At 46.6% G+C, this 71,890-nt stretch overlaps 1 long non-coding RNA gene and 1 other non-coding gene across 2 annotated transcripts; one reads left to right on the top strand and one right to left on the bottom strand.

The window, feature by feature from the left end:
* Positions 1-11,872: 11,872 nt before the first annotated feature.
* LOC119516792 lies at positions 11,873-49,438 on the top strand. The gene is made up of 3 exons (XR_005213374.1): positions 11,873-12,040; positions 19,531-19,793; positions 49,324-49,438. It is a non-coding gene; the product is annotated as an uncharacterized LOC119516792 (long non-coding RNA).
* LOC119517001 lies at positions 39,263-39,366 on the bottom strand. The gene has a single exon (XR_005213430.1). It is a non-coding gene; the product is annotated as a U6 spliceosomal RNA (small nuclear RNA).
* Positions 49,439-71,890: the final 22,452 nt, after the last annotated feature.

The raw sequence follows: 71,890 nt of genomic DNA, 5'->3' as shown, positions 1-71,890 counted from the left end.
ACATACACACACATGCACGTACACACACGTGCACACGCTTAGAAGAGTCTGGACTCCTAGATTGGGAGGTGCAGCTAGGTCTTCTTTAGGTCTAAATTTTATATTCTAAGGATAATGTGGGGTCAGAGAAAGGCAGCCAGGACAGACACAGGAGTCAGAAAAAGCCGCTCCTGAAGTCGGCACTGAATAAATGGAGGGCAGGAAGGAGGGCCCCCCTGGGGAAGGAAACACGGGCCGAAGCGCAGGGGTGGGCGGGAAGGCGACTGGACCCGGAGGTGGGGCGGTCAGTCCATGGTAGGGAGGTGTCTCTCCGCAGGCCTGTTTCATTTGCTCCACCTTTGATGACATCTGGTGGTGGTCTTCAGGGTTGAGTCCAAGTATCCCCCGGGGCAGACCAGGCCTCCGTATGCTGGTCCTGTCCACCCCTCGCCTTGCCCGGCTCTAATCCATCCACCCAAGCTGGGACCCCCTCCCCCCACATCCCACCTACCCTCCTGCACTTACACAGCCGCTCCACATCTCACACGTTCTCGAAGGCTCATGTCATGTGCCTTTTCTCTGCAAGGCCCGCCCTTCCTTCCTTCCTTTCTTCCTTCCTTCCTTCCTCCCTCCCTCCCTGCCTTCCTTTTTCCTTCTCCCTGCACTCAAAATCCTGCAAGAATATGGTGCCTGGTAAATCCTTGCTAAATTGAACTAACTTGAGACTGGCTTAGCACGGCTGGAGGGCGCATGAGATAAAGTTGGTTTGGGTGGATGAGACTATACATCAGGGTTCTTGGTTGAAAGTGATAGAATCTCAGATCAATTGCTTAAGGAAAAGAGGGAAGAGGGGACACCATGGTGCCTGTGATGAAACCACGGAATGTGTAAGAGCTGACCAACCTCAGGGATCCCTGCTCTTCCTCCCCTCCCTCTCTCCTTCCCTGCTCCTTGCTGTGAGAGCCTCACTCTCTCGGACTGGTGGCTCCCATGAGGTGGAACCAAGGGTGTAGGTAGCTGCAGGCTTAGATCCTCACAACCTCACAAGAGGAGAGAAGAGGAGGCTTTCCCTGTCAGATCCACTTAGAAAAATGTCCCAGGGAAGGCCTCTGACTGGCCCGGCTTGAACACACGTCCATCCTTGGATCAGTTATGCGGCTGGGATATTGGAAACTACTACTCCTCAGCTCGGGTCATCCGGCCACCCCGAGACCGGAAGGGAACAGGTTGTTCTACCAGAAGGAGGGTTTTTGGTTGGTGCGTTAGTTTCCTGTGGCTGCTGTAATAAATCACCACAAATGTGGTGGCTTCAAACAACAGAAATGTTCTCTCTCACAGTTCTGGTGGCCAGAAATTTGAGATCAGTATCCCCGGGTTGAAATCAGCGTGCCAGCAGGGTCACACTCCCCGTGGAGCCTCTAGGGGAGAGTTAGTCCTTGCCACTTCCCACTCTGGTGGATGCCAGCATCCCTGGGCACGCCAGTCTTCCAGGTGAGCCTCCTTCCAGGTGAGCTGTCTTCACGTCACCTTCTCCTCTGTGTGTGAAATCTCCATCTGACTCTCATCTAAGGGCAGCTGTGATTGCACTAGGACCACTCAGGTAAGCCAGGAACAGTCCCTCCATCTCAAGATGTGTACCTTACATTTACAAAGACCATATTCCTGTACAAGGGAACACTCACGGCTTCCAGGGATTAGGACCTGATACCTTTGGGGGGCTTTATTCAGCTGACTAAAGCCCACCTTCTGGCCCCCAAAGATTCACACCCATCTCACATGCAAAATACATGCACCCCATTCCAGTGGCCCCAGAAGTCTCAACCCATTACAGCGTCAACTCAAGTCCCAAATCTCCTCTAAATATCATCAGCTCAAAAGTCCCTAATCTCATTATCTAAATCATCTAAACCAGGTATGAGTGAGACTCTAGGTGGGGGCAGATCTGCTCTCTGCCTGGGAACCTGTGAAGTCAGAAAACCAGGTGTCTGCTTCCAAAATGCAATGGTGGGATGGGCATAGCGTAACAGTTACAGACATTCTCTCTCCAAAAAGGGAGAAAATGGGATGAAGAAAGGAGTCACTGGTCCTGAGAAATTTCAGAATCCAGCAGGGCAAGTTCCATTAGGTTTCAAGGGCTGGGAAAAGTCCTCTGTCTTCAGACCTGTGCCCTTTGGGCTGAGGGGGCACATGGCCCCAGTATCTCAGCCATTTCTTCCTTTTTTTTGGAGGGCAGGGCATGTTGGCAGCTGAGAAGTTCTCTCTGCCTGCTTTCTGTGGGTCTGACAGCCTTCCTTCATTTTGTCCTCCTGTGTGCATTTCATTCCAGGCTGGCAGCGTTTCTGTGGGTCTGGCATTCTTAAAGCCTTGTGGGTTTCCTGTGTGTGCCGTGGGGGTTTGTCCCATTAGAGAAGAGGCTCGATCTTCCCTGGATAACCCCCCTCTCTGTTCTTGGCTTTGGCAGGGATGGTGGAGGACATCCATGAGTCAAGCAGCTAATCTCTTCAATGCCAGCAAAAGCTTGTCCAGCCACAGCCTCGACATTTTCTCCAGAGCAGGTGGGAACCTGGAAAGACCAAAAGGAAAATAAAAGCTAATATAGGCTAGATGGGTGGTGGTGGTTGGGGAGGCCTGCTACCTGCTGGTGCTTAATGTATACAAATATCCACACTGGCGGAAGCATCTTTCTTCTCTTAGATCATGTAATAGGCAGAGTCCATGAGGCTAAGGCAGAGGGACTCCCCCAAACCCTGTGACCCCCGAGAGCAGCTCTGTGGGGTGCAGGAACCGAGCCTTATCCAGCACTCAGCTGCCAGGCACTGGGCAATGTGCTCCAGCAGTGTCTTCTGCAGTCCTCACAACAACCCCGCCAGGGGTGAAACCTGGGCTTAGGGGGCTAGGATGTTGCTGAAAGAAGCTGAATCAACTTTCAAATCAGTTTTGCTGCTGCACCCCACCTCCTTCTAGAGGAAGGCGGGAGAGGGCTATCGCTGGGTTAGTGGTGGGCAATCAGGAAGGCCTTTGGAGGTTACCTGGGGCCTGCACGCACTCTCTTTGGCTCTTATTTAGTGTCTGACCGGGTCCTGTTCTGTCTTGGGTGGTGGGTCTGGGAGATGGTGGAGGGAGCCGTGGAGCTCAGAAAGGCTGCCTGGGACGGAGCAGTGCCTGGGAGCCCTGACCCTTGGGGAGGAGTGGAGTCAGCTCCCATCCCTCCCTCCAGGAAACCACTCAGCCTGCAGGGCTGGCCACTGCCATGGCACGGACACCAAGGCAGACGTGGTGAAGGACTAGGTAGATGCAAAGACTGACAGTCCCAGCCATCCCAGCCCAGACGCAGGGGCACCGTCTGTGTAAAGCACAATCATGCAGGGACACCGCCTGCGTAAAGCACAAAACCCAGCCTCAGAGGCTGAGTCACAGACGCCCATGCAGGCAAGGAGCAGGCTCGGGCACAGAAACGCTGTCACCAAGACACGGGCCCCCATACCCCTCCGTGGGCCCTGAGCCACAGTTGCAGGCGCAGAGAGTCCCTCATCACCCAGACAGATGGATGTGGTCACAGACAGGCAGCCTGAGAACTGAGACAGGATCACAGATGCACGGTCACAGACGCAGCCTGGGATCAGCCACGGGGAACCGGCACAGAAACTGTTACAGGCAGAAAAACTGACAAAGACGTAGTCACAGGGACTGACTAGATGGGGATTTGTGTTTTCCCAGTTGTCCCCAAATTTTCAGTATGGTCCAAGGCTGAGTACTCCACATCCTAAAGAAGAAGTTTGCCAACAATAGATGCCAGAGAGCTCCATCATGGAGGAGCAAACCTTGCACCCCAAAGTCACCCCCTTCCCTTGCCACGTCCAGAAGAAGACAGGGAGGGGAGAGAAGGGGTCTTGTTCAGGTTGACAGGGGTGCAGGTCTGGTGGCAAGGAATTTCCTTTCTGCTGCCCACCCTCTCCCCCAAAGCCAGGTGGGAAAGGTCTCCAAGGGAATTGCTTGGGGGTGCTGGCATCTCGCTCCTCGGTGGTCAGTTGTGGAGGGCAGTAAGGGGGATCTTGGGAGACGCTACTCATGACCCTCAGGGCTTCAGGATTTACCTGACAGCCCGGTGCCTGCTTCTCCCTGGAGTTTTCTGAAGGCAGCAAGGTCAGGACCTGGGGGTGGGGGATTGTGCTTTGGAGGGAGAGGCTGACAACAGGGAGATGTTCCTGGCGAACCTTCCAAACACAGGAAAGGGGACCCCTGTGGTTCGTTCCTGTGACTCCCTGGGAAGGAGCCCAGCTGTCAGCATGCAGGAGCCCTCGTGCTGCCGGTTCAGGGATCCCTTTTGGGGTGGGGGTGGGGCTGTGGGCACTGGTGGAGCCTCCTCAGTGGTGGAGGGGGCTTGGTGAGCTGGGCATCACCCTGAGAAACCACCAGCACCATCTACCCACCAGCATCACCCCCAGTGGTCAGTGAAGCCAGAGGGAGCCAGGATGCCTCCCAGTGCCACAGACGAGCCACCACGTGAGACGGCAGCTCTCCTTCCTCTCGTAGGGAACACAGATGGTGTGTGTGGAGGGGGAGTGAAAGAGGGGAGCATGTTTCCCCTCCCCATCGGGCAGCTCCCCAGCTGTCTGCTCTGTGGTTAAATCAGATGTGAGGTTCCGTAACTGGGAGTGACCAGAGAGCAGTGGGGCCTGCTCAGGATGTCACTGAGTGACAGGGAAGGGTTTTCACAGAGCAGGGTCGAAGACAGTGGTTGGAGAAAAATAAAACACTTTCATGATTAGATGTCACTGAATTGAGACTGCTCAATAAACTGCTTACAAACCAGCTGGTATAGGCATACCAGGGGCCCATGGCTGGCGTCTGCTCCGATTAGCCAGTGCTGTATCCATTGTTAAATATTCTGACTATCACCCCTGCAGACAGATAGAGTTGCAGTGTCAGGAAACAGTCACCAAGACAGTTATGATCTAAAACATCCAAGGTAGAATTGGATGATCACAATCCCAGGGACAGGCAGAGCCATGGAGCTGGAAGGCCCAGGCGGGCCCCAGATATGTTCCGTCTTGGACAGTGACGAGCCCAGAGGCAAAGAGGCCCACGTTCCCCAGGCATCTAGAGTTCTGTTACTGATTTCTGTTTTCTTCTCACTTAGCTAACAACCTCTGCTCTTGTCCAGTTGGGATTCTTCATTTCTCCTGGTTGTCCTGTGCTGTTCTTATCCGGGCGGCTCTGGATTTTAGAATTTTGACCTGGAGAAAATTCTGTCCTTGCGTATGCACTTGCTCAAAGGTCCTTTCATGTTCTAATTTTTTGTGATTATATTGCTAAGGGGCCTTGCCCCACTTCGGTATCCTTATTTGTACTGGACAATGACGTTTCTGCCCATTGTCTCCGTATCACAGCACTTCGCCCCCAAACGCCCTGTGCTCCCTGGGTGCATGCTTCGGAACGAGTTGGCTACTGATGCAGTCTGAACTTACAGTCTATTTCTCCTTTGGCAGGAATGGCCACCATGGCAATTCTTGTGTACAACATTGAATATCTTCTTTAGCACGAAGCTCTCAAAGGTTTTCAGTTTTCAGTTCAACCATCTCACCTGCAATATCATGTGGGCGCCACACCAACCAGGGCTGACCGGGATCGTGTCCCCGGATTCTCAGAACCTCTGCTCTTCGGTCATGACCATGACTTGCAGTGAAATCCAGGGAAATGTACGGAAACTTCTGATTTTCTGGTACATCGACTTGCTCCTTGAATGGCATGAGATTCCCACAGGAAACTCCCTTTCCAAACCAGTTCTGTGAGGAAGCCCTTTAAGCCCAGAGTTCTCTCTGCGTTACTCTGGGGAACCAGAGAAAAGTTGGTCCAGGACAGATGTTTCTGCCCTTCAAGTTGAGGACTGCTTTGGAGGTGAGCCTGGGCCCTGGTGATGTTTCCCGGGCAGCTAGGGTTCTGCTTGGAGAGAAGGCAGCCTCTGTTCCGGGCTGAGATGGCTAGAGCTTTACTGCTACTACCTGCAAAACTTACCTGTGATTGGTGGCAGGACCAAGAGGGCTATCTTGGGTAACAAACACCTCTGACTACAAAACTGGAAGCACCTGGGTTACCTGTCCTCCTCTGGCATCCCTCCTCCCCTCTGTTGGTCATCAAGCCAGGCCAGGTAGGCATTGGCGGCATGCTGTGCACGGAGATCTGGCTTCCTCTCTTAGTCTTGTTATGATCTCAATCTCTCTCTCCTCTTGGTTTCCAAGATGCTCCCTTGAGAGGTGCTTCAGACAGTGTAGCATTATTTATTATATTGATCACCCATAACATCCCCCAAAGGCTCAATGAAAGGGAAGTGACTGGCCCTAATAGCCCAATTAGGTTTATTATCCCTGGCTCCCGATGTAATGTTTCTGCTGCAGATGCTGCAGCAAAGGAAAGGAGCTTGGAGCAGGGAAGGAGTCCTGAAGGGGGGTTCTGGGGAGCGGAGGTGAGACCCCAGCTCTGCCACCGACTCATCTTGTGACTCTGGCTGAGCTTTCCTTTGGTCTTGTTCTCCTGATTCCAAAAACAAGAGGTAGCCTTTGGGGAGTCCTGGGCAGTGTGCTAAATGCCTTGTGTGGATGGTCTCCCTTGAGTCTCCCCACAAACCCATGGAATAGGTACTATTATCATCTGATGTTACAGGCGAGGAAACTGAGGCTCTGAGAGACTGAGTGAGTTGCCTGAGCTTTTACAACTGGGCTGGGCTTGAACCTGAGATGTCCGAGTTCAGAACCCGCTCAGAAGCCCTCTGCACTCCTGCCTCCGCAGCTGCTCCTTGGGAGCCCTGCTAACCTGGGAAGAGAGAGGGACACTCGCTGCAAGTCCTGATGCTGTCCCAGCAGGAACTGCTCTCTGCTTCAGACACAGGGACATTTGCTCTTGTACCCTTGTCTGCATCCAGCCCATCCCATCCCGGGACATGTCATCCAAAGGCTCCAGCTAGCCCTTCTGATGCACCGCCTGGAACTCAGACTTCATTTCTAGTTATATTAGATTTGTATTTACATTCCTTTTATAATGTAATGTTTATATATCTAATGCATTTTGTTACTTGGCCCTGCCTCTTGCCCTCCTGTCTTTTGTCTTCTAGGCTGCCTTGGACCGGCCCCCGGGGAGCCCGGCTGGGGCTGGGAGTTCATTGCACCTGCAGAGGCGGCCATGTGAGGCTTTTAAGCATGGCAGCAGCCTAATGAGACGGGTATTTATGGAAGATCCCTCTGGAGGCAGCGAGGAGGAAGGCTGGAGGAGGGAGACTGGTGGTAGGGGAGGAAGGGAGCTTGACTGGCGAGCTGTTTGGGAGGTGGAGCTCCAGGACTGCCGTCACCCTTCAGCAGAGGCCTCCTGACTGGCTGCTGTGGTCTCAGCCCTAGGTTGCATTCTGCTCATTGAGGATTCCACTTTGCTTTGAATTTGGGGAGCCTACAGTTTTCCTTCCCGGCCCCCTCTCTCCCTCTCCCCCACTCCATCTGTTAGCTGAAAAATCAGAGACCCCATCCAGGTGCATCAGGCCCGGGACGGTGTTTGTGTTGGAAGTTCTGGCACACTCTGTGTTTGCCGTTTCACTACGTGGCACTGTCACATCAGTGTCTCCTGAATTCAGTGTTCACATCTATCCGAGTAAGGGTGGCTTCTCAAGCTGAAAGAGAATCCTGAGAGCCCCTGGGTGACAGGTAGCTGTCATAGGGTCCCAGATCTGGAGCGCAGGGCTCCCTCAGGGAGAGGATGGGCCGCTTTGTCATGTGTCCCCCAAGCCTGGGGTGGAGGGGGTGGTGGGACCAAGGGCTGCCAGGTGCGCTGTAATGATTGTTTTCGCTGAAGAATTTTGGACTCCGTGCTGTACAATTTTCATCCTTTTTGCAAAATGGATGATAATTTGGGTCTGTCTTGACTGCCGGTTTTGCATTGCTAATATTGGTGGGAGGAGGGTTTTGCCCAAGTTCTCCTAAAATATGAGAATTTCAGTCCAAAATATGTGAATTTTTAATTGCAGTCCTGGCAGCCCTGAGTGGGCTTTTTGTGTAGCATCTGTTCCTTCCTCCCTGCTCCTCCTGCAATTCTGCCTCACATCCCTTTTCCTTTCAAGCTTCTTGCCAGGCTGGGGCTGCCCCCTTGGTCTTTTGCAGAACTTCCCCAGCAGCCCCGACCCAGCTCTGCCTCCTGCCCCTGGGTGGGGTCCGCAGCTGGGTAATGCCAGCGTCTCCATTGGAAATGCTGTTTTCCAGGGGCTCTTAACCAAGTTATAAACATTTGTCTGGGCTCGGAACCTGCAACCTGGGCAACTTCTCCAACCTCACACAGCCTTGCAGTTCGGTGTAAATTCTCATTACTGTCAATTCGGCCATTTTCCAGGTTGAAAAACGTGGCGGCAAGATGCACTCTTGTTTGTGTTGCAGGGGCAGTGACTGTTAAAGAAACGCCTCTTCTCCTCCTATTTTGCTTACTCTGCTGGTGATCGGACACGGAATGTGCTGGGCTTGTCAGGAAGCCTGAAGACCCCACTTTCCCGAGCTCCTTACCTTTACACGCACTGTTGCCTGACATTTAAAATTAATCTACGCGGTGAAGTTATTAATGTCGGCGGGTTAGCACTGGAATATCCACAGTGACCTCTTGTCCCACGTGGTGTTTGTTTGATAAGGATTCCCAGGTTGTGTCAGAGCTGAGACCAACGCAGCCATTCTTGCTTTTTATGAATAATGATACAGAGCCTTACCTTGGGACATCCCCAAGCACTCTGCTACTTCTCCCTCCAGAGAGGACCGAGAGAGAAGCCAACGAGGATTTTGAATAGCTGGGGAGATGCCGTCCTGGGGCTGTAGCAAAGCCAGACCACTGTGGTTCTGGGGCATAAGCTCCTTCCCACACATATCTACATGTCCAGGGGTGTGTGCTGGTGCACCTCGTGGCTGTGGAGTGTCCACTGTCCGGTACCAAACCATGGCCGTCCGCAGAGAAACTGGTCCTGCTGGCTGTGCCTGTCCTCGGCAGCTTAGCTGTGAGCGACTTACTACCGTCGGGGGCATGAGACAGATTTAAGGCCGCAGGTTTGCCCACTTCTCTGGCAGGCAAGACAGTCAAGGCAGGAAGGTGGCATTGCAAGAATAAAAGAGCGGTGGCAAGAAAATGGGGAGATATCGAGGAAACAGTGGAGGGCCCTTTAGCTAGAGCAGGGAACCTCTGTGGGAGCCATTACAGGATGAGGGTGGAGAGTTTTGTGAGGACCTCAAGGCCAGTCTGAGATGGTGGGGAATTTTCTGAGGTGTTCTGAGTGAGAGAAGCCATGGTTGCAGCTGCCCTTTCCGAGGATTAATGTGACATTGGGATAGAAGGTGGATGAAGGTGGGGAACTGGAACAGAAACCAGTTATGTCCGAGTGAGACTTCTTGTCCTTGAGCTTTTCTTCTTTGGTCTCTGATCTCCTCTGACTTCTGGTTTTCCTCCTTGAGCTTCTTGTCCTTTCCCTTTCTCGGTCTATAAAATCCTTCTGGGTTCCAAGGCAGGTTCAAATGTCAGGTCCTCCGAGAAGCTGCCCCTTCCTCCAATGCCCATGGCCTTTCACCTGCCCTGGGGGTGCGTACCTGTAGGTGAACCTGCTTCCCCACCTATCTCATTCCTGCAGAGTGAGTGTGGGCTAAGGCTCTGTGACAATGGGGCCAGGCCATGCGCTGTCTATAAAGGGTGGGCTTTCTCCTAAGTGGAGGTCAAACCTTCTGTTCAACACGATTCTATGGCACAAAACCCTCCAAGCAAATGGCCCCCCAAGGTGACTCACAGCCTTGGGGTCAGAAAAACCAAGAAGGCTAAGAGGGTGGGAAGCCAGATCATACTTTCCAGGAGCTGGGAAGCTCAGAACCCAGGCAGGAGGCCTGCCAAGGAAGGTGTGTCGGGTTGCGATTCGAGTGGTGCAGGGTTTCTGTGCCCCGCGAGGGAGTTAGCTGTGGTGGGATATGATTCCAGGGTCTGTGAACCTTGTGGCCTTAGGTTTACCATTCTCCTTCTCCGCACCGACCTGCCTTTGCTCTGCCAGTACACGGCAGAGTCTTTTTGAAACTCGAGTCTGTTTCACCTGGGCTCAGAGAAGCCAAGGGCAGTGCTTGCCAACCCAGTAGATGACAGCAGTAGCTTCTGGGGCCTGGGTGGTCCTGTGGGCACAGGGAGAGGGTTCCAAAGGAAGGCAGGGTTGGCCGATAGCCCAGTGCTCTTACAGGGGCCCCTCCCAAGATTCCTTCCTGGAGTGGAGCTTGTGGAGTTCTAGGTTGTGTTCTCCTAGGGAAGGTGTTGCCCTTGCAGTGTCTGTCCCCTCCTGCTCAACATGGGCTTCTTGAAAATCAGGACTCGTGTCTTTGTCAACTTTATCCAAGCCCAGAGCCCACGCTCAGAGCCTCTCTCAGAGCAGACTCAATAAATAGCCATTATTTTCTTCCCGCCATCCCTTCCTCTCCTCCCTCTTCCATTTATGTAAACACACGTTCATTGCGGAATGGGTGTAATTTATCAATTTTTAAAGTGGAAGTCTGTGCACTCTGCAGCTGACGGCTGTGTATGCATGTGTTGGCGTGCGTTGGTGTGCATGGATTTGCGCACACTGGCGTGTGGGAGAGACGAGGAGTCTAGAGAAAGAGGTGCCTTCGGGGCGGGGAGGAGCCAGGCCCTCCCAGGGAGACAGGATGTCCAGCCTCCAGTTGACTTGCGTCCTTCAGACATGTTCCCGACCTTGGCCGGGCTCTGCTTTCCTGGCCCCTGAGTCCAGTTTAGCTGTCGTCTGCGACTGGGGGGAAGGAGCAAGCAGTTCCTCTCTGTGTCCACCAAGTCCTTTCTTCATTTGCAAACACTCTGCGCAATGAGCCCTGGGCAGGTGGCCGTCTCCTGCTCGGCCCTGCCCTCTTCCTTGTGTGCCTCACAATGACACTGGCCATGGCCGTAATTGTGTCCCGGGAGGGGCCCTGCCCTTTGTTGGGTGAGGATAAGAGAAGCGATTGCCTCTCCTTCTTCCCGCGTTACTGAGCTGGGGAAACGGCAATGTCTGCCCCTCTCCTTTTTCTTTTTTTTAATGAAGTCAAATGAGAAGAAAACTTCCTATCCATTTCCATGCTGCTCTGCAAAATGTTCACTACAAATAGCTTTAAAGCTTTACTACTTAAGGCTTTGCGATTTCTTGTACAGGGCTGTGACAGAAGACTTCAACATCCCGATGGGCATGAAGGTAAAATTACTCAAGTTATTATAGAACATATATAACACTCAAGATAGGTATTTATTTGCATGCATACACAGAAACTTGCAAACAGGCAGTGCCACCCAGAATCCACATTTCTTCAGCCATCACTGGCACTGATAAATCTCAGAAACGTGAACAGAAAAAAGCCTTGATTTCCATTTTAGGCCCCATTGCTGACTGGGTGACTAATTTTGAAGTTTCCTTTCAAAATATGAGCTGGTTGCTGTACAGTGCTTATTTGTTTGTTTGTTTGTTTATGTGGTTATGGAGGACCAGAAAAGATGGGGGCCTTGTGAGTCCATGCATTCTTAGTCAGACCTGGAGATGTGTTAATTAGTTGTTTAATATGGCTACAGTTATTTCCCAAGGTGGGGGGGGGGGGCATCCACAAACATGACAAGTAATTGCTATTAATCTTAATTATTATAATAACCTTCCTATAAACAATAACTGTCTGGCTACCCTATCACGTGTTTATTTCATTACTGACAAGAGAGATTTTTAAAATCTCATGATAAATTAATGCCTTCACCATTAGCTTCAGTATATTGGCTATGGGGATGAAAAATGATTGCTCGGTTTATAAAACTGTTGAAAAAAATTCTCTAGCTCTAGCTCTAATAGTCTAAACTTCTCATCCTAATAAAACTCTCATTTTTTAATTGCCTTTTCTTTAAGCCTTTTCTCATTTTTTCTCTCTGTTTAGATGGTCCTTGTTTCCTGATGGATCACAGTGAATGCATGTTTCTGTTTGCTAAGGATGTTTACAAGAATCCTCAAAGGATTTAGTGACTGCTGTCTGGGATGTAAATATCTGTGTTGCTGGTGAGTTATTTTTGCTTCAGGCCACAGCAGGTCATGCTTAACCCTGTCTGAGCTAACTAAGGCGCTGTGTCTCTCTAGCATCTCCAGATTCACTGTGAGCAAACACGGGAGTTATAACACTTGCCCTGAGATATCCAGTGTATTCGTTATAGAAATAGGACCCAACTGTACATATGGATGAGTTGCCACATGCTGGCTTCCCCAAATAGCACCACAGCAACCTGTTTTGATAAGCAAAGCTTACCGTGTTGGGGTGTGGGGGGAAGTGGGGGTGGAGGTGGGGGGGAACACCACCTTGAGGAAGTCTACCCTCCATCTCCTGGGGGGAAGAGCAAAGTTGGAACATTTATTGAGACTGTGAAATCTGGTTTAAGGTGGATTTTTGGGTTAAGGTGGATCTTTCAATGCAGGAGCTGGTTAGGGCTTTGTAAGAATAGTGATACAGTCGTTCAGGACTGGTGGATGCAGCAAGGTGGGGATTTTGAGGTGAGGGGTTGATAGGGCCCCGGCGTATCATCCATCATTTAATTCTTTCCACTGAAGAGTTGATGAGTCTTTCAGCAAGTTCCTGGTATTAACAGCTTTTATCTTCCTGGGCAAGAGTCTCTTGACAGAGTGAAGTCCTGTTAACTTGGACGGTGAGTTGTGGGAAGGATTTTGCTTCTCTGTGTGTCCATAATTAGCTATTCAGTTTTCCTTTTGTTGTGTGTGGCTTTTGCACTTGCTCTCCCGTAGGCTGCTGTTTGCTTTATTATCACGGTCAGGACGGCAGCGGATTTTCCCTTCCCTCAGCCCAGTGACACCAAAACACTCTGAAACAGACACAGAAATTTCATCCTCCCTTGACTTTGAGCTCTCGAGTCAAGTTTGACCTTAGCGGAAATGCTTTCCTGCGCAAGTGAAAACTTTCATTGAGATCCCTGGGCACGAAGAATCTCTGAGTCAAGGGGGATGCTTGTGCTTGGGTATTTCCAACCTTTGAAACAGAGGCTCTCAACCAGTGGGTGAATCGTCAACCCTCACAGGTGAGCACAGAACACTGAGCAATGTGTAAGATTAATTTTTGAGACAACGAGCTCTGGTGCAGTGGGAGTAGAATGTTGAGCTGAATGGGTCGAGTGGTAGGGTGTAGACTGGGAAAAGCATGTTGCAAGAGGGATGGCATCCTGGCACAACTGTGCTACAGGGAGATCACATATTCACTGCTAAATGCAAGAATGTTGCCTCCTTTATATGTAAGAGAGGAAGTAAATCAATCCACTGAAGCAGCAACACAAGGTCAAAGTGAGCACTGTGACAATTTGGATGGAATTTGGTCCCATCAAGTGGGCTGACAAAAATTCTAACATTTGAAATATGCTATAAACACAAAAACTGGAGAACACTGCTTCAGATAATCCACTAGTGTATTAAGATATAATTAGGGAAGCTCTAGTTTCTAATTATATTGCCCAAATTTCAAAAACTTAGCACAATACAGGTTTATTTCTACTCATGTAACCAGCCACCTTGGGTGCTCCTGATTGGCAGGTTTGGGCTTCCAGATAGTTTCCATCTTTTGGCTCCACCCTTGCCCACGACCTTGGAGCTTTTGTCTTCCAGCCGGCAGAAGGGGAAAAGGAGAGTGGAGAGGAAAACAGCCACTTCTTAAGAACCCCAACTTGGAAGTGATACACTTCTCTTCCGCACATATTCTTTTGGCAAGACTGTCTTTGGCCACACCTAGATGCAAGGGGTGGGGGAGGCGGGAAATGCAGTCCCTGGTTTGACAGCTGCCTCTCGTGACAATCCACAGTGCGCAAGGGCAGCATGAATTGGTGGATGGCTTCTTGTCCTGGCCACAGCCTGTCTCCCTGGATAGCAAATACCTGTGCACATGCTTCTTTCCACCCTTTGATCATTCACACCCCCCCCCCTCAAGCCCCATTTGGTTAATTGCATCCAGCTCAAATTCCTGGCACTCCAGGTGATGGGCAGAACCTTCAGGTCTGGATGTGGCTCATGGTGGCCCAGTAACAAAGAGCCAACAGACAGGTAGTCTGCCCCCCCCCCCCACCCAGTGTAAATGGTGGCATAGTGATGGCTGAGCACTTCACAAAAGGCAGGAATGGAAGACGCACACAGGATACTGGTCCACTGAGGAAACTTCTGCCCAGCTAAGGGGGGAGTTCCTTAATTAGCCTTGATTCTGAGAGGAACTCTTGTCCGCTATTCCCATGGTCCCTGGCTCCATTCCCGGGAAGATTCTCCAGGTCCGTCACCCTTTATGGGCACTTGGGAATGTTCCCTCCTTGCTTGCTTCTTCCTGGTGCAAGCTGAAGGGACTTGAGAGTTGTTTAATAATCCCAAGCTTTATTAGGCCAGGATTATAGATTCTTTGGTAGCATAATTCATTCAAAAACTTAGCAGGCTTCTGATATAGTTGCTTGCATCCAGTTGCACGTGTCCATTAACTTCACCCAAAGTTCTTTCCTAGATATAATTACCAAGCAAGGCTTATTTATTTGCTTATGTTCCCTCATGCTTTATCTCTCGTCTTAATGGCAGTTATCTGGAGACCATCTAGTACAGTAGACTTGGGTGGGAAGATAGCATCCTTAATTTAATGTTTGCTGCAAGACTGAGTCCTTCTGCTTAACTGAGAAGTCTTAATGGACCTTAGTTGCCCAAAGCAATTTTCAGCCTCTTCTCTTACATTTTGGTGTATAGCAGATGGGCCCTAATTTCTGGGCTCTCTCTACTCCCTGTCATTTGTACTTGCAAACCAGGTGATGAGTTTCCTGAACTCATATCTTTTTGTAATCCCTTGACAAATGCAGGGAGGAGCAACCAACACACAGCAACATTCCGGGTCTTTCCAACCATCTCCCCTAAGTCATAAGCTCAGTAGGCACTTAGTCTGCCTCCCAAATAATGGCAGGTGACAGTTCTACTGAATAGTTGGCTATTGCATAACATCGTTCTCCATCTTTCCAGCCTTTGATATCTAATTTTTCTCATCTGCTGTCCAACCACTAGGGGAAACGTGTTTTATATTTTGTTATTGTGGCATCCTACTTGTTCAGCTCTCTGAATCTGTCCCAGCTCAGTCTGCCTTTTTTATTCTATTCTCCCTGATCACTCTAGACCACATGTCTCTCCCATCCATGGCTCCTCTGTTTGAACCCAAGTCTCTGGGTTTGTTGTGGCCTCTCAAAGGCTCTTGGAATGTTTATTATGAATATCATTTTAGTCACAAATTATGGGTAATTTTTCTATTGATATTTGCAGCTTACAAAGTGTATCATGAGTTAAGACTACAGCTAAGGTATTGAGTTGTGAAAATGAGTGTTGACAAAGACTGTTTTTGTGAGCAGTTCATGACGCCCAGTTCTGACTGGTTGAATTTCTCTGTGGACGGATTGATTTTAACAGCAGCCAGGGGAGCACACTATTAGGGGATAGGTTTTGGCAACCATTCTTATGGTGAAATCAGGTGGTGCACATTTTATATGTCACATGGTACACAATAGCCTTAAAACATTTTTTTTCCTAAGTAAATACCCAAGCACGTCTAGGCCAATGGATGAAATGCCACTAAACATAAAATAAAACATTATATTCTGTAGTTATTGTGGACTCTACACTTTGGCAAATGAAGCAGAAATATAGTCACATGAAAGCCTTCAGTATTCACATTTTCTAGATGGTCTAGGAGGATGTTCCATGATGCCTAGTTGTGTCATAGAGTGTCCTATGCTCTTGGCATTCTACTTAGCTTAACCAGCCTATGTCCAAAGTCTTCTGAGATGGAATCTTTGTTGGGGCTACAGTTATCCAGGCAAGTTGGAGGGGGCCTGTATTGGTCAGGAAGGCCATACTAAGCTGTGGCAACGAGCAAACCTCAGCGCTCAGTGACTTGACCTAAAAAGAGTTTGATGTGGATTGGAAGGCCCTCCTGGCAGATCTCCCTTGACTGGTGACCCAGGGATCCAGGCTTGCTCCATTTTGCCATGCCACTATTTTTAATCCTGGCCTCCATGTTTGCTGTGGAAGGTGAAGAGAAGGGAGAGTTGTTTACGGGGTTCTGTGGTCAGGACTGAAAGTCATATGGATAATTTCCTTCCATGTCCCACATCATGTGGCAAAACATAATTGCAGAGAAGGCTGGGAAGGAAGTCTTTCTGTGAGCCCAGAAGGGGAAGTGGAATTAGTACACATTTAGCCCCTGTCTGCTTAGAATCATAATGAGATCTCTCTAAATGTGGGGAGAGGGGATGAGACTGAGGGAACAGAGAGGAGGGGATAGGACTGTATTAGTCAGGCATGGAAACTGCCGGCCTGTGGGAGTGATTTGATGCTGAGTGTGATGAAATGGGAGGATATCCCTAAGTGTTTGTTCTGAGCTTCAGGGAGAAAAGTAAAGGGCTACCTTTGATCTGCATGGAGAGGAGACAGAACGGTCTATTTTATAGAAACTTTTGCTCATGCCTGGCCTCTGACCCTATTTCTCCTTTTTCCCATTGTGAGAAATTGGCCTTTCACTCACTGGTACCAGTTGGAGCCTGCAAAGTGGCAGACTCGAAGCCACGGAGGATGTAGAGATGGGTGCCGCTGGCGGGCTGGGCTCTGCTTTGCCTGCAGCATGTGTGGGGTGAAGATTTTCTTTGCTCCTTTGGGTAAATTAACGCACTATGCAAACTCCATTTTTGTTTCCAGAGGGTGCAGCTGATAGCTGTCAAGCTATCATTGCTGAACTTAAGTTTTCTCGTATAATTACACTATTGAACCAGCACTCACCAATCAGTCTACATACAGGCTGAGAATGAATAATCTTTTCTTCTGGATAGTAGGAATGAACTAACAGATAATAAAACATACGCCCTTGCTTCTTTTCCAAGGTGGTGCCAGCACTCTGAAGTGGGAATGGGGCTATGTGGGCATTATCTGGTTAACTAAAAGGATGGGATCTGCCTTTATTTCCCCGCACTGACATCTGTGGAGCCAGCGAGTTGGGCTCAGGGTGTGCCAGGCTGGTTCCATCAGGGCTGCATGTGGGGCAGGTGGAATGAATCACCTGCTGATGACTGAGTGCTTCTGGGATGGCTTCTCAGGGGGTCTGCTGCCAGTTCCTCCCCAGATTCTTCCACTTGGGGGGCTCAGCCCTCTCTCAATGCACCTAACCACATTGAAGGCCTCCATGGTCCAGCCACAACTTGACTTTTCAGTCTCATTTCAACTTTTGTGCACCCTACATTTTGAGGTGTGCTGTGTCATCCGCTGCTTCTTGGACCTGTTCTTTGCCACTGCTTCTGATCCAGTCCTATGCACATGTTAGTGCCTCTTTCATGGGCCCACACCTCTGTGAAGCCGCCTCTGATTTTCCCCAGTTGGAAGCAATCTCCTCTTCTCTGGCTCCCGGAGCTCGTCACCTGTGGATCTCTCAAAGCCCTGGAAGGGTTTCCTTTGAATTCTGGTTATTTATGTGCACGGCTCATCCCCAAAGAGGCTGTAGGTTCTCAAAGGTCAGAGACTTCCCTACTCATAAAATGTTGATGCCTGAGAACTGTTTACTGGAAGGATGTGGGGCTAAATGGATTCCTAGCCACACGACAATACTCTAAGGACATTCAGGCTGGAATTAATATTCCGTCTTATTGATAGGACATCCGAGGAACAAGAAAGCTAGAAGAAAGCTCCTGGCCTATCACGAGGCTTCCACAGTGGCAGAATCGGAGGAAGAAGACGAATGTCTTGATTTCTAGCTGGCATTTTTCATGATATCTCTTTTATTATGTATAGTCCTTATTTGGTGTAATAAAATGAGTCAAAGGAGCCATAGCATTTATAAAAGTCATGCACAGAGTTTATAAGAACAAAATCTCTCACCTGTACTTGTGATGACACTGTTTTGTGGACTTCCAGGGATCATTTATTAAGTATCATTTTGACCTTTTTATAAAATAAATTCATGTTAATGATAATAATGGTCAACACTTATCAAACATCATTTATATACTCGGCATCGTCTCATGCCGTTTACGTGTGTTGCTTTTCTGCGTGGACAGTTGTTTTTTTCTGGAAATGATATACCTTCTTAACTTTATATCTCATATTTTAAAATTTCCAAAAGTTAAAAAAAATGACTCTGCCAATGATCACCATTTCCCAGATGAGAGGCCTGGGGCTAAGAAACATATTTACAGCGGTGGAGCCAAGACTCAGGCTGGTGTTCGGCCTGAAAGCCTGAGCCCAATATGCTGAGCCGGGGTGAGGGGTTCTGGTGAGGGTCCCGTGCTGAAATGAGAAACCAGAAGGGGCTCCTCAGATCAGGTAGGTCCCCTGGGGGATGGGGCGCAGTGGGGAGAAGAGGCCCAGGTCACTTTGTTTGGAAACTGAACCCCCACAGACCCACATTTCCCTTCTGACTGTGTGTCAGAGTTGGGTCAGCCACACCCACAAATATCTCAGTACCCCAACATCTCCTTTAAGATGGAAATGTTGTTTCTGTTCACAGATTGAGGCCAAGAAGTCAGCCGGGGCATCCGAGGCTGTGGAGCTAATCGGCAGCTAAGTGGGGACATCAGCCAGGCGGCCACAAAACCCAGGGCTCTTTCCACAAGTGCCCGGAGAACCCAGGGTAGGCAGGACCTTTTGGAGAGGACTTTGACCACGATCTAGTTGACAGGTTACTTGTTCATGATCTTCGTGAAGGGAACTAGAAAAATTCTCCATTTGGCCTAGTTAGATTTTTATTTGTTTGTCTCACTGCTCCTCTCATCAGCCTCCTGGAGCCAGGCAGGGGGTCTTGCCCTTCCTTTACTCTCCCTGGAAGATCAGCCCAGAGTATGTGGGAAGCAGCTGGAAGAAGGAGCAGATCCCATTTCTGGCAATACTGGCTTAAGTTCTTCGGCCTTTTCTTGAAGGCTTCAGACTGTGGCAGAGATGGAAGGGAGAAAGGAAGGAGGGATGGAAGGGAGGAAGGAAGGAGGGAAGGAAGAAGGAAGGAAGGAAGGGAGGAAGGGTGAAGGGAGGAAAGGAAGGGAGGAAGGAAGGGAGGAAGAAGGGAAGGAGGGAAGGAATTAGGGGAGGAAGGGAGGAAGGAAGGAGGAAAGGAGGAAGGGAGGAAGGAAGGAGGGAAGGAAGCAGGAAGGAAGGAAGGGACAAAGGAAGGAGGGAAGGAAGGGAGGAAGGAAGGAGGGAAGGAAGGAAAGGAGGAAAGGAGGAAGGGAGGAAGGGAGGGAGGAGAGATGCTGGGGTGTGGGATATGACGAGGAAGCCCGCAAAGGTGAGCTCCTCCTCGCAGTGCGCCCACGCCGAGGTGGCCTGATCCCCGGTTCTATCCGTGGTGGATTCTATTACCGAATCCAACATGAGCAAAGTTCAACAACTGACATTAATTCCGGTATATGACAGGCAGAGGCCATGCTTTAAACTCCTTGCATTCAGTCCCTCATGTAATCCTCACATCCTTCCCCTGAAACAGATGCTATTATTTCCCCATTTTTCAGATAAGGAAACTGAGGCTAGTTGGCTGAGTGCACTGTCCGTGGTTATACGATTAAGTAGAAGAGCTGAGATTCAGAACCACCTGTTTGCCTCTGAAGCACGTGCTCGTCACCACCTGCTGCCAGTCTCCACGCCTGCACGGTACCCGGGAGACGCTCCACAGGAGACGTGGAGGAATGTTTTGCCACAGTTATCTGGAAAATTGCCTCAGGCCACACTCACTCCAGGCTCTGTAGAGCCACCGGGAGCCAGGTCTGCCTGGCAGGTAAGCTCAGGCGCCCGGTGGGGTGGGGGCACCCAGCTCAGGCCTGGTGTTCGCTGACTCTGGAACAGCCATGGGCCGCTCGCCGTCATCCTGCCCTCCCCGCAGCGGCCATCGCCTTCCCTGAGCTCCCGGCCCCTCTGCCCGCCTGTGGGGCCCCAGCAGCTGCTCCCGGCCGAGTCCCTGGCTTTCAGCCTGGCCACACCGCAGCCGACACCTCGGGAGGAGGCTCTAAATCCTCCTCTGTAGGTTAAAAGACTTTGCTCTAAATTTATACGTTGGATGAGGGACTTAGTCCACTGCAGCTTTTCCAGATTTTACTGGCTACACTGTGGGCCAAGTTTTATATAATTTTGATCAAATTGTATCAAAAGACAAAAGCAGGAAACGAGGGGCTTTGTTCCGTGAAGGCCTTGAGGAGGGCTCTGGCTTAAGTTGAGTTCCCCAAATACAGACTCTGAGAAGACGTGTGGGCAAGAGGTTTATCAGGGACGGCGTTTGTATGATATTTATTGCTGGGTATCAAATTTCTCCAAAACACAGTGGCTTGCGACAGCTTTCTTGACGGCTGTTACTGGGACTCAAGAATCGCCTACCTGGGTGCTTCTTGCTCGGCGTTTGTCGTGAGGGTGTAGTCAAGGCGTCGGCCAGGGCTGGGCCACGTGTGAAGGTTCAGCGTGGGGAGGGCATTCCACGTCCAAGTTCACTGGCAGATGGTGGAGGATCTGCTTCTGGGCTCGCTGGAGTGGTTGCTGGCAGGCCTCCGCCCCCCACCACGTGGGCCTCTCCACTGGTGCATGGGGGTCCTCCTGATGTGACAGCTGGTGATCTGAGAGAGTGACCCAGAGACCCCCAGGTGGAAGACACAGTCTTTCTATGACCCAACATTGGAAGTGACATCCCTTCACTTCTGCCAAGTTCTATTCAGTAGAAGTAAATCGATAAACCCGGCTCGTGCCCAGAAAGAGGAGATTACACTAGGGCATGAATCCCAGAGGTGGGGATCATTGGGAGTTCTTCTTAGAAGCTGCCTCCCCTACCGTGGGAACAGCTCCTGCGAGGAGGCAGGGATGCAGGTGTGGGCACAGGGAGGAGTTGAATCGGGAGGAGTTGAAGGCAGTCGCTACCAGGGCACAGCCGGTGCCACTGGCACTCTGGATCTGAGATGTCCTTGCAGAGTTGCTTCCAGTTTAGGCAAAGAAATTGGGCCTTTTTATCCCTGGGGATGGGGTGACCTTGGGTAATCCCGGTAGGATCTTGGCTGGGAGGGATGAGCCTTGGTCCTGAAGTCTGGTTGGCATCCTCAGTCTCCCTCATTTGGGTCCTCTTGCTTTATCCCATAAACTCACTCCATCAGGGGGCAGTTTCTCCAGAATTCCAGTGGGTCTTTCTCAGGGGAAACTTACAAGAGGAAGGTTAGTTAGATGAACTACAGCCCCTGCCGCTATAGCTCTTTTGAGGCTGTGAATGACACCTGACATCTTCTTCCTCTACTGGATTCTCCTCACTCTGGGACAGCGTCCCCGCACCTCTAAATGACTTAACTGATTATAACGTGGCTTGCACATGCTGTGGGCTCAGCATAAGCCCGAGCCCCAGGGCACCATGCCCATCTTAGGCAGTGGCATTTTCTGTTAACTGTGAAAATGGGCAGGGACCACTGAGAGAAGCCCCAGTGAATCACCCGGGTGTCAAACTTTTCTTCTCCACTCCGTCGTGTATCATCCTCCTGCTGATTAGGGCCGATTCCCCCCACCAGCACTGTGGTTGTTTCCTTGTTTTTTGGTCTCTTGGCACTTGTAACTATTCAGCACTTTTGGCCTAAAGTTCAATGTGAGTCTTATTTGTCCCACGGTGCAGATATTCTCCCTTTGGAACCAGATTCTCTAGACCCTCAGTGCCTAAAGCTGTGAGGAAGGAAATCACAAATTCCTGCAGTGGGTGCCTGGGACTGATGGCAAATGGTCATTCTTGTTTCCTCTTCTTGGTTCCCAGACCCCTATATACTATGTTTGGGGAACACAGTGTCAAATAATGGTCATTGGTTTATGGTGAATGCTTCATCACCTCAGGGAATCTATACCATCTCTTTATCAGGCTGGCACTTTCTGAGGGGCACGGGGGGTGACAGGAGCAGTGGGCAGTGGATCCCATGGTCACATGCCCAGTGTGGCAACACCTTTTGTTGTAGAGTGGGTCCCTTAGTTCAAGGCTGTCTGATGCCAGATCTCGTGGCAGTGGATCAGATACTCTGTGAGCCCTCACTGCTGGCCAAGGACCTCCAAGCAGTAAAAGCAGACACATACCTGTAAAATACATCTATCCCAGTCAAGAAGAATCACTGCTTCTTTTAGAATAGAGGGGCTACAGTATCAAGTACTCACTACCAAGTTGCTGGCTAGTCTCTTCGAGGGATGGTGCATATCTGTTCTCCTGGAGGAATGGTGCCATGGAGCTGTTGATGGCAGGCTGGAGAGTCGGCTGCGGCAGAAGCTAAATCAGGCTTGGTGAGTGGAAGTCCATGCTGTTATGCCCACTCTCAGCCTTTATCACTACCACCATGGCTACTCCATTTGCAAACCACTGTGCCACCACGAGAATGGCCAATGACAAAAGCTGGCCAATGTCAACTGGCCATGTCATTCTGTCTAGTGGGTTGTTTAATGACCCTTCCGTGGTGGGTGGTGAATACTCTCTGGTGGTCATTCACATGCAATGCAAAGATCTTAACACTTCATGCTCACTCCATAGCTCCACCACACGCCTCTACTGCAGACCGCCATATCTTCAATGTCCTGTCTTCATCGTTCCAGCATCTCTGTCTCTACTAGGAGCCAAACAGCCAAGCCATTTGCTACTGCCCGTGAGTCTCTGTATATTCTTACCTTGGGCAACTTCTCTTGACATGCAAAATGGATGACCAGGTGTCTTGATTAAAGCTCTGCCAATTGGAAGGATTTCCCTTCATTAGTTTTTTTTAAGATCCATGCCTGAGTGAGCAGCAGTCTGTTTTCAGCTTGTACCCACACATCAAGGTGACTTATCTGTGAACAAAGCTCAGTCTTTTTCTGCCTCCGTCAGCAGATCCTAAGGGGGCACTCGTGCGGCTCTATGCGTGAGCTGAGGGAGCGGTGCTGTGTGACAGTGGTGGGCATAGGGATTCGAGCCATCTGTTCACGCAGCTTACTTGTATCCTATGGTCTTGTCTGTACCCTTTCCCAGACATACCACTTTGATTTGCTGCTGGGCCCACCTAATATGACTTGGCGGGTCTGACAGAACACATTTTATAGTGGGTTGCTCTGCCAATATAGTCTTCTTGATATTCCAGGATCAGATTCTCTGTCTCTAATGGGGCTCAGTACACCAGGAGTTTTAAATTTTTTTTTGAAGCACATCATTCTCTGCTGCACATGGGATGGCCTTACTCCAGAACATCAGGGCACTATGCTGAGATTCTTTTATCAGAGCTTGCTGTAAACTTTACGTGGTGTCTTTTCCCTCCACTCTAACAGGTGTCCATGAATTCACTTTGGGTCCCCACATATCAGGGTCAACTTGGATTCTGTGTCCATCAGTCCTTAAAATGTCTGTGTATTCCCCTTTCTCCAGTGTGTGGTTTCATTGCCACTATTATTTCCCCCAAGGGAAGGACTGGGTAAATCATTACTATATAAACTTGTCGTGGAGTTGTGGGTCCTTCCTCCTGGGGATATGGCCTTTTCTTTGATCAATGGGTTCTAGTTCTGAGAACTGGCTCAGGTCTAGAAGCTGGTTAAGGGTTCATGAATTTTTATTGGACAACTGCTCTCAACCTCCTGATCATCTACTCTTGTTTTATTTTTATTGCATAAATTAAGCAATACCTTTGTTGACCGCCTATCTTCTTGCCCCTGGGAATACAGAAGTCTCAGCTGATCCCCTGGGGAGCTCTGGAGCTGGGATGGCTGCACAGAGCTGCCTCAGCTGAGACAGGTGAGGTGTGCCAGTCATCAGCTGCAGGCTGCCCATGGTGGTGGTGGTGGTGGCGGTGGGGTGAAGTGGCTCCCTTTGGCCAAGGTGGCTTCTTTGAATGAGGGTATCTGTATTAATTAGGGTTCTCTAGGGAAACAGAATCAATGAGAGATATCTATGAATATAAGACTTATAAAATTGTCTCACGCAACTGTGGGTGTGCACGAGTCCAAATCCCATAGGGCAGGCAGCAAACTGGCAACTCCAATGAAGATGTTCAATGAACTTCTCAGGAAATGAACTGGCAACAAGGACTGACCAGGAAATGCTTCTCTGGTCAGCCAAAGAAGAAGTGAAGGTCCTCTATCTGTCTCACTTAAAAGTCTTCAACTGATTGATTGGATTCAATCCAGCCAACTGCATTTGCTCATTGTGGAAGACACGCCCTCCATTGAGTCATCAGTCACAGCTGCAGCCAGTTGACTGGTGATTTACTAAACCAGCCTGTTGGTTTATTAACCAGCCACAAACATCCTCACAGCAATGGTTAGGCCAGTGCTTGCTTGACTGGACAGCTGGGTACCATCACCTGGCCAAGTTGACACATGAACCTAACCTTCACAGTATCCCTGAAGAGTGATAAAGCCCTGAGCCCTCAGCATCGGACACTCCTGGCTGTTGGGGGATGGCTGCCCTGCCACAGAGGAGGGATCTGGGTGGTGAACCATAGTTTCCACTACCACCCTCCACCTTGAAAAGGCAGCTCAAACTATTTTGAACAGGATTACACTGACAATATAATTGCCCATTTCTTTAACAGGGTGTTCACCTTTAGTTTAAGCATAAGTGAATTGACCACATACATTTTCCTTCTCTTGCTCTTGAAACCCCACTAAAATGACAGTAAGGGAATGAAAGAGTTATAATGCTATGAGGATAAAGAGAATGGAAATGGAGTCAACAGTGGAAACATAAGGGCAAGGTGGTATAAGAGCATTAAATCCTTACCCAACATAATAGGAAATCAATGTATGGTGTCTAAAGTTGATAAATCAAGATAAATGGAGGTAAATATCAGAATAAACAGGTAAAAGAGATGGGAGTGGTTGTCTCTTGGGACCAGGCCTGGAGGATGGAGAAGGGTTCAGAAGGAGATTGCTGCCTTGCTTTTATGTAAGTCTGTGAGTTTTATTTAGACAATTGCATGCATCATTTTGATACAAATGAGCATTGGTTAAAAATAAATATCACAAGCACTTTTTCCCCATGTCCTAGGCAGCCACTTACTCATACATCATGTCAGCTTTTACTCATTTGTTCAGCCATCCAATGGATATTTCCAGAGCTTCTTCCTCCTCTGCGGCAGGAATTGGTCTGACTCGGGGGGATGAAGAGGTGAAGGATGATGGCCTCTTGCCTTCGTACAGTTTGGGGTTTAACTGGGGAACAGACAACAACTGGATGATCAATATTGTAACAGATAGGAGAGCAGAAAATAGAGCCACTAGTTCTTGGGAATTTTCTCCTGACAGCTCCTGGCAATGTACCCCACCGTCAGTCTTCTTTCAGGCCAATTTAAAGGTTAAAATCATTTGGCTGGAGGATCTGGGTGTCTTCCTGGGGGTGTCAGGGCTGGGCTGAGTTGGGGGAGACGCTGTCTGATTGTGTCATTGGATCCGGATGGTTGAGGTCTTTTGCTCCCTGTTTGAACAGATGTGGCTCTGGAGCAAGTGAGGCCCCAGCAGAAATCAGTTTCCAATTTTCACATCACCTGATTCAAATTTTATGCCCCTATCATTTTAACTGATAATGTGTTTTTGAGATTGACTCAACAATATTTTATTATTAGTCAATAAATGTGTATAATGACTGTTTCCAAACAATCTATGCTGCTCGCGAAGGGCCTTACCAACTCCTCCTACAGCTTAGATGCTGAGCATATTGGATTTCTATTGCTGCATAACAAATGAACACAAATATAGTGGCTTGTAACAACACACCTTAATTATCTCACAGAATCCGTGGATCTGGGTTCTGGGAATGGGTTAGCTGGGCCCTCTGCTCAGGCTTTTGCAAAGCTGCAGTCAAGGGGTCCACTGGGGGCTGGGGTCTCATCTGAGACTTGGGATCCTCTTCCAAGCTCCTGGGGTTGTTGGAAGAATTTTGTTCCTTGAGCTTGAAGGACTGAGTCCTCAGCTTCTGGAGGCCACCTGCCATTCCTCCCACGCTGCCTCCTCCACTTCATGGAAGCTTGCTTCTTCCAGGCCAACAGGAAAGCACTGGCCGCAGCTTCAAGGTGTGTATGAAGACCCACCTGATTAGGTCAGGCCCACACAGGACAATCTCATTTTCAATTGACAGAATCTCATTTTCAATTGACAGAATTCATAGGTTCTGTCCTCACCTAGGGAGAGGGGATTAGCCAGGACTTTATGCCAGGGGAAGGGACTCTTGGAGGCCATCATAAATTCTGCCTACTACCCTGAATTGTGATGGCCATGTACTGCCAACCAACGACTTTGTGTGTGTTTGACAAGAACTTGATGGGGTGAAGCGAATTAAGTTCCTCCACAAACTTAAAATTTAGCTTATAATAAAAATTTAGCTTATTAGTGTATTTTAAAATTAATTCTTATTTTTATCGAATAAAGCATGCAAGTAGTTAAAATGGGGAACTGACACTTAAAAGGAAGAAACCTGCACTCCGCCCTGTCCTCCAGCCTCCAGTGCCACAGCCACTGGGTTATTTGCCCGGCCACCCTCATTTCTCCTTATATTCTGGAGGGATTGGTGTTCCGGCTTTTCTCTAAGGCCCCGTGTGCTTTCCTGATTCTAGGCTTTTCCTCAACCCTTCCTTCCCTGGGCTGCCCAACTGGCTCCCGTGTTTGTCGGCAGTCTCAGTGTTCCACGGCCCTGCTCACCTCCTTATCCCTCTTTGGCCATGTGGATGCCTTTGACTTCTTGCCCTCTGGGCTCCTCCTCCTTTTCTCCCATGCCTTTAGGCATCTTTCATGTTCATGGTTCTGTTGTCTTCTGGATCTTTCAGCTAATGACCACTCAATAGATTAGGTATCCAATGGCTAAATGAATCAAACTTTCCCAGACAGAGGAGGCAGGTATTTGCTAGAGCATTAGTTCCTTCATTTGACAAACATCCCCAAGCACCTATGATATGGTTGATGGCAAGTCTCAAACTGGAGGGAGCCCTCTGTACAGAGAGGGCCTCATGACACGACCCCAGTAGAGGGCAAGGTATACAGTGGGTGCTCAGGACACAGTCTACTGAGTTGCTGAGCAGAGAAGAACGTGCTTTTGGAGTTTGCCAAGTGTGTTTATACAGACTGGTTCTTTCCTCTTAGAGATTGCTCCAAACTCATTCTCTAAATGGAAAGTTTTCAAAGAGATGGGCATTGGGAGGTGGCGGCAGGTGCGTGAGCCATTTGGGAGCAATGCTGGGGTCCGAGGGGCAGCCTGGGGGACAGGGTCTGTGGAGGGGGTCCGTGAGTCAACGGTGGACTGCCGACCTGGGAGACTGAAGCCTCCAGCTTGGAGAGCAGGACTGCCCCCCACCCCCAACCCCCAACTCTGCCCGTCCCCCAGCCCCCATCAGACTCTGTGAGGTCTGTTCTAGTTTGCTAATGCTGGAGGAATGCAAAACACCAGAGATGGATTGGCTTTTATAAAAGGGGGTTTATTTGATTACACAGTTACAAGTCTTAAGGCCATAAAGTGTCCAAGGTAACACATCAATAATCAGGTACCTTCACTGGAGGATGGCCAATGGCGTCCAGAAAACCTATTAGCTGGGAAGGCACATGACTGGTGTCTGCTCTGGAGTTCTGGTTTCAAAATGGCTTTCTCCCAGGATGTTCCTCTCTAGGCTGCAGCTTCTCTCCAACATGTCACTTTCAGTTGCTCTTGGGGCATTTTTCCTCTCTTAGCTTCTCCAGAGCATAAGTCTGCTTTCAAAGGTCATCTCCAGAATGTCTCTGTAAAATGCAGCTCCTCTCTCAGCTCCTGTGCATTCTTCAAAGTGTCCCTCTTGGCTGTAGCAAGCTGACTCCTTCTGTCTGAGCTTGTATACTGCTCCAGTAATCAAGGCCCACGCTGAATGGGTGGGGCCACGCCTCCATGGAAATGATCTCATCAGAGTCACCACCCACAGCTGGTGAAACACTGAAAGGATTCCAATCTAATCAGCACTAAAACGTCTGCCCCACAAGACTGCATCAAAGAATATGGCTTTTTCTGGCGGGCTTAATACATTCAAACTGGCACAAGGTCTCTCATGATGTGAACCCAAGTTGCAAACTGGGACACGGAGCTCCTGTTGGTGGGAGGCCCTGGTGAGTCCCCTACAAGCCCTCCCAGGAAGCTGGAGCTGGGGATGGAGAAAACCCCCAATGGAGGGGAGAGAAGGGAACGAGAAGCAGGAGGTGGGATGAGAAGGAGATGCACATAAATAGATCACTGAGAGAAGGAAAAAAAGGGACTTTTGTTTAGACGTTGTTTACAACCACTGTTGAAAGGCTTTCTTCGTTTTTATTTTCCATCTTGATTTGAATTTTGTTATTTTTACACTGTCACAGAACAAACAGAACTGTGACTTAGAGATCACAATGTATATAACTGTTTTGATGTACTTTTGACAGTTCTATCACATTTCTGACAGGCCAACTTTTCCTCTCCCGGGAAACTGGCAGGGAGGAGTTGTGCTCCCCAGATGCCCTGTCTCCCTTGGGGCCCACGTGCCCCCTCTCCCAGACATGGGGACGTGCCAAGAGCCAGGCCCAGGGGCATTTCTGTGAAGGGGCGAGTAGGGGAGTCGTGGAGGCAAAGGGGAAACTTGGAGGCCACAGTCAGCGTCCACCTCGCAGCCGAAAGCCAGATCTGTCTCCAGCAGGTCACGGGGTCTGTGAGAGGAGAGGGAGCAGCAGGTGACGCTGGAGGTGGCAGCAGCAGCTTCTGCTCGGAGGTGCGTGGCAAGAGAGGGGACCCTGAGCCTCTGGGTCTGGGGGCCCTCACCCTCTCTGAAAAACAGGTGTTTGGGGGCCAGAACCACACTGTGGGGACAGGGGGGTCCTGCATGTCCTTGGACCCGGGTTTCCCTCGTTTTCTGTGGAGGGAGCTGGCGTGAGGCCTGGGACAGGTGGGGTAGAGGTTGGGGGCAGCTCTTGATATGAGCAGATGCCCTGGAAAGGCCCCAGCGAGAAGTAACATCTCTGAAGCTTTCCCTCATCACCCTGTACCAGGTAAATTGGACACTTTCGCCTTCGACTGCTCACTGACACCCACAAATACTTCCATGCCATGTTATTGCAAATAATGAGAATAACGGCTGGTGACATGCATGGAGTGCTAACTAGACGCTCTACCTGCATGATCACCTTGCATTCTCGCCTCGATGCTATGAAGTGGGAGCTTTCCAAGGCTAACAGTGGTTAGGTTCCTTCTTTTGCATGTCGGACCCCTCAGTGTCTTCGTGAGCTCCTTGCAGGCATGGACTGTGTTTTGTTCACCTTTGTGCACTCAGGGTGTGTGGTGTCTTACTTTAGGAGAGAATAAGTGTGTGTGAACGGGTTGAAATTAGGTACCAGCTCTTCTCTGGAGAAAAGATGGTCCAATTTGACTTTTACTGATTTTACATCTCATAGTCTGGGTCCTAAATCCTTTGGATTGCACTCTGATCCGTGAACTGCTCCCGGAGGCCTGGAGAGTTCTTTCTAAGTGGATGAAACAGCTTCTCCAAGGTCCCTGGAAACAGTGTCCATCACCAGCTGCCGACAAAAGTGTTCAACCCAGAGGAGACTGGGCCTGGTCTGCTGCACCGTATGAGGGCTCTAGAAGGGATGGGATGGGTGGGGTGAGAAATGGCTTCTTCTTGGTCTGCAGAATCATTTCTAGCATCCATGGGATAAATGTAGTTACCTGTCCTGACATTCTGGTCCAGAGCTGTGGCGATGGAAATCATGTAACCTGCTGGAAGTGGTTTCCGGTGGAATTTAGTCAACATAAAACAGGTACTGGACACCTATGAAGTACCAAGCATTGTGCTCGGGGTCCTCCAGGGTTTGCACAAGACAGTGCAGGACATGTGCTGAGACATCCCCTTCTCCTAAGAGGCAGCACAGGACAGTGCTTGAGTGTCTGGACACTAGAGCAAATCCTGGCTCTGACCCTTGCTGGCCATCTGACCTTGGGGAAGTTACTTAAATCACCTGTGCCTAGTTTCCTCAGTGCAGATAGTTACTTTCCTTCCATGTAGAGCTTTAATTTTTTTTTTTTTAGAAGACTTTAATTTTTGAAGACTTTTTATTGAAATATAACTGGTGGTTTGGAAGCTGTTATGTACCCCGGAAAAGGCCATGTTCTTTTTATTTTATTTTTTTATTGAGATTTTTCACATACCATACAATTATCCAAAGATCCAAAGTGTACAATCAATTGCCCATTTTACCATCATACAGCTGTGCATCCATCACCACAATTAATTTTTCTTTCAATTTTTAGATCATTTTCATTATTCCTGAAAAGAAATAAAGATACACACAAAAAAGGAAACTCAAATCCTCCCATACCCTTAACCATCCCCCCCTCCATTATTGATTCATAGTTTTGGTATAGTACATTTGTTACTGTTGATGAAAGAATGTTAAAATATTACTAACTGTAGTACATAGTCTGCAATAGGGACATTCTTTTCCTATAGGCCCCTCTATTATTAACTTCTAGTTATAGTGTCATACATTTGTTCTAGTTCACGAGAGAGATTTCTAATATTTGTACAGTTAATCACAGACATTGTCCACCACAAGATTCACTGTTTACATGTTCTTATCTTTTAACCTCCAATGTTCCTTCTGGTGACATGTGTGACTCTGAGCTTACCCTTTCCACCACCTTCACTCACCATTCAGCACTGTTATTTATTCTCACAATGTGCTACCATCGCCTCTGTCCATTTCCAAATGTTTAAATTCACCCTAGTTGAACATTTCTGCTTATAATAAGCAACCGCTCCCCATTCTTTAGCCTTGTTCTATATCCTGATAACTTACATTTCATCTCTATGAGTTTACATATTATAATTAGTTCATATCAGTGAGACCCTGCAAAATTTGTCCTATGTGTCTGTCTTATTTCACTCAATATAGTACACTCCTCAAGGTTTCTTCATCAACCCATTTTTTTTAAGATGGTTTTGTTTACACCTCATATAGTCCCTCCTAAGTAAATAATCAGTGGTTCCCTGTATAGTCACGTATTTATGTATTTACCACCATTGCCACTATCTCTATAAGGACATCACTATTTTCTTCCACAAAGGAGGAGGAAGACTCAAAGAAGGTAGAGAGACAAGAGAAAAAGAATAAAAGAGAAAAAACAAAACAAAACAAAACATGACAGCTAGGAAGCAATAAAAGGACAGATAGCATTAAACTAAAGTAGAATAAAGAGTCAGACAACATCACCAATGCCAAGAGTCCCATACCCTTCCCCTATGTCCCACCCCACCCCTGCCATATGCATTTAGCTTTGGTATATTGCCTATGTTATATTAAAGGAAGCATAATATACTGTTTCTGCTAACTATAGTCTCTAGTTTGCATTGATTGTATTTCCCCCCATCCCACCCTATTTTTAATACATTGCAATGTTGACATTCATTTGTTCTCCCTCATGTAAAAACATATTTGTACCTTTTATCACAATCGTTGAGCACCCTGGGTTTCACTGAGTTATACAGCCCCAGTCTTTATCTTTCCTCTTTCCTTCTGGTGTCCCACATCCTCCTAACCTTCCTCTTTCAGCCATACTCACAGTCATCTTTGTTCAGTGTACTTACATTGCTGTGCTACTGTCTCCCAAAATTGTGTTCCAAACCTCTCACTCCTGTCTTTTCCTTTCTGTCTGTAGTGCTCCCTTTAGTATTTCCTGTAGAGCAGGTTTCTGGTTCACAAACTCTGTCATTGTCTATTTGTCAGAGAATATTTCAAGCTCTCCCTCATATCTGAAGGACAGTTTTGCCAGATATAGGACCCTTGGTTGGTGTTTTTTCTCTTTCAGTATCTTAACTATATCACCCCACTTCCTTCTTGCCTCCATGGTTTCTATTGAGAAATCCACACATAGTCTTATCAAGCTTCCTTTGTATGTGATGGATCGCTTTTCTCTTGCTGCTTTAAGGATTCTCTTTTTATCATTGACGTTTGATAATCTGATTATTAAGTGTCTTGGCATAGGCCTATTCAGATCTATTCTGTTTGGGGTACGCTGTGCTTCTTGGATCTGTAATTTTATGTCTTTCTTAAGAGATGGGACATTTTCATTGATTATTTCCTCTATTATTGCTTCTGCCCCCTTTCCCTTCTCTTCTCCTTCTAGGACACCATGACACATACATTCCTGCATTTCATTTTGTCCTTAAGTTCCTGGAGACATTGGTCATATTTTTCCATTCTTTTCTCTATCTGTTCTTTTGTGTAAAGGCTTTCAGGTGTCTTGTTCTCCAGTTCCTGAGTGTTTTCTTCTGCTTCTTGAGATGTGCTGTTGTATGTCTCCATACGGTCTTTCATCTCTTGTGTTGTGCCTTTCATTTTCACAGATTCTGCCAGTTGATTTTTGAACTTTTGATTTCTACCTTATTTACACACAGTGTTTACATTATACACGTCATCTCTTTTGCCATATCTTCCCTAAACTTTTTGAATTTATTTAGTATTAGTTGTTTAATTTCCTGTATCTCAATTGAAGTGTAAGTTTGTCCTTTGACTAGGCCATACCCTTGTTTTTCTTAGTGTAGGTTGTAGTTTTCTGTTGCCTAGGCATCTGGTTTCCTTGGTTACCCTGTTCAGGTTTTCCCAGACCAGAATGGGCTCAGGTTTAAAGGAGGCAATAGTATCCTTTTCCATGAGGGTGTCTTAGATTGATACACCCTGTGAGGCCTCAAGTCACTGTGCTTTTCTGCCCAGCAGGTAGTGCCTGTCAGCCTGTAGCTCCAGACTGGTGTAAGGAGGTATGGTGAGTGGCTGTTTTCCCCCAGGCTCTGGGGTCTGGTTCTGAATGGAAGGTGGGTATTAGAGCGTGGTACCGCCTCTTTCCTCTCTGGGAAAATACACCCCCTAGGCAGAGGTCATTAGCATTGGAATAGTCTCTAACTCTGCTATCTCCGCCCTTGTCTGGGTCTGAGCACTGGGAATTGAAAATGGTTGAGGCTTTCTCCACTGAGCCGAAAAAGGGACAGAAAGCCCTCTGCCAGGGTCAGTCTGCAGACCCTGTCAGTTTCACCCATTGGCCAGAGACAGCACCCAGTTCTCTGGGCTCCCCCTCCCTCCCAGAGAGGTCCTCTGGCTATCCAAGATCAGTCGTCACCAAAAGCCTCTGTCTGCTTTTTGTGGATTTGTAGCTTGTAGTGGGCAGTCCATGCTTGTTAATTAAAACCCTAGTTGCAGCTTGGCTGAGCTATATTCGCTTGCTGGGGGAGTGCGTCTCTCTAGCACTACGAAGCTCTGCAGTTTGGGTTGTGGGAGCTCCCAGCTTGGATCCGCAGTTCTTACAGATTTTATGCTGTGATCTCGGGCATTCGTCCCCTGCAGTTATTCCAGATTATTTACTAGTTGTTCCTGGTTGTTTATTAGTTGTTCCAGGGGGACTGACTATCTTCCACTCCTCTCTATGCTGCTATCTTAGCTATCTCTCCAAGGCCATGTTCTTTTAATCCATTCCTGTGGGTGCAGACCTACTGTGGTTGGGATCTATTGGTTAGGTTGTTTCAATTGAGATGTGACCCACCCCATTCAAGGTGGGTTTTAATCCCTTGCTGGGGACTTTACAAGAGGAAAAAGGACACATAGAGACAGCACAGAGATGAAATTCAGGGAAAAGCCCCGGAGAAGCTAAGAAGGGACCCACAGAAGCTCAGGGAGGAAGCCACTGGATCCAGAAGCTGAAAGCAATGAAACCCAGGAGAGAAGGACCAGTAGACGTTGGCCATGTGCCTCCCATGTGACAGAGGTGTCCCAGATGCCAGCAGCCTGTCTTTAGAGTCCAGGTATCATCCTGTTGATGTCTTGAATTGGACATTTACGTGGCCTAAGAACTACAAATTGTAAGTTAATGAATCCCCATTGTAAAAGCCAACCCATTCCTGGTTTATTGCATTCTGGAAGCTTTAGCAAACCAAAACAGTAACATACATATAGAAAAAAGCACAAATCTAAATGTGTGGCTCATTGACTTGTCATGAAATGAACACTCTCATAAAACCAGCACCCAGTTCAAGAAACAGAATATCACTAGCACCACAGAAACTTCCCTCCCACCTCCTTAGAGCAGCAGAGGGTGCACTAGACCCTGTGCCTAAGATAACCATTAACCGGGCTTCTAACACCACAGATTCATTAGGCCTGTTTTTGAACTTTACATAGATAGAATCACACAATATGTAGGCTTTGGGGTTCAGTTTCTTTTTTTCAGTATCATGTTTGTGAGATGGCCCCACATTGTTGCATATGGTTGTTGGCTCATTCGAACATCATTCGGGGAGTCTCTGGTACAACAGTGCTGCTGTGGTACGTACCTTCTGGTGCACACACGTACATGTTTCTGTTGGATAGACCCCCCAGGTGTGGAATGGCTGGGTCATGCGGTATATGTAAGGTTAGCTTTAGTGAACTGCCAGGCAGTCGTCCACAGTGGTGGTGCAATCGGCACTGCCACCAGCAGTGAGTGAGATTTTTGGCTGGTCCATGCCCAACCAACACGTGGGTTTTCTTTCTCATTGTAGCCCTTCTGTTGGGCATGTAGTGGCATTGCATTGGGGTTAGAATTTGCACTGCTGCCACAGGGTGGTTTGAAGAATTAAATGCATCAATGTGTGGAAGCACTTAGTGCCTCCATAGAGTGACGGCCACGTAATCATTAGCACAAGCTCCTTAGGTGTCCTGGGAGCTCAGCAACATCCCTTGGGTCCACCTCTCATCAAGGAGTGAGGGTTTGCATTTTCTGACTTCCTGCTTCCAGCACCAGCAGTGTTGTCTTGGGTTTGAAGTTATCAGTGATTGCAGCTGAGATTCTTGCAGGCACGCAATCAAGGAGTCCAGGATCCCCAAGGACTGAGTGAAGAGACAGACACTTTCCTTCCCAGAGTTTCTCAATGACTGGCTCCCCCAGAAGGGATTTCTTCCCTGACTCCCGCTGGGTTCTGACTAAGGGCTGGGCAGGGAAGTTCTGGAGCAGGTACTAAGATATGATTTATGCTTTTTTCTAACAAGATGCTCCAAGCTGAAGTCAGCACGAAGCACTGGGGACTTGTTCATCAACATCCTGTACCCTAAAGGTGTCTTATGCTGCACAGGGGTTTGGGGAAACGGAGGGAGAGAAGGCACCAGCATTCTCTAGAGAAGTTTGCCCCTGGGAACTGAAATGGTGGCCTGCTCTCCTGGAGCCCTTCTCTCTCAGATTCCAATGACATCTTCAACTCCTCCTCTTCCTTCACCCTGCGTGCAACCAGTAGCCAAGTCTTGTCCCTATTACCTTTTCAGATCCTTTATATCCAAGGCCATTATCTGCCTTCTCTCAGCCACAGCCATGGTGCGGGCCACGATGATCTGCTGCTGGGACCGTGGACGGCCTCCAGCTGCCTGCAGAGGCTCTTTCCACGAGAACCTGCTCTTGCATCCTTCTTCTCGTGTTTCCCAGGCAACGCGTCCTTCCCAAACATGATATTTACGTTCACTTTCTTTGCTCTTGCTGTTCTCCCAGCTTTCTCTGTCTCTCCCAAACCTGCCAGTCAGTCCCCACCTCCACCATGAAGCTGTGTGTCCTCAGACAGCTCTCCTTGAGCTAATGCTTCCAGACGGTTCCACTTGATCTAACACTGAGTAAGTTCTATTCTGTTCTCATTTGTTTCACAGAGTGTGTTCTATCTATTCCACAAGAGACTGTGTGCTCCTTGAGGACAAATCCCACGTTTTTCATTCCCCTCTCCGTCCACTTAGTGTCAGGCATGTGGCTGGTGATAAATAATATTCTAGACTGATTAAAAACTGGCTTCCATGTGTCCCACGGAGCGAGGAGCTCTGTAAATGCTAAATGAAATACTTTGATGGGGAGGGGGCTGCTGCCGTATGTGGATGGCTTCCGGAGCCCGTGGCATAGACATTTTTACTTAAAGAGGCAATAAATTCAGGGACCTGGAAAAGGTTAAAACGTGAGTCTTAACTTATTTGCTCAGCTTTGATTTTTATTTTGCAAAATGCCGGAGCAGTGCTGGGAGCTATTTGCAGAGGGGGAGTGTAAGAAGGACAAAGAGAGTTGGAAGTGGATTTGCCTAGATGCCACCTCACAGGAAAATATGTGTGCACTGGGCAAGGCCTTCCCAGGTTGGGAGGCCTGGGGAACTCCAGGTTCCGTCCCTGTGCTCACTGCAGGGAGATCTGATTTCTGTCCCTGCATTTTTGTCTCTCTGCGAGCATGTGTGGAACTGAGCCACTGTTGAGAACGGTCCCTCTGAGTTAGCAACAGAGATCAACTATTTATAGGCTGAAGTCAGACGCGACCCACCTTTTCAGCCTGTAATTTACAGTATATGATGAGAAAATGAACTTCTATTGCCGCCTGGATATGAAAGGACAGGGGGCCGATTTTTCAGCAGCTTGGGGGTTAGCTTATGTGCTTAGGAAATGTCTGTGAAAATGGCCACTTAGCTTTGCCAGAAGGCTGCTTTCTCTGATCTGCTGTCACTGGTGCAGACGTCGAAGGGCTCCCTTGTCCGGTCTCACTCAGGGATGGAGGGTGTGTTCACAGCCGGGTCTGCGGTGGGGGAGGCAAGTTTCTGTACAGGGAGGGGGAAAGAGAGGCACAGAAGGAACAAGCAGTGGTAACCATCTTCTGAGTTGAGACAGAGCTCTGGCTGCACAAGGCAGGAAATGCAGTGTCCAAGAAGTGACCTCACTGGAAGGTTGAGTTAGATTGACCTCTTGACCATTTTCTTGGCCATCCTTTGGGCCAGAGTTCCTAGTCTGGGCCAGAGGGCCTTGATGAAGATCAGACATTGATGATAACTTTCCATTCTTGATGGATGGCATTCCCGGAGCCCTCTGGAGAACAGGCAAAACTCGGTTTATGATCAATCCAGCAATAAACTTTTTATCCCACATCTCTTACAGGCTAGACACACGAGCTGGGTGTAAGAGTGAATAAGGCACACAGGCTCCCTGGCCTGAATTTAAGGGGAGACTGCCACGACTCCAGGCCTCCCGGCCTCCACCCAAATCCCAAGCCCTGCCATTTGCCAGGGTGCTCACCGAGGGCACCTCTGTTCGGCACCCACTTCTCCACTGGCTCCTGAGCTAAACTGAACTAAACTGGCTTTTCCGATAGAAGTCCACAGTGTGTGATGAGATCACCAGGAAGGCTGCATGGAAGGCGAGGAGATGTGGATGGAGCCTTGGGAAAACTAGCAGAGGAAGCTAAATGCACAAAGGAAATGGCGAATTCTAGCTGTTGCTAGAGAGACAGAGGACACAGGATTGTAGGGTCATAGAAGGCAAGTTATCAGAGAGCTTCAAGAAGAGCCAATGGTGTTAAAAGCAGTCTTGTGAGTGGAGGCTGTTGGTTGAAGCATGTGAGGGAGGTGAGGCAGTGTAGACAGAGGATGTGGGTACAGAGTTCTACATATAGCCATTGATCAAAATTTTTAATTATGTTATTAAAATCATCTATATCTTTACTAACTTTTGTTCTCCTTAATGTATAAATTATTGCAAAAGGTGCTAACGTTTCCCATTGTGATGGTTGATTTGTCAATTTTACATGGTAATTCAGTCAATTTTTGCTTTATATATTTTGTGGATGTATTATTAGGGGAGAAAAATTTTGAATTTTGGCATCTTTCCAGGAAATATTTTTTTTTTTATTTTGGGGTCATGAACATCTTTATCTCTGATAATGCTTTTCTGTTCAAATTCCACTTTGTCAGGCTTCTTTTGGTAGATCTTTATCTTGTATTTCTTTTGTCCCTCATTTTACAGGCAATATCTCTGCCCTTTTGTTTTGAGTATAGTATTTTTGGTAAAGAACACATAGCTAGATTTAGTTTTTTTTTTTTTTTTGTTTAATTTTTTTATTATTAAATTCAGTTTTATTGAAATACATTCACATACCATACAATCATCCATGGTATACAATCCACTGTCCACAGTATGATAACATAGTTATGCGTTCATCACCACAATCTATCTCTGAACATTTTCCTTACATCAGAAAGAACCAGAACAAGAATAAAAAATAAAAGTGAAAAAAGAACACCCAAATCATCCCCCATCCCACCCCATTTGTCCTTTAGTTTTTATCCCCATTTTTCTACTCATCCATACACTAGATAAAGGAGGTGTGATCCACAAGGTCTTCACAATCACACTGTCACCCCTTGTAATCTACATTATTATATAATTGTCTTCAGGAGTCCAGACTGCTGGGTTGGAGTTTGGTAGTTTCAGGTATTTACTTCTAGCTGTTCCAATACTAAATTTAGTTTTTATATCCAATATGACAATCTAGATTTTAATGGCTACATTTATTATATTTAAATTTCTTATGATTACTGATATATTCTATCATTTTTTTCTTGGTTTGGATGTTCCCTTTTCCTTCACTGCCTTATTTGGATAGATAACATTTTCTTTATCCTGCCCCCTCACCCTCCCCCAATCTCTTCTACTGATTTGAAAGCTATATATTCTTTTCCCATTTTTTTAAAATAGTTTAAAACTATTTCATGTATATTTACTTAATAGTCAAAGTTAATCAGTAGCTCTGTCTTCCTCCTGAAAATGCAAAGACTTTCAAAAGATTTTACCTTGATGACAGCCTAGTCTTCCATATCACCAGTTTCTTTTTCTTTTTTCTTTTTCCTTTTTCCCTCTATTTTAAAACAATTTTGTGTTAAAATATATATAACAGAAAATTTGCCATTTAAATCATTTTTAAGTGCACAATTCAGTGGCATTAAACTTCATTCAAAATGTTGTGCAACCATCGCTACTATGTGTTTTCAAAGCTTTTTCCTCCCAAACAGAAATTCTGTACCCAGTAAGCAATAACTCCCCATTCTACCTCTCCCAAACTCTGGTAACCTCTAATCTATTTTATGTCTCTGTGAGAATCATCAAATATTTGTCTTTTTCTGTCTGAATTATTTTACTCAACGTGATGTCCTCAAGGTTTATCCATGTTGTAGCATGTGTCAGAATCTCATTCCTTTTTATGGCACGTATACACTACATTTTGTTTACTCATTCCTCTGTTGATGGACACTTGGGTTGTTTCTGCCTTTTGGCAATTGTGAATAATGCTCTTATGAACATTGGTGTACAAGTATCTGTTCGAGTCTTGGAATTTAATCCTTTGGGGTATATATAGAGGAGTGGAATTGCAGGATCGTATGGTAATTATAGCTTTAATTTTTTGAGGAACTACCAGTTTCCCACCATTTTACGTTCTCCCCAGCAATGCCCAAAACCATGGGATGCTTCATGAGTTTATGTCATCCTTGTTCAGGAGCTGTGTTAATACTTCTGTTTTGTTCCAATCTTAGTACATGTGCTGCCAAAGTGAGCACTTATGAGTTTCTTTTGCCCAATATTTTTAGTTCCATCTTGTTTTTTATAACCCCCAAATTAATCATGATTTGTACTTAGGTTGTCATTGCTGAGGTCATACACATGCTTTTGCATTTCTTGCTCACCATTTCTTCTTCCATCTTACTCCTGGGTCCAGTTTCCTTTTCCTTAATTCACACCCTTTATGTTTAGAGGAAGGAAATTATTCAATCAGCAAGATTCTGTGAGTGGTAAATTCTCTGCCTTTGCTCTTATTCTTCAATGATAACTTAGCAGCATGTAGAATTCCAAGGGGATGGTTACTTTCCTCTCAGCTCTTTGAAAATAATATTATATTGTCTTCTGGCTTCTATAGATGCAGAAAATATGTCCAACTGACTTCTATGCCACTCAATGGCCCTTGAACACTAGAGATGCCCTCACACAGTCATGAGAGAAGGTGAAAGGGATTTGCATGTACAACAGTCTGAAGATCATTGCTAAGAATTATGACAACAGGACCTGCTAGCCGGGTGACCTGCAGGTCCCACGGCAAATGGGAGCAAATTCTATAGAGTGTGAGCCCAGGAAGAGGCATGGGGCTTGCACGGGGTTCCGCAGTCTACAGGGGGGCCACAGAACTCACTCTGCAAGCTTGGATCCACCCTAGTAGGAGAAAAGTTGTGAGATACTTAATTGGGAGAACATCCCTGAAGCTTAAGTGCAAGAGGGAGAGCTCATGACCTTGGTTAGCCTTGACCTGGGAGTAAGGAGACTTGACTCAGCCCGAGACCCACTCCCATCTTGGTATCTCAGAGCAGATGAGTCTGGCCACTGCCCTTCTCTGGGAAATCTACAAACGTAGAGGAGGAAGGGGTAGACTAGAAAGTCTCTAAGGGAGTTTACACTCTGACAGTCACTGCTTCTCCGAACAAGACAGTGGCTTCCTCTGTCAAGTGGGACCTTCTCATCTGTCATCTTCCTTTCTCCCTATTGCTTGCTCACCTGACTGCCTTTGGCCCCTCTTGTGAAACTCAGTGAGGATGAGTCTGTCCCCCTGCCCCTAATTGGGACTGAAGAAGGGTCCTTCAGACGTTGGGCATTTGTGAGTCCTATACATAGTTCCCGGAGTTTTTTTTAAACTGCTCTAAAGGAGTGATACAAAGCAATGTGTGGAAACCTCAGATGGTTCTAGAATCTGACAAAGATACAGGTAAGTATCTTTGTGATGAAGGCAAGAGCCTGCCTGGTCTGGTGCCTCATGGAACCTAAGAATATTTTGTCACCTACTTCAAAGCTGAAGGCTGGGCAGGAGCTTTCAGGAAATTTTGTGAGCTCTAATACAAATAAAGACTGCAGAAAGACTTCAATGACCCACCCTCTGTTCATTTAAAAGACAGCAAAGTAGCTTCTGCATTTTTCTCTCCAGTGTCTGGCATGGCCCATCACCAAGGGCATGTCCTGCTCTCCATGGTCCTCCTGGCACAGGGCAGGTTCTCAAGAAGGATTTGAGCCTTGGTTGGTTGGTAATGCCAAGCCCCCGACTGCTGTCCTCACCATGAACACCCAGGGGAAAGGGGGAGCGTGACCTTCCTGGGCTCCCCGTGTCCTCAGGCCTCATGAATAAGGAAGTCCCTTCTCACCCTCCTTCCCTGGGAGTTCATGACAAGCACGACAGCACAAAGTACAATCAGCTTCTTGCCATGCAAATTAAAGCCTTGCTCTAAGAGCGGGAAAGGCTGCTGTCTGCAAGGGCAGCTCCCAGCAGCTTCTCTGTGCCTAGAGTCAGCCTGCAGAGCAAACCACCCACAGTGGATAAGTTTTATATGATTGTGGGGTGGAAACAGACCCTCAGCCTCTCAGCGCCCTGCAGGGTCCACTGAACACCCCTTGTTTCAGAGCAAGGCTGTCACAGCAGTCGTCTTCCTCTCTTTCTCTGAACTGCAAAATGCAGCTGAATGATGGGCAGGATTGGGTGGGGCAGCCAGGGGGCTGGATCCTCCCCGCTTCAGCATGCTGTGGCTCCTGAAGGGCACAGCGGGCAGCTGCTCAACCTCTGGGAGCCACTCAGTGGTCACTTACCGAACGCTCACTCTGGGCTGAGCAGGCCTTGAGCTCTTTGCTGTGGTCACCCCGACAGGGAACCTTCCCGCAGAGGTTCCCCGAGCCTTGTGGGGGAGCCCCAGGTGCAAAGGCAGTGAGACAAGAGGCAGGATGTGAGCAGGGTGCTGCCGCGTGTCTCAGTGTTCGCAACATATGTCTCCTCTGGAGAAACATATACATCTTGCAAATTTCTTCAAAGTTTGTGTTCCAAAAGCAATAGAGCTTTTTTTCTTTTTTGGTTTCCAAATATGAAATTATAATATTGAATATATTTTAAAAACTACACATGTCCTCCCTGAGATTAAAAAAAAAAAACTATTGAGGTATAATATATATACATACATAGTTTAGCATATGAATTTTTCCATGCATAAATCTTGGTATACATACCACCCAGATATATGTGGAATATTTGCAGTCCTGCAAGAGGCCCTTCCTGCCCATTCTAAGTCGATCCCCTTGCCCCACTCACCCAGCATAACCACTGTTCTAACCTCAATGTCGGTTAGTTCTGCCTGTTGTTGAACTTCATCTAAATGGAATCATGCATTTATGACTTGTGTCTGGTTTCTCTTGTTCATGTGACCTGCCTGCTGTTGCATGTAGCAGTGTTTGTTCTTTATCATTGCTGTGTAGTATTCCATGATTTGACACCACATGATTTATGTATCCGTTCTCCTAACCTGAGAGTGACTTGGTGTGGCAGAAAGAGAGCTAGCTGTCTTTGGAACCAGACAGACTTAGAAAGTCACAACCTCCCCAGGGCAAGTCACGTAATCTGGAGCCTTGGCTTCCTCCCTGTGTCTCGGGCGAGGACAGGAGTCAGCCACGGCCTGTGAAGCCCCTGGTCGGGTGCCTGGTGTCTAGAAGTAATCCAGTGAAGGGCAGTGCGGATCACAGAGGGGTGGGAGGCCCGTGTGATCGCAGCCATGGCTGCACAGAGGCCGGGAGGCTGCCGGGAGGGCTTCTGGAGGGAGGCAGCCTCCAAGCCAGGCCTTACGGGTTAGTTGCAGGGTACTAAGGGAAGGGCATCGTGTGAACAGAGACGCAGAGGGGTGACAATGCAGAGTGCTTTGGGGAACTGCCCTGAGGAGAACACAGAGATGTGAAGCTGCAGGCTTCAGGAGATGGGGAGGCTACAGGAGCTTGCCCGAAAGCGAGCAGTGTAGTGTAAGACTGCGTTCGGGGCCAGACCAAAGCACTGCTTTGGGCTTGGGAGTTCTGGGAAATCGTGGGTGAAAGTGGGGCTGGAGCTGGTCCCTGAGTGATGGGCAGAGGCGGGCATTCCCAGTGGCATGGACGGGAAGGTATGAGCCAGGATGTGGGAATGGGAGAATTATGGGATGCCCAGAACCCAACCTCTGCTGCTTGCTGCAAACCACCTCTAGTTCTTCTGGCTCAAGTGCTTGCTGTGTGCCAGGTACTGTGTTAAATGCTTTACATCGATGTTCACATTTAGTCTTCCTGCAGATAAATGAAGTAGATCCTGTAATTTCCTCCATTTGCAGATGAGGAGACTGAGCTTCTGGGAAGCCAGCCAGCTTGCCTGGGGTTCTCCAGCCATTTTCCACCATTTCCTTTTCCTCCATTGAGGCTGGAACATCCGATATGTCACCCCCATCCCCCGGGCAGCTCAGCTGGGATCTCTGCAGGTAGCCATCATCCCCTCTCATGGCTGGGTGGGCAGTTGATTCCAATCGGATGCCCGAATGGGCCGTGGCTGTGATGTCGGGGACCTGTTTGTCTCTGTGCTGCCAAGATGTGTGCAGAGGAGATCCACGTTCCCAGAAGGGACTGGAAGCTGAGCCTCTGTTCTCTCCAGGCTGCACTGATCTGACTTGAGAAAGTTCGAGTCAGGGTGTCCTTCACGGCATCTGGGGCTCAGAGAGGAAAACGTACATTTAACAATCGTTGTCAGTGTACCTCGCAACTGGAAACATTTAAAGGCTGTTTTTTGGGTGTTGTAACTTGGGTATAAATGGGATGTCATGCCTCTTAGCAAGAGAGCTGGGGTTTAAAAAAATTCTCCATCATTCCGGAGTATCAGGGAGTGAGCATTCAGTAGCTGCTTGATGATATTAGCTCATCTATAGATGAGATTAATAAAAAAATAATTAACCTTGATTGGCCTGCCTCTTCTCCAAGAAATGCTTGTCCCCTTTTTCTCTTGCCGCTGGGAGCAGGGAGGTTGGAGGGCGGAGGGGAAGACCTTGATAGGTCTCGGGTTGCTGTGTTCAAACGCAGTTTGAAATGAGAAGTTTCTAGACTCCAGGGGCTGGCTGGTGAGCTCCCCAGGAGATCTATCATAGAGATATATATCCCGGGACAGTCGTAAACGTCTCTGCTTGTGATTCGCTCCGATGAGCTACAGAACTGATAGTTGTGATCAAGTGCCCAGCTGAGCTCGATTAGCAGAAGGATCATGAGATGGGGGGTGAGGAAGATGAGAAGGGGTGGCCTAGGGAGGGGAGCAGGACGGGCCGGTGGCTTTTCCTGTAGAGGGGGCTGGCTGTGAGCGTCCCAGGCGGGGCCCCCCTCTGCCGGTTGGGACCTGGGGATGGCCCTGGGCCCACGCGGGGGCTGCATCCCCAGAGGCTGCGTCTGAAAGTGGGGGTCCCCTGCTTGGCGAGGCTGCGTCCTGCCCGAAGCCCTCTCACGTCCCTCCTGATTCTTAGCCCCAGCAGCCTCACAGGCCAAGAGGGTGGGACAGGGCAGGCTGGTTTTCCAGAGGAGCCACCTGAAGCCAAAGGGGGCAAGGGGGTGGACGAGGAAGCCCCCAGAGTGGGTGGGAGAAGAGGGGGCTGGAGAGGGTTGTGCCAGGCCCCGGTTTGCAGCTGGGAGCCCCTCTGCTCTGACTCTAGCCGGGCTCTCCGGCTGCGGGGCAGGGGTGGCCAGCGTTCTCAGTTTATTCTTTCTCTCGCTTGGTTTATCCTCTTCTATTTTTCCTTCTTGACTCTCTCTTTCCCAGTATTTCTTCTCTTTGTCTTTCATTACTGCCTCTCATCTTCTCCTTCCTTCTCGTCCTCTCCAGGTCTTTCTTGTAGAACCTCTTTCCTAGCCTTCTTTCTTCTCTCCCTTTTTATTTCCCTGTTTCATTTCTCACTTCTCATCTTTCTCAATAGCACTGATAAGTATTTAATTAATAATTAGTTAATAATGAATAATTCATTATATTCTAATATAATTATATAATATACAACACAATTATATTATATAATTAAAATATAATAATATAATAATGAATAATTACTTCTTTAAATTAACATTCATTGAGGTTTAGCATTCAACAGACACCAGTCACTGGTAGGCATGGGGCAGCCAGTGAAAAAGACAAAAAACCACCTGTCCCCATGGGGTGAAAGACTGATGATTAAATAAATAACAATTATTATAAGATATAGTGGACGTTTTAGAAGGTCCAATTATTAACTCTCCTCTTTCTCACCCAAGATCTGAGCCAACTGAGAAGTAAGATAAAATGAGGCAAATGGGAAATCACAAGAGCACTCGAATGCTGAGGAAGCTGCCGAGCGTAGCTTCTGCCTCCCCAGGCCCGGGGCTGCCGAGCCCCGGATGGTGGAGTTGGTCTGGATTGTCCCCGGTAAGCGGACGTGGCTCCGGGGTGGGGAGGTGGGGGACACTCGCCAGTGTCTGCTGTCCTGATCTGGAGGGACCCCTTAGGAGTGGAAGACATCTCCTCCCCCCGACCCGCTCCAGTGCCGCTCACAACAGGTGTGTGTGCACATGTGCACGAGTGAAAATGCACAGGAGGGGACCTTTGCCCAATGTAGGGCAGCAGCTGGCTCTGCCCACTTGGCAGAAGGGATATTTACTCAGACACTTAAAGGATTGCTACCTCTGGATGTGAAACAGAGCCATACAAACAAAGCAAACTGCCTTCTGTGCTTCTCTCTCTAACCTTCTTTATAATACCAAACTCCAGGGAAGTATTTCATCTACTTATCCTGTCAACAGATATACTCTAATGCCTATTAAATGCAAGATACTTTATCAGGCAGTAGGAGGACGATTCCCAGGCTGTGCCTGCTGCCCTCGGGGAGCATCCGGTTAGCAGGTGGGTAAGATGTGCTCCCAAACAGCGGAAATGTGTGGCTGGAGCTGGGATCTCTGTTGTAGTTTGTTGAGACAAAGTATGCACTCTAAGTGATCTATGTTAGGGTTTTATGGGGTTCATATGCGGAAGAAGAAACTTCTTGTTAAGGGGAGGAGGGGGCATCTGAGCTGAGCCTTGAATGACAAGGAGGATGCAAACACAGGGTTACTGACTTGGCCTTCCAGGTGGAAAGAATTGCTTCAGCAAAAGCATGGAAGCAGGAAATTAAAGGAAACTTGCAGGGATCAGCAAGTAGTCTAGTTGGTCTTGGAAATATGAAAGAAGGAACATGCTAGAAAAATTGCCTTTGTAGAACAGGTGGCCTCCAGACCCCAGAAGGCCAGTGTAAGGGGCTGTACACACCATAGGCAGCAACAGTGACAATGACAGTTGCTGAATTGGAAGTGCAGGGTGACCAGACATGCATTTTAGAACCAATGACTGTGTTTGGGGGGCTTGTGGGAACAGAACTTGGAGGTGGTGGGAATGCTGGGAGCTTTGGAATCGTCCAGGTTAGCATCTATGACTGCCAGCAGCGGACAGGAGGCAGGAGAAGGTGGGTAGATTCCAGAGGATCAGCCCTGTTCTGCGGCTTTCTCTCGCAGTGCTCCAAGGCCTGTGAACATGAGAGTGGACGACGCAAGGGCCCGGCTGGCTCATACTTGGGGAACCATCAAGGCCAATCCAGAGGAAGCTCACGGCGTTGGCATGCAGGCAGCAGGCAGAGCGTACTGGGGAGTTTCAGCAGGACAGGCTCATGTGCTGGGCCCTCTGTCTATTGAAGATAGAAAGGAAGGGTCTGGAACTTGGGCTCGTGCACAGGGAGGTCCAGGGCTGGTTCTGTAGAAGCATGGGAGTGTGCACGTCCTGTCTGTTGGGCCTTGCCACATCGGGTAAAAATTGGGTTCGACCAAACCAGAGCGATGCATTTGAGACAATATCACGATAATGAAGAAGCCAGCTCGGAGCAGCGTTCTGAGCCCCTGCGTGCAGGGCTCCGCGTGGGCTGGTAGCGTCCCCTCCAGAGGCTCCAGCGTTTTTCCGTCACTGCTTGGACTTCATGACTTTCTTGTTCTCACAAAGAGAAAGGAGCTTATTAAGTGAAGTGCCTGCCAAGTGTATTTTAAGATGAACAAAGCCTAGATCATTTTTTCCTCACCGCATACCATACATAATTGTATGAAGGGCAGGATTTATTTGGTTTGCATTATGATTTGTTTCCCCCAAGCTTAATTACAGTGTTAAAAAGCCAACTGCAACTTGAAAGAAACAAGCTCCGTGGCCGTGGAGATCAGCAGGACCATTCTGGGTTTGAAACACAGTTTCTTTGTGAAGGGAATTAATTGTATATGAAACTTGGGGACTTATGTGAAACACATTTTATGAAAATAAACTTGAACAGTCATTAAAATGAATAGTTGTTATTTTCAGTAAGACTCAAGCTGCACGGTGGTGCCAAGGAATTTTAGGCACCTCCTTGGTGGGCTTTGTTTGGGTTCCACTCTGCATTTACTAAGACAATATCAGGGCCCTGGTGATAAGCCTCAGCATATAATTGTGAATCAAATGTATAATTCCATTGATAGATTATTAGGGGAGGGTTGGAAATGAAAAGTCTTGTATGGTATTTAGGTCTGAGCAACTTCAAGAGTTAGTAATTCCATGTTGGGAAAATCTGGTGTGTTAGCAGAAAGGGTTGCCTGAGAGTTTGGCCCCAGGTCAAGGACCCAGTTATGGGACTTAGGGTTCCGCTTGGGATACTCCCTGCAAGTCAGAAAGATGATGAGCGCCCTGCTTGATCTCGGCCAGCACTGGCAAGGAGGTCTCTGGCTTAGACGTCCATGTGGTTCAGGAGAGATTCCGGAGCTGGGCTCTCAGCTGGGACAGGCCACTTTGGGACTTGACTTGCTCGATGAGATCCTCTGGGGTTCATCAGAGAGCGAGTGGCTGTGGACTTTGAGGGACCCACACAATTGTGTTCAGAAAGGCAAGGGGAGGAGTGTCTGGTGAGACACTTTTGTGCTTTCGTATCCTGCCTCACCTTCCCTGCCCCTCTCTCCTCGGGTTGGGAAGGTGGGGTTGGCGCGGCGTTGGCGAGGTCACCACCTGTTCTCGGGCAGATGGAGGAGTGCCGTCCCTTTGCAAGTGGTGGGAACCTATGCACCTGGGGTGCGGACCAGGCGAGAAGGCCTCACCTGTCCTCAACCCCTGCCCGCAGGTGCTTCTCTGCCCCACTAAAGCACTAGCATCTCTCCGCTCCTTCAGGCATCTTTTCCTCTCTGCACTGAGAGCCTTAGAATTGCTCAGCTGAAGACCTGCATTAAGGTGCGAGAAGAGGAGCTCTTCGGTTTATATGTTGGGATGGGCTAAAAGAGCCCCTTACTCAGCTTTGCACTGACTTTCATAATCTAATAGGTGGGTCTTGGCCTCACATCTGGAGTAGGTGTTGGTGGGCATTCCATGCTTCCCCCAGCACTGTGGCTTCTCAGAAGGGCCATGCCTCATCCACTAGAGCAGCCCCTTTCTGTCCACTTCTCTGACTCCCTGCTTTTGCTTCTTACCTGGTTTGAACAGAGTGACCCAGTGGCAACCAAAGGCCTCCAGAAATGGTGGTGCAAGGACTATGGTGAAGTAAGAGAGCATGGTGGTACTTCTGCAACCTCCAGGTGCAGATCAAGCTGGTACAAGGAGATCTCAGCTCCTGTGGGCAATGCTGGAGGCACCATTTCTGCCCCCTGCCCCGGGCACTTTCCTCTGCTGACTTGTCTCCATTGCCCACCATGAGTGGGCACCTTGGCAGAGTGAAGTTGCTTAGTGGATTCTCCCTCTTACTCCTGTCTGAGGCTGACCTCACATCCCCATGGTCGACTCTCCGAGAGTGAGGGCCAGGTTGGCTCCATGTTCTGTGCTCCATCCAGGGGAACCCAAGGCAAGGGAGGCCCATGATAGGTGCTTGGAAAATACTTGTCAAATGATTTATTATTGAAACCTAGAAGTTCTGAAGTGCATTTTGGTCTGGTCTGCAAATGCATGACTGGAAACATGGGGCTTGACATTTTCCCTTCCCTATCAGTGGCATGACTCAGTGAATCATTTCAAACCCATTAAAGTTTGCAGAATCACAGGAGGAGAAAATCCTCCCAGTGAACACATTAGAATGCTGTGACTGAAGGCCATTTCCCTGGCCCTGGACCATTTTCTCATTTGCTAAATCCCACCAACTACAATCCCTTCCTCGAGGCTGAGTATTTGGTTTTCACTTTCCTATTTCTTGATGGCAAAGCTTTGTAGACATATGAATTACATACTTGCTAGGAACACTGCATTGTTGTATGTTTAGGAAGTGACATGGAAAGAGTTCTTAATTATTCTAGGTTTGTAAATCTAAACAGATAATTACCCTTCAAAGGAGAGGGTGTGGGCAGTGGGATCAGGAAATTTGGCATGCAGAGCTGGGCTTTGAAGCTAAATTCTGTGATCCCTCTGAAGGGAAATTTTGTGTGTGTGTGTGTGTGTGTGTGTGTGTGCAATGTCTTTAGAAAACTGTTTATCTGTGGGAACACAACTGAATTAAAAATATCTAAATTAAACACATCTTCTCCCGAAGCGCATCTGTTGCACAGAGTGAGGCCCGTTCCATCAATACAGTCTCCTGCAGAGCTATGAAGTCATTCCCCATCTAATTCCTGAAACCAGAAATGAGGATAACAGGCCGGTATTAAACATTAAAGCTTTTCCACATTTTGCTTTTCTCTTTCAGAGAACACAAAGAACGCGGACATGTTTTCAGGAGCTCAGGTGGGTAGCTGATGGACTCGAGAAGCTTCCAACTCGACTGGAGCGAGACATAGAGAGAAAACTTAATTACAGTCAGGATTTGGTGGGTTAACCAGATTAACAACTAACCCTTGTGTTTCGTAGAATCTAAGACGCTATCGATTTGAAGATGCACCATTATTTTAGGTACCCCTAAGAAGGAAAAAGTCTTGCTAATTAAACTATGACCACCATGCTTGGTAACTTAGAATTTTAATTTCTTATGATTGAAAGAGCCCTTTCAGTCTTATGTAGACACTTGCACATGCATTAAAATGAAAATATAAGCAAAATAAATTGGTTGAAGGATTGCTAACCTGTCTTCACGAGATTGGCTTTTCAGAACAGCTCTTGGTCTGGAGTTCTGGTGTTTGCGCAGCACAGTGATGAGAATTGTGTCTTCCTAGAGCATTCATTACACGATTGACCTGGACTTTTCTTCCCAGACCCTGACACCCATTTACAGCTTTGAGAGCTAGTATGTCCTTGATGTTACCTAAAGGTAAAAGGTCTCAACTAAATGGTTTATCAAATCCAGGACCCATATTCTTTTTCAAATGGTCCTTAAATAGTTTGACAGAAAGATCAAACTTTGCAATTGTCTGATCTTACCCCCAGGGACAACAACCAATGACAATGCCATGACCTCCTCCTTGCTTGGTAACAGTTATAAGATGCCATCGGTTTTAAGATGCCAACTCAGGCTGCATCCAAATGTGGTACATTCCTTGAGAGGTATGAGCAGAAGTCTTAAGGGATTAAGAGTGGGGGAAGGTTTATATTTAGTTTTAGGGAAGAAGATATCAAGGAATGCTTTGTCTAAGGGGGGCTGAAGAATGGGCACAATTGGGAGATATGGGTAGAGTTTTGGGACCCAAAACCTCTTATTCATCTTTTCCTCTGAAATTTGTAAGAGATTGTGACATAAAACATTAACAGTAGAATGGGAAATGAAATATCATGTTATTACTAGCTGGACCCAAGCTAGTCCCTTCCTCCCCTAGGAAATACACACTATTTACACACCTGCATAGCCACCCCTTCCTTCACCACAACAGTGTACTGGGCCTTTCTTGTAAGCTGCTTCCTGCTTCCTACTTCCTCCCTCTCTAATGTCAGAGAGCGTTATTTGTAGAAGGGTCTCATCCATATATAACTCAGGCAATCAGATGCATGGATGAGGAGTTCTGATATCTTAAGATGCTAAGTCCTGTGTGTTTATTCCATGGAAATGAGAAGTAGAAGAAAGAGGGTGGAGTCTAGATTCTCACTTTTGAGTAACAGTAACTGGAGCACTAGTAACATGTAACTCAACAAATGACCCCACTTCAATAGCTCCTGTTTCAAAAAGTCTTGTCCAGTGCTCTTGGGGCTGGAAATGCTAAAGGGAGGGAAATGCCAGTCAGATTTAGAGAGGGTGGAGTTTGGGGAAGTAGAAACGTGAGGGGAGGCCAGTGCCAAGTCACAGAAGGCCTTGAGTGCTACCAGAAGGAAGATAACTTTCCATATAGAACCTAACAAGGACTATTTCAGGGAACCCATGTGTAATCAGATATGGACATTGAGTCACAGATGACAAATGTGGCAAAATGAATTGGTCACAATTAACCATGTACCAACTGAGGTTGTCCAAGTAGAAAACCTGATACACCTGTAACGAGAGTAAATTAGGTCATTCTTTTACAGTAGCATTCACCCATTCATTCAAATATTCCACTAAGATTCATGGATAATGACCATGTACCAGGAACTGAGGACACATGGGATGGATAACGCACACTTTGTTCTATAAAGGTGATCACAGTCTAGAGGGGAAGACAGATAAGTGCATATCAGTATATTAAAAATTCCATATATACATATGGAAAATGTAAAACTATCTGGGATTCATAGTGCTGTGGGGTCAGGAAGGAGTGGTGATTATCTTTAAGTGGGTGGCTCAAAGAAAATTTCACAGGAGCAAAGATGATTCTTTTTTTGTAAATGCAATTTTATTTAAACATATTCACATACCAGATAATCATCCAAAGTGTGCAATAAGTTGTTCAACAGTATCATCATAGAGTTGTGCATTCATCACCACAATCAATTTTGAACATTTTCATTACTCCAAAAAAATTAAAATTAAATTAAAAATAGAAAAGAACGCACAAAACATCCCATACTCCTTATCCCCTCCTATTATTTATTTATTTTTTGTCTTTGTTTTCTTATTTATCTGTCCATAGACTGGATAAGAGAGTGTCAGTCACAAGGTTTTTGCACTTACACAGTCACACTTTAAGAGCTATATAGTTATACAATCATCTTCAAGAATCAAGGCTACTGGATTACAGTTCAATAGTTTCTGGTATTTCCTCTTATTTATTCTAATACACTAAAAACTACAAAGGGATATATATAGATATATAATGCATAAGAATAACCTCCAGAATGACCTCTCAACTCTATTTGAAATCTTTCAGCCACTGAAACTCTATTTTGTTTCATTTCTCTGCCCCCTTTCATCCAAGAAGGCTTTCTCAATCCCACAATACCAGGGCCAGGTTTATCCCTGGGAGTCATGTCTCACATAGTGGGGAGGGCAGTGAGTTTACCTGCAGAATTGCCTTAGAGAGGCCACATCTGAGCAACAAAAGAGGTTCTCTGGGAGGTGATTCTTAAGCATAATTATAAGTAGGCTTTACTTCTCCTCTTCAAGAATACGTTTCATAAAGGCAAGCCCCAAGATCAAGTTTTGCTCTTTCAGTATCTTAAATATATCATATCTCTGCCTTCTTCCCTCCATGGGTTCTACTTAGAAATCTATACATAGTTTTATTGAGCTTCTCTTCTATGTGATGTATTGCTTTTCTCTTGCTGCTCTCAGAATTCTCTCTTTGTTTTTGACATTTGACAATCTGATTATTAAGTGTCTTGGAGTAGGTCTATTTGGGTCTATTCTGTTTGGGAATGCTGTGCTTCTTGGATCTGTAATATTATATCTTTCATAAGAGATGGGAAATTTTCAGTGATTATTTCCTCCATTATTCTTCCTACCCCCTTTCCCATCTCCTTTCATTCTGCGACACCTAGGACATGTATATGCATCTGCTTCATGTTGTCATTCAATTTCCTGAGATCCTGCCCATATTTTTCCATTCTTTTCCCTATCTGTTCTTTTGTTTGTAGTATTTCGGATGTCTTGTCCTCTAGTTCATGAATCCTTTCTTCTGCCTCTTCAAATCTGATGTTGTAAGTCTCCATGGTGTTTTTCATCTCTTCTGTTGTGCCTTTCATTCCCGTAAGTTCTGCCAATTGTTTTTTCAAACTTTTGAGCTCTTCCTTATGTCCACCCAATGTCTTCTTTATATCACTTTTGCCATATCTTCCCTCATCTAGTTGATTTGATTTTTAAATTGATTTAGAATGTTTGTTTGAACATCTTTAATTAGTTGTTTCAACTCCTATATCTTGTTTGAATTGTTAGTTTGTTCCTTTGACTGAGTCATAGCTTCATTTTACTTTGTGTGACTCATAATTTTTTGTTGGTGACTAGGCATCTGGTTTCCTTGATTACTTTATTTTAGAGGTCATTTTCACTGTTTTACCTAGGGTTTTCTTGTTGGTTGGCTTTGTTCGCTATCCTTTGGTGTTCAGTTCAATTTATTCTAGATCTCTAACATAGCTTCTCTTTAACTGATCAGAATTTTCTAGCTCTTGTTATTCTGGTTCTTGCCCTGCCTATATGGAGCCTTTTTTTTTTTTTTTTTTTTGAGGAGGGTCTACCCAGATATGATCAACCCCAAACAGGTTTTCCCAGACCAGACAGGCTCAGGTCTCAAGAGAAGGGTGTAATCAGTATCAAGTTTCCCTGAGGATGAGACCCAGCAGATTTTCAGACTTTCCTGTGAGGTCTCTAGACAATGTGCTTTTCCTATCCTGCCCAGCAGGTGGTGCTTGTCAGTCCACAGCTCCCCACTGGTGTAAAGACGTGCAGCGCCTTTAATTCTCTGCAGATGCTGTTCCTGCCAGGGGTGTGGTTAAGAGAAGCTTAAGCTGTTTTTGTTTTATTTTTCCCAGCCCCTGGGGTCTGAATTCTCTGATGGAGGGCCACCACTTGAGCTGGGACCCACCCCACCTTTTTTTGGGGAGGATACTACTTTTAGGGAATTATCTTCTTCACTTGACTCCTTACTATGTCTCTCAGACCTATCTCAACTACACCCTTGCCTGGGTCAGTGCTGACAATTGAAAATACCTGAGGCTTCCTCTAATGAGCTACTTTAAATAGTTTAAGAGAAGAGAAAGAGAAAAAAATCCTCTTTTCAGAATCAGTAACCAGTTCCCCAATTTAGCCAGTCAAGAGCTGGAGTTGATACCTGGTTCTATGTGTCCCTTTTCTTGGGACACAGCCCTTTTCCAGAATTTTGAGCTCAGCCAACTCCAGAAGCCTCTGTTTACTTATTTAGTTTTCTCTCAGCCCCACCTCCTGTCTTCTGCTAGAGACCTCAGGGTTCCTTTCCTGCTTGCTCTGGGTTTATCTGTGCTCATAGCTTGTATTCAGTAGTCCAGATTTGTTCATTAAAACTGTGATTGGATCCTGATTGAGCTACTTTCCCTTGCTCCCAATAGAGGCCACTTTTTTTTCACACAGGGGAGTGTTCCAACTCAGCCTGCCTTGCCAGTGGGGAGGGGCACCACCTCTTCAATTTAGGTAGCTTTACTTACAGTTCTATGCTGTAGTCTTGGCCCTTTTGCCCATTCTAGACTGGTGTATGATGTGTGTCCAGTCACGGGTGTCCCTTAAACAGTTGTGACAGACTATTTACTAGTTGTTCCTGACTGTTTTCTAGCTGCTCTGGAGGACTAACTAAAGTCCACACCTCCCTATGCCACCATCTTGCCCCATATCTCTCAAGATGATTCTTAATATATTTATGATTATCTCTGTATGGATCATAAATATTTCCCACAGAAAAATGGTATCCTCTGACATACTCCATTCCCATCTTGGAATTCACAGTGTGCAATTACCATGAAAACCAGCGATAAAAACAATCAACCAAACAAAAAAAAACCTCAACTTACTGACTTGCTTTGATCTGCTACTTAGTTGACTACTGAAACTTTTCATGGTGGAATATCTATTAATATCTTACCTGTTATTATCTTAGTATATTAACCTCTTACTGTCTCATACCTATTATCTTAAAATCACAGTTTAGGAAACATGGTGCAATGACCTGAATTGGGGGTTATCTGAAGACAAGGGAAATCAATAAGGATGTTCTTTCCAAAGTGAATTTCTGCTGTTCTTAGAGTTTTCATTAGGATTCTTATTTGTTACTTGCATGTCATAAGCATGGTTTGTGCCTTTCACCATCCAAAATTCTCTTAACAAAGGCCAAAAATATATAGTCTTTTCTTCAAAAGCCATATAACCTTGTATGGGAATAACTACTGTATTGAGATCAACTGTTATGACACTAAAAAACACTAATGATATTTATGAAATAATTTAGGGACTGGAAAAACACATTTGCATTGGACACTGTCCTTGCTGAGTTACTAAGTAGAATAAGGGCTTCTAAAACATTCTGGCTAGTTGCAGTGCTTTCCCAGACTTTAGCTTTACATAGAATCTTGGTACCAATGCACAAGTCATTTGTCAAAGTACCTGGAAATTTTTTTCATCTCAGTGACTGAATATTGTAAAGCTCAAAGCAAAAAGGACCTTTATTGTCATGATGAGAAAACTCAGCTTTCACTGAGCGAGTAAAAATAATGTTCACCTATAAATTTACTCTGAAGATTCTGTTGTGGCCAGAAGGTTTGGAATGGCTTTGGCTTTTTGGTCACCAGTTTTCTGGACTGGAACATCTCTTTCAAACATGTCTGAAAAGGGAAATTTCATACAACAAATCTGTATTTCCCAGTTTAACCAGAAATACGTTCTGATTTCTAGACCCATAGGGTCAGTTTACACTTATTGATTGATTGACTATAGCACTACAATATGGCCAAGCTCGTCCCTGGCCTTCTAGATATCCAATCTCCTTCTTTTACCTCAGAAAGAGACCATAGCAGAGTTTAGTGGAACACTGCAGTCCATGACCAGAAAAACCTCACAAGTGGTTGTTTTGTGATAGTTTGAGACGAAGCTCCAGGAAGGGCTAACACTATTTTCTTTGTGTGTGTTTGGGTAAAGAGAAGTTTCTTGAGAAATGTTTGTTAAATGAATGAATGAGTGAAGGAATGAATGAACTCCAGGTTACCTAAAGTCACCTAGCATCCAACTGAGCTTTATACATGTCACGAGACAGATCTGCAACTCAGTGGATAGATTCTGAGACAGGACAGTTCTCTCCCCTAGCCTTAGACACTCCTTATAAACCTGAGCAGATGTTATTCAGAGCATTCTTAGGATAGTTGGATCTGGAAATACTTCCTTTCACCCTCCTTCCAAAGTCCCCCCACCCCCCACAGCCCTCCAGCCAAGTCCCCACTGTCTGGGAAAGGTGCCAAGAAGGGAGGAGTTGGTGAGCAAGCCTTGAAAGGCATCTGAGGGTATGAGAAAAACACATCTCACTGCGCACACAGCTCCTTCTGCCTGACTTTGCCTGTGTGGGCTTGTGGGAGAGGCTGAAGAGCACATTCTTTAAAATCCTGGCCCTTAAAAGGAGTGCTTCTCAGGCTGAAATGTCAGCTTGGCTCTGCCCCAACTGCAGGGCAGTTCTTTTACTGCTGACTTTTTGACACGCTAAAACCAACCCCTTTCCCTCCATTCTGGGGATGGTTCATAGAACTGATGAAATTTCAAGCCCTCACTCAGCCAATCTTATTGGATTCTTATCACAATACAAAGATTTTACAAATTGCATTTCCATTCTTCCTTTTTAGCCTTCTTCCCAACTAGTCCCACCTAAAAATCATGCCTTATCCAGAAGCTGCTGCATTAGACGTCCAAGTAAGCCTTTACTCTGGACCCCGGGATCAACCAAGTCACATGCATTCTCTCCACCTTTTAGAAGGCCACTTGAGCCTCCACCTCTCTCACCCGCAGCAGGTTGGGTCAGAGTGTGGGTGGTCCAGGGATGAGCTCATTGGCTTGTCTCGCTGCCCAGCACACAGCTCATCTTGCTGAACTGTCACTTGGTGAGTTAAATCTGAGCTGCCGAAACATCATTCTTCAGCTATTTTCATCTTTGGAGATTTTAAGCATTGCCTCTTTTAAACTAATTCCAACTTTGTTTGGAAATTTGGCTTTGCTGACTTCTGACCTTACAAGGGAGGCAGGACTCCTGAGTTTAATCGCCTGATGTTATTTTAGAAGTGACCAGAAATGACTTCTTTCCTTTCCTTGCATTTGGAAACTCAAACTGTCACTTCTGCAGACAAAGGACTTCTATCTGGCTTTGCTCGCCTCCTGTTCTGGATCTTCACAGGCAGACTCTAAGCAAGGGATTAGGGTGATAAACTTGGTGGTTTTCTGAAAGGAAGGGCTGAACAAGCACTTCAGTAGACAAACATTCATGGCATAGCCACTTTATGAAAGATGCCCATGGGACGTCTGACAGGGCCACTGCATATAAAGTAGAACCTCAGTTTGTTCAGCCACTCATGCACTCACCTGCTTGGATGACCTATGTCCGAGCACTGGAGTAGGCACTGGTGAGTAATAGGTGATGAGAATATGTTTTAGAGGCTTAGGGTCAAGCTGTGATGGGAAGATGTACTCACAGAAAAGTTATATTCTAGCAGGACAAAGGTATCACAAGCAAGTTCATGGGAAGAGGGAGACAGGGCTATGGATGATGCAAAGAAACATGCTAAACTATATTGATTTCTGAGCCCTGAGCCTGGGAAAAACCTCTGCAGGCCTGAGGGGGACACAGAGAGAGTCGTTCTCCATCCCTAGCCTCAAGGAACTTACAGGCAGGAGGATGACAGAAGGCACACGCAGGGACCGTGGATACTTGTCCATGGAGAGATGCGCTCCTGAGTCTATGAGCTGTGGGGGCTGTGGCTGTGCCTGGTGAACCCTTCTCATCTGCTCATCCCACAGCATCATGAGCAGGTGGCCCCTGGGCGTAACGATGGTTCTGGGGAGACCCGTGCCTCCATTTCCAGCCACCCTGGGCAGGGATTACCAGGAAACGTTGGAAATGACCTTAGCTTTGGTGGCCACTTGCCCTGTGCTTCCCCCCAGATCAGATTTTAGCCATCTCCTTCTGTTATTTTAGGTTCCTAAATGACTTTGATTTCCAATATAGTCACATGTGTTGTGGGGATTTTAGTCTAATGAAGTGGCTTTTAAGTAAGAGCAGAGACACTAGAGAAAAGGGCATGACAAATGTTCACCTTATCTCTCTAGCCATTAACCCCTAGTTCTTGCTCTCCTGCTCCCCGGAGCTCCACTTGGGAGAGGAGGGGACGTGCGGCCTGCAGGAGTGGAGGAAAGGTGTTTTTAGGAATCTGCATTCTGGGCATAAGAATTACTGGGTTTTCATTAGGAATAGCCTGGGGTCCTTGCACAGCAGTGGACTGTATCATATTTCCAGGCCTTCTTGGGAATGAAACTGCCAGACTGGAGGAACATTTGTACTACTCACCTGTAAATATCCTCTCAAAGTCCTCATGTCTTCTCTATAATGCTTTTCTCCTACATGTGTGTACATACACCTAGATACACACAGAGACACACATGGCACCCTGAAGAGGCATCAATATGAGAGGTGTGTAGGCCATTGCAAGCCCCAGTTTGTAAGGCCAGGACAGCTCTGCAACAAAGTCCTGGTGGGGGATGGGGAGGCTTTGTTTCTGGTACTGGTTTTTAAGCCCCTTGTGGCCCTGGGCAAGTTACTTTCCCTTTCTGGGACTCATGGTTCTCCAAAGTACCGTTAGGGGCTTGACAATACAATCTCTAAGGGCTTCTCATGATTCTAAGGATCTTCCTTTGTATCTTATCATCCTCACTTGACAGGAGATGGGCCTAGGGGTTGACACACACGAGGCCTTAGGTTCCACTGGGCCTGGGGTGGGACGTGGAGTGGAAGCGTGGATATGACGTCATGTCTAGTAGGGGGTGTTGGGGACAAAGCTGCAAATTGAGTCCAAATGTGTTGGTCATCATTTAGTTCCAGGGAAACCAGGGCACCAGTGTGCAGTGCTGTGTGGGGCTGGGGAGAGACGAACCAGGCCCCTATAATGCCCATGACTACAGGGAACTTGGATAGTTCCGGGCCAACTTTTCACAGGTGAGCTTATTTTAAAATTACAGTCCTTACCTGGGGACCAGGATGGTATGAGGTCTGACCTTTTCTTTAATTTCATGTTAGGAATCAGAAAAACTGATATTTTCTTTTAATGTTTTCCTTCCTCAGTGTCCTTGCAAGTGTTCCAGAATGAGTGACTTAAAACACACTTAAACTAACCACCAGGAGGTTTTCAAGCAGAGGTAGGAACATGATAGTTTCAAGAGTAGAGGCAGTGGAGCCTTCCTTTATAATCCCCAAATCCCATTCTCAGGGCAAGAGTTGAATTTTCTAAGAATTTTCAGAAGATGCAGATAAGTCTTTCTCTCTCAAGTTCAAGAGTCAAGAATGATCACCTAAACCAACAGCCTAATTGTGAACACTGATGAGAACTTGTGGGCAAAGTTGTGAGTTCTCAGGGGAAAAATGTCACATTCTGGCCAAGTCTCAGTTAGCCCATTTTTACCTGCTCCCATGGTCCACATAATTCTTCCTGGTGACTAATTTGGAGGTTCAGAAGGTTGAAATATGTCCCAGTGCAGCTTTTCTGTTGTAACCTTGAGTTTTCCAACCATCCATCCTTCCATCCATCCAAATAATATACATTCCCTTAGCATTTACTGTGCTGGCTACTAATCTAGGTGGTGGGAATAAGATGGTATAATGGACATTTGTTGGTTTCCTACTCAGGATTCATTCCCCAAACTCTGCAAAAAGAAAATCTGTTTAGAAGGGATTGCCTGTATCCCCGGCTACGGCTGTGGGCCCAGATTAGCTGTGTCAGGGAATTCTTTCACACCACACCTTCTTCCCACCAGTTGGCTACTGGGTGAGTCCCATGACTCAGTTATGGTCATTAGGGATAGCAGGAGTCAACCCAAAGACCGTTATTTGAGATATCAGGGATGTTGACCCATCTCTTCCTCTGGATCAGAACCTGGAGGCATGTCTAGGGGCTGTGGGCAGCCATCTGGTGACAATCAGGGGAGAGTGTGCTGATGATAGAGCTAGTGCCTAGAAAGTTTAGCTGAGAAATAGTGAGGACTCAGGTCTTGTTCAAATCCTTTGAGCCTTTGCATCAGGCTGTGCCTGAGGTCTGGCCTAATTCAGTTATGGGGACTAGTAAATTCCTTTTAATGTTCAAACCAGTTTGAGGTGGGTATTCTGTTACTTGCAACTGAAAACATTCCAACAGATGCAGAGGCAGAATGTAGAGGTCAAGATATAGTACCTGGGGATATAAAAGAGCTTGGACCTGGGAGTCAGGCCACTTGAGTTTGAATCCCATCTTCACTACCCCCTAGCTGTATACCTTTTCATGCTCCATTTTCTTCACCAGTAAATTGGGAATGCTATTCCTGCCTCATAGTGTTGTTACAAAAATATGTTAATTATAACTTGAAAGTGCTTAAAATGGTGCTTGGCACATAATAAATGCTACGTTAAAAAAAACAAAGAGTAAATAAAGTTATGAAAAAGACTTGGTTCCCATTCCAGAGGAGCTGTTTTCCTTTTTGGTCCTTCTTCTAAGGAGAGATGGGACCCAGATAATGGTGCACAGATGGACACAAGGACCCTAATCTGAGTAAAGAGTTCTGAGCAGTGTATGGGCTGATGGAACAAAATATAAAACTTCACCGTTGTTTAAACCATCAATTAGTTTTATAATTATGTACATGAGCAATATCACTTTCAGCAAGAGTGGAGGCTGTCGAGCTCACTTTTAACAATGGCACAGTAAATTTGTCACACGACTTCTGAGTGTCCTTCAGTAGATGTTGTTTGTTTGGCATTCAACAGCCTATTTCTATCTCTCATGTTGACCCATTGAATCTGTGTGTCATGATGACATCATAAATATGTGTCATGCTTGTGTCATGGTAAGCTGTCTGTAACAACAATGTAAAGATGTCATACCTGTCACTATGACATGGTGTACCTGCCATGGTAATTGGTATGCTTGTGTGTCATCATAATGGATGAAACCTGTCTGTCATGGTGACATGGTGTACCTGGCTGTCAAGATGTCCATCATGATGACATATAATGTCAGTTAAGTGTACCTGTCACTATGACATCATGATGATTTGAGCATCTGTCAGTGGTGATGATAGGATGTACCTGGTTGTACCAGTGGTCCAGGACTCTTGATCTTGGTTGGTTTTCCAGTTTCTTTATAGGCCAACTCTTGGTCAATTTTGTGTAGTTTTTGCACTGTAGCTCTCAACTGACCAGTCTCTTATTGGTTGCCTTCTCTTATCAAGCTACAACTCTAAATACCTAAAATGTACCCAAGTCAAACTCTTCCCCCTGCTTACTTTCTGAGCCTGCTCTTGTCTTAGCAAATGACCCCATCTTATTGTCACTTATTGGCATCTTGTGCTGTCTCTCAACCTCAAACTTGAGATTCATCTCAGTCTCTTCCCTCTTCTCACTTCATATAACCAATGATTCACTGAGTCCTATGGCTTCACTTCTTAGACATCCCCTAAAATATCTCTTCCTTTCCATCTCCACTGCTCCTGCTAGAGCTATGGCCCCAGCCTCCAAACAAGTCTTCCTGCCCTTGGATAATCCATTCTCAGCCCTAGAGTCAGAATGGTTATTCTAACACTGATGGATAATATCAGACTCTTTTCTCCAAGCTCTGAGAACTGGCAACGGCACTTTATGTTTTCCAAATTCAATCCGGTCTCATATTGTCCATCTAGGCTCTCTGGGATTTGGCTCCAACTAGTTTTTAGTTATTTTCTTCTTGTCTCTTGGCACTTTCCTTTGTGCTCTCCATATCCTAGCTCCTCACTTTTTGTCTCTGTATTCACACCACTCTTGCCATGAGACCTGCTTGCTCCTGTGAAGTGGTGAAGAGTGTAGGCTCTGGTTTGAATCTTGGCTCCATAATTCAATGTGTGTGTGATCTTAGGTAAGTTATCTAACTTCTCTATGCCTCAGTTTCCTCATCTGTAAAATGGGGATAGTACCCTATCTACCACACAGTGTTCTTGTGAGGATTAAAAGAGTTAATTCATACAGAGACCTTAGAAAACTACGTGACTCCCATCAACCCCTCAGTACATTTATATTATGGTAGTTAATCTTTTTTACCCATCTATCGATATCCAAATTAAATGAAACCTTGCCTAAATGTCTTCATCAACTACTTTCTAAATACCCAAGTCAGACATTGAATCTTCCATAGGGTCACTCTTAGGCATTTATCATGTTACATCACTTATTGTTATTGCCATATTTACTCTAATAGACTCCAAGTTCTTAGAGGTAAAAACATCCAGTTAGGAACCTTTCTCAGCACCTGGAATAATGAATAGCACAAAATTAGTGCTCAATGAATATTAGTAAATGCGTTCATGCCTGAATGATTCTTACCTTTGAAATTCTAAAGACCTGAACATTTTAATGAATTAGAAGCATCCAACTCAGATGCTCCCTGTACATACAGAAGACTCCCCCAGGTCACCCAGACCAGGGGTGATGAAATGTTTAACAGCCCAGGCTCTGACCCATAAAAATGAGTGCTGACCATAAACAGTCAGATGGAGGCACTAACATCTACCTGCTGAACCAGGCCTGCACTAGGCCAACTGTGAGAGAGGATGTTCTGGCCATAAATAACTGAGAACTCTGACTCAACTGGCTTACCCAAGAAGGAACTGATTATCTCATGTGAGGAGTCTGAAGGTAGGACCATTCGAGTTGGTTGCTTCAGTAACTCAGTTGCATAATCGAGGACTGTTTTCATCTTTCTGCTTTGCTGTCTTTAGGGACTGGCACTGTCTTCGGGCCATGCTCCCTTATAATACTCTCCTGACAGTTCTTGAGGCAGAGCAAGAGAGGGTGTGTTCCTTTTTACCACAAAGAACAACTTTTCCAGAAGCCCCAGCAGATTTCATCTTACATCTCATTGGCTGGAATTTGGTCACAGGCCTGCACCTACACCAATTGCCAGGAAGGAGAATGGGACCTCCATGATTGGCTTTTGCCAACAAGAGTTACCCAAGTCAGATGGAGAAGGAGTGGACCCTGGAACAAAATCAGAGCTTTCCCAGAATGGAAGAAGGGGACATTGACTGCTGTATAGGTAACCAAAGATGTCTGCCATATTATACCCCTCATACAAGGCAGAAAGTATCTGTTAGATTGTCTTAAAAGATCTTGAGCTTATTCAAATCATATTCATATGTAAGTAAAACTAAATATGATCAAAGTACAGGCCAGTCTTTGGGTGAAAATTTCTGCAGTCATCATAGAGGTTGTCCCGCTCAGCACTTCCCAAATCCTGAGAAATAGCCAGTCATTTGAGCCTTTGGGGTAAATGCTTCTGATTTAAGACAAATAAGATAAACATACATTTACTCAAATAAAACCTATTTCTACTGGCTATAAAAGGCATACAAAAAAAAGTCTCAGTGATGTTTCTAATTTCTTGTGGGCTCAGTCCTTCAGTGGCTCCCATAGTCTATTAGGAAAAAACTAAGAATCTCAGCAAGACATCCACAGCTCTCGGTGATTATTCTGACTCTCTGGCCTGGCACCCACTGTGTCCCTGTGAGCCCCTGGCTTTGCAGTCAGATGGATCTTCTTGCTATGTCTTGGGCAAATCATGCTCCTTATCTTTATTTTTCAGTTTTTGGCCTTTTGCTCTTTGTCTATCTGGCAACCTCTACTCATCCATCAAGGCCTAACTCAAATGTCACCTCCTTTACCATAAGCCCAATCTTTTCCAGTCTTCCCCAGCAGGCAGATTGTGTTAGAGCCATTAGGACATTGCTGTAATGACCTGCTTGGATGGACCAGGAGGGAGCCAGGTTCACTTGCTACCCTCTGAATCACCTGCTCTGCTCAGCCCCTGGCACACAACAGGGCTGCAGGTGAGAAATCGATGGTTTCAAATGTAAGCTGATAGTTACCATTAAAAAAAAATCAGAGATAACTTGATAGCTGCATTACTTATTGCCCTCCTTTAAGATGTGTCCAAATTTGAGTCATAATCTGATCATTTATGAATAGATTAGCTATTTGCAAATGGACACATTTCTGCATACTCACCTTGACATATATGTACTAATGGCAGCAAGAACCATTAAGAAATTCATTATTTTTGAATCCAAGTTGCACTTCTACTGCTAAGGTTAATTATTGATTTGTTTTATTCTGTGATTAAAGCCATTAGCTACTATTAGCAAATGACGATGTTTATGGATGTTTGAATATCAGCTGGGTTGCACTGCATAGCAGGGGCTCCGGCTAAATTAGTACTCTCTTGGTCTGACATCTAGTATGGTGATAGATTGACATGCTGAAGGTAACAAATGATTTTTCCTTACAATAGAAGGGTAAACAGAACCTGATTGCTTTTGCTAATTATTCTTCCTGAGTACAGAGGCTAGCCAGAATTTAGCTTTAGTTGAATTTTTCCCCTGCCCTTTCCTGATTTTGAATGACTAAAGACTTCTGAGCAGGAGTTCCAGAGAGTCTGGAAAGTCTCCTGGCTCTAGAGCCTGCAGGCTTTGCTTTTTAACTTTCCTTTATCAGGGAGGTGGAATAGGCTCATTTTCTCTTCGAAATAGTTGGGAATGGAGACTGCAGACCAGAACTTGACTTCACCTGACACATCTGGCCAGTGAGAGGAAGATGCTGCTTGTGGAAGCCCTCTCTGAGCTGGTCATTCCAGTTGTGCCTAATTGGGGGATGGCTGGCCTGGAGGCACCTGGCACCTGTGCGGTCCAGTTGTGGAAACCGTGTCCCTGGATGCGGGAGAAATAAGCCTCCCTTCCCTCGCTGGACACTCCTTCTCTCACAGTCTTGGGGCTTGTGGTAAATTGAATTTTGTACCCCAGTTTAGACAGGCTCTTAATCTTAGTTCACATTTCTGTGGGTTTGAACCCACTGTAGGTGGGATCTCTTGAAGTTGCTATTTTAGTTAAGGTTTGGGCCAACTGAATAAGGTTGTAATGGAGTGAGAGAAAGCCACGGGGAGAAGCTGAAGGCTGAAAGCCAGCAGGAACAAAGCCATGTGACAGGAAAGCCAAGGAACCTCGAGGAATCTGGGCAAATCAACAACAGAATGCTACAGTCTTCAGGGAGGAAGCAAGTCTTGCCTGGACGCTAGTCTTTGAGGAGAAAGCATGGTCTTGTCAAGGCCTTGATTTGACTTCTGGCCTCTGACCATGAGTCAATAAATTCCTATTGTTTAAGCCAATCCATTGTGTGGTATTTGTCATGGCAGCCAGAGTAACCAAGATAGGGTTTTCAGGGCAGACAAACTGTTATAACAAACAACCTCCAAATATTAGGGGCTTAACATATCACAGTCCAATGTGGGGTCACCAGAGGCTGGGAGTTTGGAGGCCCTTTTCTACTGGTCACCAGGAGCTCATAGTCCTTCCTTTTCGTGGCTCTTCCATTCCCTAGGGTCTTGGAGTCTCCCACGGAATCCTCTATGGCCATGCCTACAGCCTAGGTAAAGAGAAGTGGAGGATTGTGGGCTAAGTCTGGAGGGGCATCTTTCACTTCTGCCTGTATTGGCCAGAACTTTCATATACCTCTGTCTGTCTGGTAGAAGAGAGACAATTTGGTAAAGAACTAGCCAGGGTCTTCTGGAATCTCCTTTGCTTCTTTCTAGCAGGTGACACTGACACATGCTGAGGGTTTTTCACCCCTGGGCCACTTTCTCAGCTGACCATCTCTTTCTTTGGTGTCACAAGGAAGCCTGGCTCATCCTTCCTTGAATAGTCATCAGCTTTCTCCAGGAAAATGAAAACAAAAATAGAAGTATGATGAGAGCTTGAGGGCAGTGACAGCCACAGACCTGAGTTTCTGGAGATGGGGTCTCATGTACATAGTCTCCAGCTCCCAACGTGTTGTGAGGCACATATTCAGCATTTGTTGTAAGAATGATTGAATGAATGAATGAATGAATGATTTTAGGTGAACCTGTGGTTTTGTCATCTGACTTTGACATATATTCATTTTAGAAGACTCACCTCTTTACCCTTTTCACAAACTTCCCTGATTGTTATCTACAGTTCATCTTTCCTGGGGAGATGGTTCAATTAAGACAACTCAGAATGAGCCTGTGATTCGCAGGTACAGCTGACTGCACTCTGATTAACTTCCTATTCATCAGACACATAGGTGCATGATGGGAATTACCAGGGCTGGCTGAGGGAGGACAGGTAAGCTAGGGGCAAAGGGAGGTAGAGGCTGAAAGAACAGGGTTTGGGAGTACAAAGAAAATGGGAAGAGTGCCAGAAGAGGGCTGAGGGGGTCCCAAAAAGGAATAGAAGCTGTGGCAGATCGCATGCAGTCTTCCAGGAAATGCATTTTTGATGCCTTGGCACTGTAGTGATTGGCTCTAGTGTTAAATTGAACTTTCTTATGATGTGAAAAGGAAACTAAATATTGGGTGGTGGGAAAAGCTGATGACTCGAAGCTCAACTGAAGGAGATTTCGAGGGCTGCTGTCCAACCTCCCCTCAGCAACATGGTCCCAGCATCTGCCCTGAAAGCACAAGAGTTGACAGTGCTCCTTATCCAGAGAGCTGCTGCTCCTTTGTTGGGGGTTCTGATTGTTTGAGAGCCCTCACACCCCCTCATGACTTCATTACCAAGGATATGCTGAGCATGTTCACACCCATAGGTTAGTCCTGAATTCTCTCTTGATGCTACATCCCTGCATCCCAATGTCTACCAAACATCTCTGCCTCCAGGTGAGCACGTGGAAAGCTGAGCTTTTCCTCTTCTCATTGCCAACATGCTCCTCCCCGGTAGTCCCTAGCTCAGGGGATGACATCACTATCCACACAGTTGACAGAAATGTGGGCATCCTCTCTCACCTATTTATTACACCTATTGTTCACCAGATCCTGCCAATTTTACTCTCTTAATATCTCACCACTCCTACCTGGATTATTGCCCCAGTACCCTAACTGGTCTCTTTGCCTCCAATCTTGTTCAATCCAACTTTTGCACATGTGAAAAATGACCTTTCTATAATGACATTTGTCTGAGCATTTGGCTTCTCATCGTCTTTAATACAAAACCTGCAAGAGCCCTCATGATCTGACTGCCACTAATTTCTCCATCTTCATCTCTTGCCAGTCTTTCTTTTCACTCCATGTTCTAGCCATATTGAACCTATTGTCCCTAGAAGGTAGCATGCCTTTTATCTCCAAACCTTTACAATTTCCTCTCCCTGGAACTCTTTTACCCCACCTGATTCACCCACAAATGTGTTCATTTCTCATGGTAAAGGTTAGGCATGGTTTCCTGTTCTTTCACCTTGACACCCATTTTCATTGCTTTCATGATGCTTTCGCTAATGTGGACTTATCATATTGTACTGCTCTGTATATTTCCTTTTCTTTTTGTATTACCAGGCTATCATGACCCCTTTCACCTGGACTATTTTTACTACTGGCTTCATAACTAACCCAAAGCAGGACTTCTTGATCCTAGAGCTAACCCTGCTCCATTGTAAGCTCCAGAGTCACTCTCCATTTTGAAACTCTTTAGTTTTTTTCCCCACTGCCTTTAGGATAAATTTTTTAAAAATGCATAACATGTTTTTCATGACCATTTATAATCTCTCCCATGTATCTCTCCAGTCTTATTTCTCTCCATTCCCCTTTCACTTTATTCCTTTGAGCTATGGACACTGCAGTTCCCAAGATGAACACTGCTTTCTCTTGCCTTGCCTCTAGGCATTTGTACATACTGTTCCCTCTGCTGGAAGTTTCCTCTCTTCCACTTGCCCGTTCCTTGAGCAGCTAATTACTGCTGTCACTTCAGGTTGGATCTCACTTCCTTTGTCACGTGTCCCTTTAAGTCCCAAGAGGATGCTCATGGTTCTCTGCCCCGTCACAGCACAGTGGGGATTGCATCTGATTCATCCTTGTATCACAAATTCCGACACGGTGCCTGGCTTCAGCGCGGGCTTCATGGTGTTTGACCGGGGTAGCTGTCCAAGGCTCCGTGCTCAGAAGAGCCCTGCATTTGGTTTCCTGCTCTGTGGTTGCCATCTTGAAATTCTTGATAATTTTACCTTTGAACATGTATCCAATGGGACAATGAGCATGCAGATGCAGTGGGGGGGGGGGCACTTGGAGATGTGACTCCTGTGTGGGCCCACCTCCCGCCATATCTCCAGGGCGGGTTCTCAGCACCTGCTCCCCTGCCCCAACCCAGTGCAAGAGCACTGCACCGAGTCACAGGGTGGGGCTGTGGGCACCCAGGAGGGTCTGCACTCCCCCTGCAAGTTTCCCCAAGGCAGGCCCATTCCTATAGGTACAGGCTTCCTTCAACAGGCAACTTTGGCTCGAGGTCTTCCATCCGTCTTCCTGAACCTTTTTTGGAATGGTACTGTAGTTGAGAGACAGCCTGCTTGATGGGGGAATGAAGGAAAAAGGTTTTTCTTGTTTTTGAACAGGTGGCCCTGCATTTTCATGTTGCAAATTATGTAGCCAGCCCTGCCCCGCTTGTAGCAGGTGCTCAAGGATGGCTGAGTCTTGGTCCTCTTAAATCTCTGTCTAATCCATCCGCTTCCCTTCCCTTCCACTTCCGTGACCCTCATCCAGGACCCAGCTCCTCTCTTGGACTATTTCAATAGCCCTTTGTTCATCCTTGTATCCCCAGTGCCTAGCAGAGGGCTTGCCACAGAGCAGGACCTCAGTGGGTACATCATGAATAAATGAATGGGTTAAACACATATTTAAAACAGTCTTTAAAATAACAAGTGTCAGTTCTGCAGGTTAATGTGCTTTGTTAAAAGTGCCTCTGAGGGATACCATCAATAAACATCCCTGGGAATATTTAGTTCTGCACTCTGCTCTGCCAAGAGGTGGTGAGAGCCCTGGGCTGATCTGCGTGGACAGTACTGCCCTACCCTGGCTTCCAGGTGCTTTCACATGGGAGAGCCCAGCTGCAGGAAGGGATGCACAGCTGGGACCCAATGAGCCTTCTGTGGTTGGAAGCTGATTCTGAGGCATTTGAGTGACCAAAAGCAGAGTTTATGACCAGAAGCAAAGACCCATCAGGTCTTCAGTGATGTTTCTTGCAGGCTACATCTAGATGTGAAAAGGGTAAAAGATCTGGCCCAATAGTATATATAAGAGGAAGGGAGTATTGAGAAACCGGTGCTTGGTTTTAGTTTTACTCCTCTGGCTCAGTTTACCCAGTGAGGTATGTAGCCTATGGGCCTTCAGGAGGCTTGCTGGAGTATATGAAAATATTGTTGCTGAAGAAGTGTTGCATGGTGGCCATGTGCTGACTGGTTTAGCCACTGCTGCTCTGACTTCCCTACTAGTGCAGAAAGGTCCACTGAGCTGTGCTTGCTTTGTCTTCAAAGACCCATCACCCATCCTAGGTTCCATTTAAACAGGTGCCAGAACGTAGGCCTGTCTGTCACTGGGTCAGTGACCTACACTAATACTTCAGAGGTTCTTACCATTGTGCAGCACTCTAGAAAATCATAGCTATGATTCCCATAATGGCACATACCATTGGAGTCAAATTCTGCTGATAATGTGCTGAGAAGTACATTTTGTGGCCTTGATAACATTGAACTGTTTCATTGGGGCAGGTGTACATTCCTGTGGTTCACACAGTTCAAGTATTGTCTGTCAAGGACTGTTTGGGCAGATGTCATTGCTGGAGGGCAAGCGTGGTCAGCATGTGGAAGTCCTTTTTATGGTGTGTGATGCCACTGGCACTGCTGACTCATGGTGCAAGAGTGCAGTGTGCTTCCTGGTGATGGCAGCAGCTGCAAACCAACAAGTGATAAAGGCGACCGCTCTTCTCCATCCACTTCCATTACTAACTGGAGATAACATTCACATGCTGCGGACAACTTGGAAGTTCTCTCCAGGGCCTTCATGGTCATCACTGCATTTGTGGTGAGGACACACTTCCTAAGGGCTGCTCCAGTGGCACAGGTGCCAGGCAGGCTCATTTTGGCGAGATGCAGGACTCCTCCAATAGACAACTTTGACCTGAATACTTCCATCAGCTTTGCCTCACCTATCAGGAAACTGGCTTCAGTTCAAAACTCTTTCTCCCTGAACCCTCCTTCCTTCCCTCTCTCCTTTCAGAGATGTCAGACCAACACTATAGTCTGAAGACTCTCCCTTCATTCTACAGCTCTCTTCTCCAGTTAATCTCTTGCATGTCTTTTCCTGTTCAGATGTCTGCTTCTCAGGAACCTGAATAAATGCATGCCCTTTTCCCAGCTATCTAGTCTCTCAGATAAGTAAACAAATTTGGTGTTTGAGGCTGATAGGTTGTTGTCATTGGTATTAGGGATCAAGCCATCCTTTCCAAGAGGTGGAGGAGAATTTGAAGGAGGGAGTAGTCATGCCCAGGCAACTGGAAATGAGCCTGGAGTTTGGGCATTTATGAAACTGTAGAGAACAACACTGCCTCCCACATAGAGCCTGGAACAGGAGGACGCCCAAGCCTTGGCAGCAGCAGTGGAGGTTTCCATGGCCCTGCCTGCCTTCGTTTAGTAACACGCAGTAAGGCGAACTCTGAGCCCACAGATGTGGTGGTTATTGAGGATGGCAGGGACCAGAACCATTGATCAGCAACTAAAATGTTTCCCCCTTGCCCAAGCATAGCAGAAGTTATCAGTATTTAAGTACAAACAACTCTAGGGATGGGGAAAAACCTCTCAAAATGACAGAAACCAAATTTATCTCCAATCCTGGTTAGTTGAGGCTCTGAGTCAGGCTAACTATGGCATAGAACAATAAGGTGATCATTATTTCTTTCATTTAAGTATTATGGTGATCCAATCAAACACCATATTCTTGTCAGCATTGGCTGGTGCTCCCAGTGTAACTGGAGGGAAAACAGTGAAATCACACATGAATGGGCCAAAGTCCAGTTCCTTCCCAAGAACAGTCACTGAGGCTGGAATTTGTAACCAAATGCAGAGCATGTCAGAGAGCTGAGCTTCTTTATGGGGGAAAGTCAGATCTAAGTTAGAGACTGACTCTTTGAAACTGAGTATAATTCAAGTCCCCAGACACTGACTGAGGACTCTACCCAGGCTGGATCCTGGACTTCAGCGCCTGTGTATGTAGAGAAGTTAAAAGACAGAAGCAGGTGTCCCCACATCAGAAATGTGGAGCCTCCGGGTCCCTGGGCAGAGCTGAGGGCTGCAGCATATTTGCAGGTGAGTCATAGAAAACACCCCAAGGCACTTCTCAAGTTTTTCAACTGATGTTCCTCTATAGACAAAGGAAAGTGTGAGCTTCCAGTTGGTCTGGGGATAAAGCCCAAAGCAGCCTGAGGCAATATAACATTTCCTTAAAATTCATGCTCCTTACATTTTACTCGATAATATATTTGTATATTTTGTTAATTTTTTGCAATGACAAAATTATTTTGTGTAGTTTAACATAAATATCTGAGAGTGCTCCCATTTTTATTTGTAAAATAGTATCATTCATTAACTTTTTTAAATGCTGAAAAGAATTAAGAAGAAAATGTAAATGGTCTACAATACCACCAGCCATGTAATCCTTTTTTAAAATGAAAAATCAAAGCTATATGTGTATAAAAAATAGCAGAGGAAAGTATGAAATAAGAGTATGGTCAATTCTTCAAGGTAATCCTAAATGTAAATGCGGCTAATATCAGATCTTCAAATTACATGGAGCAGGATGGAGAAACAGGTGTCAGATTTACCCTCCACCTTAAACGAAATGAGTAGAAATCTGTGAAATTACAGTTTTTGGTCACTGTCAACAGACAGCACAGAACAGTGACCCCGGTGAAGGTAAACGAGGAGGGTCCTGTGACTGGCCCCACCCACTGCCTGGAGAGCATTTCTAGGCTGTAGCACAGAAGAGGGGGTCCCAGATGGAGCCTGTGAGTCTCTCTGGGTTGCAAATCTAGGGAGACCAAGCCAGCTAGAATAATCACAGCAGAATACTAGCAAGGAGAAACAGCACAGAAGGAGATAGAGGTGTGGAGAAAGAGCTCCTGAGATTGTAGAGGCTCCCCACAGGATTCAGCCTCTTAGGATCAGCACATGCCTGTGAAGAAATGACCCAAGGCCTGGAAGACAAGCTCCAGAAAAGGAGTAGCTGGAGTAATTACTGATGATCACTGAAAAATGCAGGGCATCAGCTAAAGATTCACAGTGATATTGCTTCAGTATTGGGCCAAAATAAGTCCTAGATTAAAGGTTACTCTGGTCTTGCCTAAAAATTCCCCAAAAGATTCAAATTCTTTCTAGCAATTTAACTGAGTC

This window comes from Choloepus didactylus, chromosome 20, assembly GCF_015220235.1.
Source record: "Choloepus didactylus isolate mChoDid1 chromosome 20, mChoDid1.pri, whole genome shotgun sequence".
NCBI classification, from domain to species: Eukaryota; Metazoa; Chordata; class Mammalia; order Pilosa; family Megalonychidae; genus Choloepus; species Choloepus didactylus.
Note: the sequence above shows the minus strand (reverse complement) of the source record. Positions and strands in the feature narration are given on the sequence as shown.